Source organism: Falco rusticolus, chromosome 2 (assembly GCF_015220075.1).
Source record: "Falco rusticolus isolate bFalRus1 chromosome 2, bFalRus1.pri, whole genome shotgun sequence".
Classification (NCBI taxonomy): Eukaryota; Metazoa; Chordata; class Aves; order Falconiformes; family Falconidae; genus Falco; species Falco rusticolus.
The window spans coordinates 2,786,875-2,858,500 of record NC_051188.1 but is presented as its reverse complement, the minus strand read 5'-3'; the positions used below and the strand labels follow the sequence as shown (position 1 = coordinate 2,858,500).

The following is a 71,626-nucleotide window of genomic DNA, read 5'->3' as shown; positions in this document are numbered from 1 at the left end:
CCACTTTCTTCCCAGAATAACATCTATTCTTGCAGTTCTGTTTTTCCCATATTAATGTACTTATTTTTCCCTAACTCTTAAGAAACTCAATGCCACAAATATGATGCGAAGTATGACCTGGAAGCCAGAAAACCCATAATTCCGTTCCTCTGCCATTCATTTAATGCCTCATCTTGGACATGTGATTTGATCTTTTTACTTCAATAGTGATACATATACAGCAGAGATGATTCCTTTTTTTCCCTCTGAGATGTTATGAGGATTAGTCAATGTTTAAGACTGATAATTATTCTGAGTTATTCATGAGAAAAACACAGTATCAGTCTGCATGGAGTCTGTGACAAGATTTCATTTAAAATGGTGACAACAAATATTGCATGCAGATGCAGCAATTAGCCAGCAGCACCAGTCCCCCCAAGGCTGCTGAGAAACAGCCCTGTTTACCCTGTTTTCCCCTCCATGGATCATAGAATCATAGAATATCTCAAGTTGAAAGGGATCATAAGGATCACTGAGTCCAGCTCCCAGGTATGTATCCTATACCATCTCCCAAAGAGATACAGGTTCCCATGGAAGAAACCAAGTCTGAATGTACTTTAAGGCTTGGTCCCACAACACAAAGGTTTTGGTGGCAATACTGTCCCTGTCGCTCCACTCTGTCCATTCACAGTCCAGACCTGGTCAGATTAAACAAATAGTCTTCTCAGCTGGGAGAGGAAGGAGGGATGTCCTTAAGCCAATATTACTGCTAGAAACTGGGCCATGTAAAACCAAAGCTGTGGGAGATTCAAATTTACTTGGAGGAGCCTATATTTCTCCACAAAGCTTAAGAAGTGTAGGCAGTTGCACACATCAGTCTAAGATGCCTGAAAACCCACAGAACTACTCCTCATCCAGTACATCTGGCCAATATTTTCAGCACCAGATTGTAAAGAGGTCATTTTTCAGAAAATCACAGAATCATCAAATCACTGAGGTGGGCAGGGACCTCTGGACATGATCTAGTCCAAACCCTCTGCTCAAAGCAGAGTCAGCTGGAGAAGGTCGATCAAATCCATTGTCCAGTTGGGTTTCAAATCTCTCTGAGGACGGTGATTCCCGAGCCCCTCTGAACAAACTGTTCTGGTGTTTGATGCACTGGAAGTTTTTTCTTACATTTAAATGTATATATTTCAGTTGGTGCCCATTGCCTCTTGGCACCACCATCAAGAGACATGGCTAGACAAAACATGTCCACCCTTGTGCAGAGTTGGGATTAATCCTGCTCTGAGCAGGTGCTGGGCTAAAGATATTCAGAGATCCCTTGTCCCATGAGCATTTTGTAGAGTCTGGCCACTTTTTTAGGAAACAAGGTCTCCAAATAACACCTCAGTAATAAGACAAGAATGAGACAGAGATGGACTGTGCAATTATTGATCAAAATTAAAGCATGGGGCAAGCACAAGAGGTAACCCAGCCTGTCTGTGGAGCAGAACAAGCCACTCAGCCTTTCAGCTATTGCTGCTAGAGCAAGACAGGTACAGGCTTTTCTGGCTGTGATGAATGGATGATGAATGCCTGCTGAATCACAGCAGGCAGATAATTTACTGCAGAAAGTGACTGGCATTTAACTCTTTCCTCCCCTTCACTTCTCATCTGGAAGCAAGAGGCAGCCTGTGGCTCTTCCCATGGTGGGCAAGGGGTTGCAGGGCTGGACTATGGCTAGTGGACATGTCCTCCAGAGTTGTTTTTGGGGGACAGCTCAGCTCATCTAGAGCCTGCCTTGTCCCTTTTGCACCTAGGGACAGGGCTTAGTGGTAGACTTGGCAGTGTTAGGTTTATGGTTGGACTTGATGATCTTAAAGGTCTTTTCCAACCTAAACAATTTTGTGATCCCAAGCTCATGAGCAGCAGGCACAGTTGGGTGACTGACACAAAGATAATAAGTTGTATCTGGTCCATGAGGTCATGGTGATGTCACACTGAGAAAAGGCAGCCTAGGGGGCAATGGAGTGAACACATCGTGTGGAAGATGAGACAGGTCTGGGTGGGTTGAAAATGCCACCATCACACCTTCTGTGGCAATGGTTAGAACAGGCTTTGGGGTCACAGCAACACATCATTCAGGAAAGGGAGCTACCCCAGCATCTAAATCCCTAACTTTACTACCCAAAACAGAATTCAAAGACCCCCAAAATCATCTCTAAAGCCAAAGTGCCTTTATAGAGTCCAGCAGCATGCACCCAGGACCACACAGCCTTGAAGCCTCTCAGACCCATACTGATGGGTGCAATCAGTTCCTGGTTCATGTTACTGAGTCCAGCACAAATATGAACCCAGTATTTTGGGTATGCTCCCTGTCTAGCAAAAAGTAGCCATTCATGGGGAGGTAAAATATAGAATGAGCTAATCTTCTATTTCTCCTCTCCCTTTCCCTACATGAAAAATCTCAATGGATTTCATTTCCATTTTGCATAAGAATTTTTTCCATTTGGAGAGCTGTTGTTTATTATTCAAAGCCATTAAATAGCCTCTAAAATCACACTACTTACAAAATAAAAAAGGAGCTATTATTAGATCATCCAGGCTATTAATTTACAAGATTTATTAACCTCTGGTAGAGGCATCTACCATGCATCCCTTTAGGAAAAATCTTAAGCTTGACTTACCAAATGAGTGCATTCATCTCTCTGGCCCTAATTTGCATGAGTTGTCAGTGCAGATGCATTTGCAAGCCTCCTCTGTGCTCAAAACATGAAAGTTTGCACACAGGGTTGTGTGCAATTGATTGTGCAGTTACTGTTGAAAGCTGGGACCTGTTGCAGGTTGTTTGGAGTAGACATGTCCATGCAGTAGCTGAAGGATGTCTACATCTCAAAATCCCCTCTACCTACTCATCCCTCCCAGCCACTCAGGTGGCCCTAGAGAACAGCTAAAACTCCCTAAAGGAGACACTTCACATGCAGAGACCCCACTGTTGCCATCTGCCACCCTGGTGCCTTTCTCCTTGTGGTTCACTGGACCATACTGTTTTAATTATGGCAGAGCTGCTCTTCTCTTTTAGAGCTCAGTACTGGAGAGGAAGACTGGGAGGGAAGAGACTTAAGGACCCCCAAGGAGCTGCAGAAGCGTGAGGTGGGGTTTGCTCTGGGTTTATTACAACCAATCATCCATCCATCACATCCTGTCCCTCTCATGTTCTCACTGAGCTCTCTGAACCAGGCATGTCTAGCAGGTTTAGTGCCCCGTTAGAAGATTTCCAACATCCTAACTCCTCCTTCCCCAAAAGCCTTATCTCATACATGCAGTAACTGTGCAGGCTTTTTGGATGAGGGAGAGACAGGAGGAATCAATCTGGAGCAGTCTGCTCTGCGTTGGCTCAGCTCCTCCAGGGCATAGTGCAGACACTTTTGTCCATGCCATGGGCGGCAAGATGGGTGGGAAGCACCCAGAGCTCACAGCCATGGCAGCCAGCTCTTCAGCAGGGGCGACCATAGAGTTACTATCACAGATAGGCACCCTGACTGCGAACTGATGAGCCAAATCCTCGTTACATCTCACTATGAAGCAGGACATCACTCCTATCCTTGCTCCATTGTATAACATACAGGACTAATATCTCCCCACTGTGGCTGGATACCATTGAGAGCATTTCTGCTGCACCGGATTGCATTTATGTATTGACGCAGCAGGCTGACATGAATGAAAAAAAATGAAGGATGAAGTTCTCAATCCTTCTGGAGCAGGAGATGACCCAGATGTCCCATGTACTCCAGCTATCAAGCCTGCACCTTCTTGTGGCTCTGGGGACATCTCTTATTTGTGGCATTTTGAGGTGGTGTTAGAGCATCTTGCTGCTTGCTAGATTTTAAAGGAGGATGTTCAGGTGCCTCCTAAGATGGACTGTCCATCAGCCTATGCTCCAGGACATGCTTCCTTGCTGCACAGTTAATGCCGCATTTCCACAGGAGTGAGGACTTGAGTTAAATTTGATCCCAACAGCAGCCTTGCTATGGGCTGAAACACAGGTATGGGCTGTAGGAAGACACAGATACAAGCAGCAGTAAGTTAATTAATTCTCACATGAGATTTCTTTGACAGACTGGTGGCTGAAGGTTGGTATTGCAGCCTCAGTGGAGAGCAGAGCACTGGTGATGGTTTTGCAGAGTTTCTTTACAGCCATGAAGAGGTCACCACAACTTTCTGTGCCTCAGGTCATCCGTTTAAGCAGGGCTTGCCTCAGGCTGTTCCTGTATCTAGTAATACTAAGGGAATCACTGGTCCTACTTCATGTCCCTAGAAAAAATACCTCCTAATGATGTGAAAGAGCTTGGTAGCAGTTAAGTAACATCTGGCCACCTGGTTGTTCACTTTCCCCACTGACTTCTGCAGGGCAAAACTGGCCAGCCTTGTTCGATCACCTCTGACTCCATTTTCCATCCTGTGGAAATGTGTTTCTCCATGATTTTTCCCAGAAAGCCTCCTGATTTCTGCATCCATAAATTTTGGTTAATGGCTTTACTTAAATGGCCCAAAATGCACTGTGTTTCTGCTTGACCAGTCAGCCTGGAGGACCACATGGATCATTACTTCTCTTCCTAGTTTCAGTAATTGTTTTTCCGTACTAATTAGCTTTCATAAAAGCCATTTCCAGAGCAGTGCACAAAGGCACTCAGTAAGACTGCATCTGTGAAGTGCAATTTCCCTGCAACTGGCTTAGGGATGAAGCACAGGAACCAGTTAAAGGGATTTAAGATCCCAACAATAAACCCTGTGCCCTGGGGAATGTCACAATCACTGCCCATGCCTCAGTTTCCCCATCAGTAAAATGATGGTCCTAACACACATTAGCAACACAGCCATGTTCTGGAAAGCAGATGATGACTGCACAGAGCCAGGTAAATTAAAAATAATTCTAGTATCTTCTGTTTCAAACAGAACAAAGCAAGTCAATGTAGCCCTTTCCCAGTGATCCTAAAAAACAACTTTTATATTGAAACGCAGCAACAGCGAGTTGTCCAGTAACGGGAAACAGAAGGGAATAAAACCAGACCTTGGGAAGAGTCATCCATTCCCATTTTGTCTCTCTGCACCAGTCAATCTGACACCACCATGTGTCGCCCAGCATGAGCTGCCACTAAGAAACCATCAACCTTAACTTTACTGGGCTGAACAACTCGACCTGCAGCCAGTGCCTTTCCAAATGGATGCACCCTCCTCTGGATGCTAATGTGGTGGGGAGGGAAGATGATGAGGCCAAATCCCATCTCTAGCAGTGCCACAGCTCAAATGGAGATGCCCAGCACACCCTGTATTTAGGGTTTTGTAGGTGAGTGGGTGCTGAGAGGAGCAATCTGAAGGGGCATACCATGGCCAGTGCGTGAGTGGGATGGCCATCCTCATCCCATTAAATACCCTCATGCTCTGGGGAAGGGATGGAGGAGGAGAAGATAGAAGAAAATGCCTCTGCAGACCTGCATCCCAGCCTTTGGGCACAGCAGGTGTCCTGCAACCCAGGCCTAAACCTCCTCCAGCAGCCTACACATCTTTTGTTTAAAGTCTAAGGCATCATTTAAATATTAAGCAATCAATGAGGCTTCACTTCTTTACATTTGCCACAGGGAGATATAAGCACCAAACAAGGAAGGGGAGGTTGTATGGTCATGGTTTGTCTCACTGTCTGCTCCAAGCCCAAGTTCCTCAAGGAGCTCCCTGTTGCTTGCTGCATATCCATGCTGAGAAGGAGCCTTCTGCTGCAGATGGACACAGCCCAACACCATCACTCCAAGGTGGGAAATGATAATGAACATATGTTTTGGGGAAGGTGCAAAGCCTTTCATATGAAGATGTTTAGAGTGTTCATCACAAGCTGCCACAGATTTGCTGGCTGGTGGGTGCTCAGCTTTGACTGCATCTTTATGACTTCCACTGAGGCTAAGGGGGCACTTTCTACTCCAGGGGCTAATGACGATAGTTAGCAAATGCAGAGGCAGCCATTGTGGCTTAACTGCAATTTCCTAAGTCTGTGAGTCCCTTTGTAATTTTGGGAAAGTCAACTTACCATCTGCCTCAGTTTCCCCATGCACGAAATGGGAGCTTGAAGAGCTCTCACTCTCAGAAATATTGCCTGGTGCTTCATCTCCTGTGCAGACATTCAGTATTTATCTGTGGGTGAAGATCATATTGGATTGTCATGGTTTAACCGCAGCCAGCAACCCAGCACCACGCAGCTCCTTGTGCACTCCCCACTCACCCAAGGGATGGGGTCAAGGGTTGAGATAAGAACAATTTAATAGGTAAAGTAAAAGCATGCAAGAAAAGCAAAACAAGGAATTGATTCACTACTTCCCATGTTCAGCCATCCCCAGGACAGCAGGGCTCCATCACGCATAATGGGGACTTGGGAAGACAAATGCCATAATGTCGGATGTTGTGTCCCATCCCATCCACCCACCTTCTTCTTCCCCCAGTTTATATACTGAGCATGACATCATATAGTATGGAACATCCCTTTGGCTAGCTTGGGTCACCTGTCCTGGCTGTGCCCCCTCCCCATTCCCCGTGTTCCTCCAGCCCTCTCCCTGGCTAGGGCCCAAGGAATTGAAAAGTCCTTGATTTAGTATAAACATCACCCAGCAACAACTAAAAACATCAGTGTCCTGTCAACATTGCTGTCACACCAAATCCAAATCACAGCACTGCATCAGCTACTAAGAAGAAAATTAACTCTATCCCAGCTGAAACCAGGACATGGGGTGAAGTTACAATATTAGAAAGCTAAGAGAGTGGTAAATTCCTGAAATTCCGAATAATTGTGGTTTGTCAGTCCTGGGATGACCAGCTCAGGGGAGATCTCTGCTTTGTTGGGCTTGAAGCTGGGTGAGAAGAATCACAGCCAAGGTCTGCTCTTAGGATAGGATCACATGTATGCCCAGAGATGTCTGAGCAGGTACTTTACCCTAGGAAATGTCTTTTTATTCACAGTAGGTGCTCAGGGTGAAGGGTCTGAGGCTATCCTGGAGAGCCTCCACATGCCCCCAGGGCCTGTATCAGCCAGCTGCAAGCAGAACATCTGGAACAGTTTGGAAAAATCTTTTCCCAGAACACTCACGGGCTGCTTAGGGTCAGCCTTAAGGGATGTTGCATGACCACATGCCTGTCCTCTGTGCATTTCTCACCCCATCTATAACAACAAGCTCAGAGTCAGTCATATTTAACCCATTTATTAAAAGGGACACTTTTGGTGAAAAAACACACCTATAAAACAAATATTTGGTCCTTGAAGATTCTGATTAAACTGTGTCCCGAGGAGGCTGCTTCTTAGGGCATTAGGTTTGTGACTCATTTCCTTTTTATGGATATGATTCACTAATGAATATTTGTAGTCTAATACCTGTCTGGTTTTGTGTTCAGGTTTTGTTTTTGTTTCCTTGCATCACTGTTTTCAGTCTGACTCCAGCTCAGCAGAAAAATCAAATCTGAAATACTGGCAAATCTGTGCAACTCAGTTAAAACCTTGATTTATATGGTGCTTCTGCTACCTCAAGAAAGGCCATGTATTTTCCTGATATTATGGGGAAATTGTTTTGAAACTACGAGAAAGCCAAGCTGAAATTACAGTTATTGAATCTTTCCATTAGCAAGGCTCTCTGCATTTTTCTTCTCCTTCTTTGCATAAAGAGAAACTTGGATGAAAACACTGGGATGTTTAGACCTTGACACATGCAAAATTTGGGCCTCCCTGACCCCACAGTGTTTTCACACACTCACCTCCATTCAGAACTGCCTGTTGCTCCTCTCCAAAGATGCTGTTTATTTATTGCCTTTAAATCCTTAGCTGAGATTTCCAGAACCTTTAATTGCCTTTATTATTGTTGTGAGTTTCAACCTGTTTTACCTGTTTCTAAGGAAGAGACAAAGAGAAAGATACTGTCTTACAGCTCCAACCACTGTCTCTTGAGCTGCTTTCCTCTCCCTTCCTTGCACATCAAGATTTCAATGTGCAGCTAAAATCTTAGTGCTAAAATCTTGCAACTAAAATTTCTGGTCTTCACAGGGAAAAGCTATCTGAACTCGCATGAGACTGGCTTAGTTTGGGGCAAAACCACAAGATTTGCTTCAGACATTTTGCCCAGCAGGAAAATCTGGCTGCTAAATTCTTCCAAGATGCCATCTTTGAAGGACATGTCCCACTCCCTTCATGATCCCATGTGCACAGCTCATTCCTCCCCAGAGAAGATAACCAATTACCTTGGGCATTTCATGGCACTGACTCCATCTCTCCCCTGTTGACCCCTCTTTTAACTCCTGACTCTGACATTCAGGCTGGGTGGAAGAATGTGCTTCATTCAAAAAGTCATGTATGAGCAAGGCAGTAGAGCTTTCCCAGATAATTTTCAATCTAAAGAGCATCTAAGCCATTTGAAAATATGTTGTATTTCATATCTGCTGTTTGGCAATCAATGCAGGAGTGTATATGAATGTGGGGGAATAAGCAGAATATTCTGTCCTGCCAGAAATGAGTTGATTGCTCTAGAAAAGCACAGTTTTACAGTGATGACTGTAAAAAATTTAATTAAAATATCAGTCTTAAAGATAATTGGTACAATTCCACATCAGCTTCCAGGTACTGGTGGTAGTCGGGACCAACCCTTGGTGATGTCTCTAGACCTTCAGTAATGGGGTCATATTAGTGCACAATACACTTGCTTTCTTCTCTGTGGCTTTATAGCTTATTTGCAGTCCATGAACCACAGGTCAACACTGGATCAGTACAGCAGAGCCTGTGCTTTAGCACATGAGCCACTTCTGGTCAGATCTGCTTATTTCTGGAGGTAATTTCTTTGCTGATGTCTCAGAATAGAGCCATAAATCACATCCAAATGCTATTAAACACAGCTCACACTTTCACGAGGCCTTTTGCAAGCTGATCACTTGCAGCTTTAATGACTGAAATGGTCATCGCTTTTAGAGCCAAGATTTTCCCTCCCTTTGAAGAAAAGTAAAATTCAGTGTATGAATTGCTTCTCCCGACACCACAACAGAAGGCAGAGGGGAAGCCTTGACCCAGCAGAGGCTTAGTGAAAACCAAGAATCTGATATCCAGATCTTTCTGGAGGAAACACATTTATTATACGACAAAGCACAGCAGCAGAGCAGGGGTACCCAAAAATGAGAGTGGCAACCCCAAGTTGGTGGGAGCTGATGGGAGAAGTTTGTGCATCTAGCATCTTGCCATGCGGACTGTTGAGCAGATGAAAAAGGAATGCAAAAGCATGCCCTGCAAATACCTGACAGCTAGAAAACTAGGGTAAAACTGGATCATGCTGTCTGAGCACCTCCCCAAAGAGCTGATATTTACAAGATTTTTCTCTTTACAGACAGAGCCATGAGTGTCTCTGCCCATTCAGAATGGAAATTCATATAACGCATCCTCTGTTTTGGTTGTGTACCATATGGCCTTTCCATCTTCATTCCTTAATACAAATCTGTTCAGATTGTCTCAGCTGCTGAAGTATTTGGTCATTTGTGCTGGCATAACTGCTTAATTGTCCTTCTTTGACACTGCTCTTCTGGATGGGATTTGGTCTTGTCAGCAGTGAGTGAATTTATAAATCAGCGCATCTGTCAGAGGCTGGAGGGAGATGAGTGTCAGATGGAGGATGGACAGATGTTTTCTCATCTCTAAACCCATGATTGTCTGCAAGACCAAGTCGCAATTCATTCCCATTACAAAATCCCATCTCCATCCAAGCTGGGAGTATAGGGAGGCAAATGGAAAGATCTGGCCTCTAATAAATCCTGCCACCCCTTGTCAAACAATTTACCTCAATGGCTTTAGCAATTTAAGCTGCAGCTGTTTTATATGTTTTTAACCAAGAATGATCCTATTTCTTGACTGTGAATTACTGTCTTCTTATTATTTGCACAACTTATTTCAAAGAGCCACTTCTTTCCTACATTTTTCCATACAGTTAATTTAAATCATAACATTTCTATGGAAATTAGCTCTGCAGAAACACTGACTGCAGTTACAGACACGTGCAGGTGAACCCCACACACAGTCTGATACTGGCTGTGACTGCCCTCTATTTACCCAAATGAAATGTGAGTTAATATCCCTCATCCCTAGACAGTCATCAGCTTCCAGTCAGCAATTTATCTCTTTCTGTTCCATAGAGCATAAAAGGGAAATAATATCAACTCTAATTTCATGAACTCTACTGATGGTTTCTTACCAGGTCTGTAAAAGCTTGCATGGGTATATCTTTCTCTGAGCTTCACACACCTGGCAATTTGCACCGCTTACTGCTTTTTCTCCTCTTTCACACATAGGACTGAGAGGATTTAAGACTCAGCATTAATGAGCCTCTTCCAGTGGACATCATTGCCAGGTGAGAGCTCTTCACTTTTGTGTAGCGCAGTTTTGCTTCAAAAAAAAAAAAAATCCCACAACATCCCATCCTTGTCAACATACAGTTGAACTCCCTGCCCAGACTTGCCAGTAGAATTGTTTGCCTTTCTTTGCCTTCCTAGGATCATGAATCTCTGCTGATCCTTCGCTTTATGCTACAAAGGTATTTCCCAGCAAGGCATAATTTTTGACAGACTGATTTTTAATGTGTGTCAGGGCTGATGTGCAATGGGGGAAAAAGCAACATCCATAAAATCAAGCTTGGAACATGCCAAGCACATGGGGGCAATCAATTGCTTTGGAAGGTGGGATATCTTCCTATTTGTTTCTAAAGGCAGCAGGCACAGATGAACTTCACCTTCAGCCATCCATTGCTGTCATCACCTGAACAAGACTATTTCAGGCACTGTAATGATAATGCAAACCCATACAAGCTGGCCACAGCATTCACTCTCCCAGGAGGACATGGTTGGATGTTCTCCAGGAGGCGTCTTCCAGCCTGGGTTACCCTGCAATCCCATGAGGGTGCTGGTCTGGTGGTCACAGCAGCTCCCTGCCCAGGAAGAGCCAGCAAGTCAGCAGCAGTCTCGCTTTGTGCGTTTAGTCCCCCCTCATCAGCTCTCTTCTCTCCAAGTCCAGTGTCCCCAGCAAATCACTCTCCAGATTGCTCTTAGCAGCATCTTCAGCTCTACTGCAGCAAGAGCAACTACTGGCTTGAGAAACCCAAGCCTCCCTTGCTTTTAACTCCAGTATGCTAGCAGAGAATGCAGCCATATCTGAGGAGAGGTCTTTTCCTTCAGCAGAATAAATACACTAGCAACAAAAAGTAGACAAATAGACATAATAGACAAAGTAAAAGCAAGCAGCTTTGAAAACATGCTGTCAGTAGTCTCTTTTCCCATCTGTCAATGCATGTGTCATTCCTCAACATAGCCCTGGTACCAAACAGCTGCCAACAAACATCTCATCCTCAGTGAGATTCCCCCCATAGATGCTTCAGGATTCCTGGATGTATTTGAGACCAACACACTGGTCCCACCATTTATCTGCCCCATCTCAGTAAAACTGAGAGCAGTTTGTACCTGGGATGTAGCTTAAACATTATGAACTTGTGGGTTAAATCATTATTGAAGGTCATGGCCTGTCCCCTATTTGCTCTCTAAACTCATTTTCACAGAAGATATACCTGTGCTTGTGCCCTGGTAGAATTCAAAGAACCTGTGCGAGCTCCAAGTTCTGTTAAAAAAACCATAATGTAGGGATTTGGTGGCTGAAAAAAACCTCTGCTTGCTTCCATGTAGAGATGGTCCCAAACCACACATGTGCCCATCATGCAAGGAGGAGGCAATATGTTCTCCCATGCATCCTGGACATCCTGGCAACTGGGTGGCTCAATTTTCCCCTCTTCTACAGAAAAAAATAGCTGATAGGTGGCTTGATTTCTACCCAGTGCTTCTGATTTCTGCAGGCACTGCCACAGGAAAACTCTGGGAGCTGAACTTGAAAGCCTACATCTCTGCAGACCCTTGGTGGAACAGAACCACTAATAAGCCATGAGGGATGGGGATGGCCTCCCTGCTGCCTCAGCATTGGGAGCCACCTACCCTGGCCTCCCCCTTGGGCTCTTGCCTCTCCTTTCATCTCCCTCTGGTGTGGCAGCCACAGGGAAGGAGTCTTTTAATCTCTGTTTCATTCTTCCCATTCCCAAAACATGCCTCCAATTTCCCTAGGCCATGTTGAAGTTCTCAGCTGTAACCAGGATGTGTATGGTCCATCGCACATAGCTCACCTTATAACTACCACCCCTTACCATAATCTTCCCCCTCATTCTATATTTAACTCCCCACAAAAACATAACACACAGGAGAAGGTAGGGAGCTTGGAGGAATTAGGGAGGGAGAACAACCATCTAAATGAAGGGATAGGAATCATATACACCATGATGTAGGTGATAATCTGGACAGAAGAAGAAGCAATGCCTCAGGAAGAGACTGATTAAAGGAAAAAAAAACCAACCAAAGAAAAGCAGGCCAGGGTTAGGAGAAGGACTGTGGTAGGGGTATCTGAGCTAGCTACATGTGAGATGAAGTCACTGCACAGCCTCCATGTGATGCTTACCTTAGTTGTGCAGGGCAGGATGGTGGCATGTGGTATTGCACCGTCCTAAAGCCTGCCCAAACTCTGCCTGGACCACATTAACCCACCAGTAACTAGTGGTCTTCCAAAGTGGAACAAAACCCCCAAGCTTTTCGTATTGCAGGAGCAGGCCTGCTATCCAAAGTACTAGAGCTGGATATCCTGCATCGCCATTGCTGTCCAGATGGGGATTATGGCATAAATTATCTATGAAATTATGGCTTTAACTCGAGGGTGAGATGTGCTGCAACACCTCAGTAGTGGGCACAGAATTAACTATCACTATTTAGAAAATGGCAAGCATTTTTTGCAAGGAAAAAATCCCACTTAATTCAGAAAGAGATAAATGGTCCTGTTGCTTAAGAAATTGAATTCCCTTCACAGTTCTCAAAAAAAAAAAAACCAAAACCAAAAAAAGGGGAAAAAAAGGGGGGGCGGAAATAAGGAGGAAAAAAAATACTGGTGTGTAGATTTCTTCTCTTTGAAGTAACTGAGACCCAACAGAAAGCCTAACACCAGGGCTGAAGATAGAGTTTCTTCTTCAGGTCAGTAGAAACCCCTTGAAACCAGGGAAGAACATATGCAGCCACTGTATGCTCTGTGTGCAAAATCCCCATATGCACTTGGTCCTTTTACTGCTCACCCCAGAAGGGTGAAGCTCAGGCTGCAATCCCCCATTACCCCACCACATCAACTCATGCAGGTGCAAACACTAATTTGGGTCCTCTATTTGCACCAAGAATCACCTTTTGGGTGCAGGGTCCAATGCAAACAAATCCTCTCCCAAAACCTCAAAACTCAGAGAAACAAAAAAGCCCCAAATACTTTTCTTCTGATTCCCAGCCTGCTCTGTAGCAACCCTGATTGGTACAAACAGGTATTTAAGAACAAGGTATCTTCTCACTTCCTACCCTCCAGCACTTTATCCTTGTTTTTCCCATGGCTAGGAAATCAGCATGCACTGGGCTAATTAGAAAGCAGAGATCTTATTATGTGGTGTGCTCAGCATGGCTAACTGCGCTGATGGAGATGGATGGGTGTCGGTGGATAGCAGGATAGCCAAGAGCACTTGTCGTGAGCAGATGGCAAGGGGAGGAAGGGGGAGAGGGGTCTCTCAGGGGAGTAAATCTAGCTCAGGAAAACATTCATCTTGCTCTATGGCCCAGCCAACTGAATTAACATGAAGTGCAGTCAGCCTCTCACCCATTAGTGACATGCTTTTGAAAGGAAAGAGAAGAGAGGAGTCAATCAGTCGAGGTGTAATTGAAGGGTGACTGATGGAGAGGCCTAATGCAGGCTCCTTTGCTGCATTGCAGTGAAATAATACATGAATGAAACAACTGCCTCCCTTCCTAATGGCTTGGGGGGGCTTTTGAGGACATGAAAAACTCTCCCTGCATCTCTAATGAAGGGGCAGCTCTAGGGGTTGGCGAGAGCTAGGCTGGCACAGGACTTAGCAGGATGGGCTGAGACAGCACAGCAGGTCCCACCTCAGCATGCTCATGACAAAAGCCACTGGTCAAACAAACACCCTGCCATAAATTTGTGTCCTATATTTGCTCCAGGAATCACCTCTTGTCTGCAAGAGACCAGCATGTGCTTTCTTTCTGTGCCAGCTCCACCATGTCAGGCCAGAGCATCTTAGTTATTGAAGAAAGGACTTGGACATCACCTTAACATTACCTGTGGGTTTGGTGGCTGTTGAGCTTTTGTATGGATGGGGAGGTCAATCAGTGCCCAGATTTGCAGGAGCCTTTGTGAGCCAGAGATCTGCCAGAGTTGACCCATAGCTGCTCAAACATAGTCTTCTGAGCTGGAGCCTGGGCCAACACACAAGGGAAAAACCATGGTACAGCTTTGTCCCCCAACCAGAAAGAATCCATATCACATTTTCCCCTGTACAAGAGCAAGGACCTGCTCTTCCCTCAACGCGGTTGAGGTTGCGTGGTTTAGTGCTTGCGCAGAGCGTGCTCAGTCATCACTGTGGCTGGAAGGAAGGACTAGGCAGAAATGTCCCGTTGCGGCGGTGGATGAGCACTCAGGCACAACAGGCAAAGGGACAAAGTGCTCAGCCTTTCCACAATGCAAACATCCCCATAAATCATCATTACAAAACCCAGGAGGTCAGGGGTACCAGTTAATGTTACAGAATAACTGAAGGAAAGGGGAGGAAAGCCACAAGTCAAGGAGATTCATTGGTATAAGGCTCCTAAACACCCTCAGACTGGTCTAGTGCTTTGCTAGTAATACTTGGAGAGGTGGAGGTGCTTCTTGAAGCACCCAATTTCTTACCAATGTTTCTAGGAAGATGTGCTGTTTAAGGGATGGTGCTGGAGGATCTACAGTATGCTGTGGATCAGAGGCCTGTGGGCACTTCTGTGCTCTCCTTGAAAGCCAGAGGGTCAAAGAAGAGTTCAAAACAAAGTTTTCATCACAGATATGATGCTTAATTGCTTGAGGAACAGGAAAGTACTGACACCACTTTCAAGAGTGATCATGGTTTATTCAAGGCTGGCCTTGTGAGCAACAGGTGATTAGAAGCACCAGTATTATACTGTGTCCTGAACCCAGCCCATTTTTTGCAGGAAAAGGAGAAAGGGAAGAATTGCATATGTATTTGGAGATTTCCAACCATGTGGTCATTATCAGAGACAGTAGCCCAACATATGCACACCCCCACCTGCCCAGCAAACTTGGCTTCATTTTCATTTTCAAACCTGGTCAGCCAGGGCTGTGCATGAGCATCATGGTGTCACACACTGCTTAACCTGCCTGCTGCCAGAACTGACTCAGCTGTTTCCATGGCAAGTGACGGTGAGATGTTATTACGGGCTTTCGCTTCCTGAGTCAGGGGATGCTGATAAAACAGAGATGTAGATGCTATGTCCTGAGATGCCTCTCTGCCTCTCCCTGCCATGCAACCTGTTCCACCGCAACCCTTAAGAGATTTAGCATCATAAAACCTCTCTCCCAAACAAACTTGAGGTTATTGCTGGAAAAGGGCTTTGTTGAGTAGTAGATAGCCTCTCCTTTGCGAGGTGCCTACATGCTGCTGTGGCAGTCTCCATTTTGCAGGTGGGAATCCATCTATAGTGAGGCTGAGGGCTTTGGCCACGCTGAGGTGGATGGTTCGTAGTGGAGCTGGATGCTGAGCCTCAGTGCTTCTGCTAGGAGCCTATAAACCACCCTGCTTCTTCATGTACCTTTAGATAGTTGTGAACAGAGGTGAACTTGAACTGGTTTTGGGAAGGAATCTGGACCCCTGTTTGATATTTGGTCTGTAACCAACCAGTCCAGCTCTGATTCCTTTTTTCCATAGCACATCCATGCTGTCATTGCACCCACATCTGCTGCAAAACAGGGACATAAGTCTGCTTCAGGCTTGTGTGTTCAAGGTCTTAAAATGTTGTACGGAGCCCAGAGCTGAGCCCGGGCAGCACGGGGCACCCATGAAGGGAAATATTCACACATTCCTTTTCCAGCACCCGGCAATCTGGGCTAAACCAGCTTCCAGTATCTTGGCCCCTCCACAAGACCTACTCCAGGCAAGCCATCTCTGACCTATGTTTGTTTAAAACAAACCTCATCTGGTATAAAAATGCCCCAAACATTTTTTCCCAGTGGGCACTCCCAGACTTTTGCTGCCATTACTGTGATTTTCATAGAATCACAAAATGGTTTGGGTTGGAAGGGACCTTCAAAGGTCGCCCAGTCCAATCTCTGCCATGGGTAGGGGTATCTTCAACTCAATCAGGTTGCTCACAGCCCTGCCCAGCCTGATCTTGAATGTTTCCAGGGATAGGGCATTAACCACCTCTCCGGGGAACCTGTCCCAGTGCCTCACCACCTTCACCATGAAAAATTTCTTCCTTATATCTAGTCTGAATCTCTCCTCTATTAATTTAAAACCAGTCCCTTTTGTGCTATCTCAACAGGCTGGACCAAAAAGTCTGTCCCCATCTTTCTGTAAGCCCCCTTTAACTACTGAAAGGCCACAACAAGGTGTCCACAGAGATTTCTCTTCTCGATGTCTTACCTGACTCCTTGCTACATTTAAATATGCTGGACCTAAAGAATCACCTCTTCTCTTCTTTGTGTACCCAAACCTCACTGGTCTGTGTTTGCAGAGCCACATGGTCCCAGGTCCTTCCCTCTGAAAGCAGCTCCCAGGCCCAGCAGGATCCAGAGCTGCAGGGCAGGGTATTAAAGAGGGGGCTGCAAAGAGAAGATGGGTAAAAACCGGTGTGTGCATGGGTCATGTTGTGTTGTTGTCAACTGCTACTGATCCAAGCACAGCCCCAGACAGTGACAGCTAAGCCAGGACTCGTCCCCATGCTCCGTGCTGTGCATACCCAGGCTGCACTAGCTCTGCCTGCACTTGCAATTTTAAAGATGGACATAGCAGCAGGGAGAAGACGACACCACCCTTTCCAGGTTGAGAAAATCCTACTGGAAAACACAGCAAAAGTGGGCTGAAATACAGCCTGGATAGAGCTACAAAGTCCAGGACTAGTGGTCTTGAGATGACACCCACTGGTGAGGAGCAAGACTGCAAGCAGGCTGTGATGTCTTGGTCACGCTGCCTTGAAAGAGCCATGGGCTGCGTCTTCAGTTTTCCAGACTGTCCTTAAGAGAGACCAGATGTAACTAGCACACCAAAAGAAATACCCTCAAAAGTGAATGCACACTCAACTGCAGCCTATGGCTGATCTGGGACTGCCTGTGCCTCCCAGCTCCAGAAATGTCCGTGGTAGTTTTGTAGTGATTATTTTAGGTATCAGCATGTTACAGATCTGCTAATAAGTTAGAATTAATTGGCTTTATTTGATTTTATAAAATCATTTGGAATAAGAAATATATTTTAATGAAACTTGTAGTTGCACAGCAAAAGCTGCTATGAAATCCTCTGTACAGCCCTGTAGCAAGGCCAAAAGAATAGGTCAGAATCACCTAGTAGGAATGATTAGAACTTAGATAACCGACTTAAGATTAAAGATGATTGGATACAGTATTTACGGGTAGACTAGGAGAATGCATTGAACTGTCAGAATGTAGAATTAATGGGAACTGGGGAGAGGATTTCTTTGCAGTTGACTAGTCTTCTGTATGTAGAAAGTGTATTGAAATGTCAGAATATGAGATTAATGGGAACTGGGAAGAGTCAACTGGAACAACTTGTAGTTACCTGCCAAGAAACCGTGAACTGTAGTAAAAGGTAATTCCGGCAGGGGAAGATCGCGACCACCGACTCATATACCACCTACCCATATGCGGCGAATGAGGAGACGGGACGCAGCTTGATGCAAGCAAATGTCAATTTATTGTACAGAAGCACACGTTTTTATACACTTTCAGAAGCTGCGCGTTTTAAACTAATTGGTTCCTGAAGCTAAGCATTGCATACTAGGCAATCCCTGATTGGTGGTTAATTAACAGCAAGGTGTTGCCTTTCCTTGGCGCCAACTTTGGCGCCATCCGTTTCCCGCTCCCCTGTGCTCTGCAAACAGGCCTTATCATGTTAATTGCTGTCTAGACAAGCTCATCATGTTGATTGTTGTCTAGACAAGCCCGAGCACATTCCCCTCAGCTAACTTATTGCCACGCATGGTCCTAGTTTCCAGCCTGCTCCTGCATCTCCCCCTTCCTGTTACACAAAAGAACCCCTGAAACCGAGCAAAAACAAGGCACAAGTAATAGAACAAATAAAAAACCAACTAAGACATGATATCAATGTCAAAATAACCCACTGTCCTTGTTCCATACAATTTTACAATTTCCCCTTTTTGCTTTTTGAACAGCTAGTACCAGGTTTGCCATGTTCTGCAGGGCCCTTGCAAACATGACAGCAACCAAGGCAATAGCAAACAAACAATACTGCCAATTGAGTGAATGAATGCTACAAAGGCTGAAATTTTCTCAGATTTTGATAACATGTTGCTGCAGTGGGGCGCCTAAAATCCACGCAGCACATACCATCAAAATCCTCACAGCCATGTCCCTGAACCAACAACAAAGGCAGTAGCAATTTTGACTCACATTCTTAACTGCCTACCAAACGAGGTGATTTAACTCTTTAATGCTTTTCCTACTGTTACTCTGGGTAAGATAAGAACCGCTGCGATACGTTCCTATCATAGCCTCCTACTACATTAACATCTACAGAAAAACAATTATCGACAAAGTGTAAACAATATCATCTTTCTTTTAAATTAACATTATACATAGATGGAAGGGCACACCAAACAAGAACTGGTTCAATCAAAAAGTTCGAAACATCGCATGCCTTCTCTGAACATACCTCTGGGGTCATTCCCTTCATTCCCTCTCTTTTTTATGCAAAGAGAGACACTTTTACCATAACAGAGAAGCCCCTATTTACATCTCTGAGCCCGGACACAAACCGCAGCTGTATGCGCCACCAGGCTCAGGGCAGAAATCATTCATGTAGTTACATAACTATATCTAAACAGTAATCTTCACACAGTTTTTATTTCATTCTGTAGGGTCGGTGTCAGTATCAGTTGTCTGCAATAAAGGTTCACGGAAAGGTCTTACATTCTTCGCTGGGATCCATCTAGGTCCTTTTTCTGTAGAGACACAAGCATAACCTTTTCCCCATGTAACAAGAGGATATGGTCCCATAATTTTACCTGTTTCTGGATCTCGGACCAATACTGGGGGTTTAACCCGTGCCTCGAAAGAGGTATTTGCAGTGAAATGTCGAACTATCGGTGGATTGTTATCTATTAAAGAACAATTCAAAAAATTAAAAACATACAATGCTTTCTGTAACCGTTCCTCCGGAATAGCCATTCCCATTCCCCCTTTTTGTTGTTGTAATAAACGCTTTAGAGACTGATGAGACCGTTCAATGAGAGATTGACCGGTGGGGGAATGAGGAATGCCAGTAATATGAGTTACACCCCATAGGGCAAAAAAGGTTTTGATAGTGGTTGAAACATAAGCTGGACCATTATCTGTCTTTATCTTTAAGGGAATACCCAAAGTAGCAAAAGCACGCATTAAATGTCTACGAACATCTCGTGCCTTTTCTCCTGTGTGACAAGAGGCAAACAAGGCACCTGAAAATGTATCAATGGAAGAGTGGATATATTTAAGGTTACCAAATTCAGAATAATGTGTGACATCTGTTTGCCATAATTGTAGGCTTTGTAATCCTCTAGGATTAACTCCTGTAGCAATTGATAGGAAAGAGTGTTTTTGGCAATCAGGACAGACAGCAATAATACTTGAGGCCTGTTGAGAAGTAAGGTCAAACTGTCGCTTAAGAGCTCCAGCATTTTGATGGAAAAAAGAGTGACTTAGTTTAGCTTGTGCAATACGGTCTGGCAGTACTTGAACTGGTAATGTCAGTAGATCAGCTCGTCGATTGCCTTCTGCAAGAAAACCAGGTAGTGAGGTATGAGACCTAATATGCATAACAAAATAAGGTGCAGATCGAGAGTCCAAAAGGAAAATAAGTTCCTGTAACAAGGTAAAAAGTTGTGAATGTGAAACATTCCGCAGCACAGAAGCTTCAGCTCGTGTAACAATACCTGCAACATAAGCAGAATCAGTAACAAGGTTGAGTGGTACGTTCCATTTCCGGAAAACACGAACAACTGCATTTAGTTCTACTATTTGAGGTGAACCGGAGACTGTCTCTATATCCGAATCCCATTGTCTCCGTTGATCATCCCACCATAGAAGAACAGATTTATGTGATTTGCCTGATCCATCTGTAAAGACAGTAAGCGCTGTGTGTGAGGTTGCCAGGTCCAATCCTGCGCTGCCTGAGGTTGCTGGACAGAGACTTGAGGTGTCGGTACTTCTCTCCGAGCTTGTTGAAATGTCAGCTGTGGCATTTGTGTCTGCGCGCGTCGCTGCCCCGCGCTCTGCGGTCCGTTTCCCTGTATCGGTTGTCCCTGGAAATCATACTTAGATCGACACTGATTAGCATAATGACGCCCTTTCCGACATGTCGGACAAACTCCAGGACCAGGAGGTTGTTGTTTATTCCCCGCAGCCCGCGCAAGACAATTTCTCTTTAAATGGCCAGGCTTACCACAACCATAGCAATTCCCCACACCACGCATTGTTGCAAAAGCAGCAGCCATAGCTTCAAACTTATGGTCAACCGTACCGATTCGGTTACATGCTTCCACCATTTCCACCAGAGTGGGGTTTGGGTTGGGAAGAGACTTCAATAGCCTTTTACAATCAGCATTAGCATTTTCAACAGCTAGTTTTGTTAGCAATATATCCCGAGCTTCCGCATTATCTACTTGACGTTCCAAAGCCTGTTTTAGTCTATCAATAAACTGCATATAAGGTTCTCGAGACTCCTGAGTGATGTTAGTAAAAGCTTTTTGTGGCTTTTGTACACCAGGAACCTGGAAAAAAGCCTTTTTTGCCTCTTCTCTAATTGCCTCGAGAGCCGCACGGGGGCAGTGTTGAGCCCGTGTTACCGGATCAGCATGTGCCCCGGTGCCCGTAAGATGTTCTATTGTTAATGCAGCTAATACAGGATCATTATGATTAACATACGTGAGCAGGAGTGCTTGCAGTCCTCCTCTCCAATGCGACTCCCACAACGTATACTGAGTCGGGGTTAGTAACAATCGTGCTAAAGATTTCAAATCATGAGGAGTCATGATATAAGTATCAAACACAGAAGATAACAGGCTTATAAAATAGGGAGAAGAAATACCATGTTCTGTAACTGTACGGCGCAGTTCTTTAACAACCGAAAAAGAAAGAGCCTCCCATCGTGCTCCCCCTGCCCGACCCTGAGAATACAAGACCGGAGCAACTATAGTTTTAGCCATGTCCAAATCCCCCTCCTTTAAGGCTTGTTTCTTTATTTTTGTCCACACATCACGTAGATCAGGAGGGTATAAATCAAGTTCTTTTTCACGGTCTATCGGTCCTGGGTCAAAAGGATCTTCTTCTGGCGGATACCCCACTGCATTGACACCCAGGGGTCTAGAGCACTGTGACTTAGAGGCTGATGAGGAAAGAGCTGTAGGAGCTTGCGATTCCTCCTCCTCTCCTTCCTCTGCTTTCATAGTCTCAAAAATAGCTCTCCACGAAGAGAGCAGACGGTGGGACTCAGTATTGCCCTTTGTCGCAGAATCCCATAATTTCACCCCTGTGTCGTCCCAAAGTTCCCGCGTAAAAATTGTAGATGCAGTCACTGCGGGCATATTTACTTGCACCCACCTGAGCATTGCTTTAAGGTCTTGTCCAGAGATATTTTTCTTATGTTTATTAAGAAGACCTTTCATAAGCTCATAAACGTCTCCTTCTGGGGACGAAGCCTGATTCCCCATTACGGATTCCCCACAGCTCACCTCTCACCTCCGGAGGGATTTATGGCCGGCTCCTGCTTCCTTTCAGCAGATCATTCAAAGTTCTGTGGGATTCGCTGCATGTCGCTCAGATAGGCGATTCGAGAGCCCTTCACGTTAGATCCTTAAACGTATCACGTCGGGGTCACCAATTTGCGGCGAATGAGGAGACGGGACGCAGCTTGATGCAAGCAAATGTCAATTTATTGTACAGAAGCACACGTTTTTATACACTTTCAGAAGCTGCGCGTTTTAAACTAATTGGTTCCTGAAGCTAAGCATTGCATACTAGGCAATCCCTGATTGGTGGTTAATTAACAGCAAGGTGTTGCCTTTCCTTGGCGCCAACTTTGGCGCCATCCGTTTCCCGCTCCCCTGTGCTCTGCAAACAGGCCTTATCATGTTAATTGCTGTCTAGACAAGCTCATCATGTTGATTGTTGTCTAGACAAGCCCGAGCACATTCCCCTCAGCTAACTTATTGCCACGCATGGTCCTAGTTTCCAGCCTGCTCCTGCACCCATATACCATCTCCCCAGGCACACGGAGGGGTGGAGAATGATCTCCAGAGGTCCCCTGCAGCCCCCAGCATTGTGTGGTTCTGTGATTCCTGGCACTTGGGCTGAGGAAGAAGAGGCCAGGCTCCTTGAAGGACAACCCAAAATCTGACTGCACTCTCAGCATATGGGGGTATGGTATATGGGCTCACCGTGGGGTCTCGATACAAACCGGATCCCGCCTTTCCAAGGGGTCCAGACCCCCTGCTCAATAGCCAGCTGGTTGAGGTGCCCACCAGGCCCCTCTCTGCCAAGCTGCTTTCCAGCCGGGCGTCCGCAGCCTGTGCTGGTGCCGGGGCTTGTTCCTCCCCAGGGGCAGGACTCGGCACTTGCTGCACCCAGTGAGGTTCCTGCCAGCCCCTTTCTCCAGCCCAGCCCGGTCCTCCGAAGGCAGCGCAACCGCTGGGGTGCCAGACACGACCACCCCCCATTTTGTGGGTGCCAGCAGTGCCCAGTGCCAGCCCGTCCCCACTGGGGCTGGGCACTGACGGTGTCGCAGCCCCAGCTGTGGGATGGATGGACAAGCCACAGCACCAGGGAGAGAGAAAACATTTCTTTTTTAACATTTCAGATGGGGGGGGAGCTTCCCAGGCAGTTCCCAGCCCTGCACTCCCCCAGCTGCTCACTGGCAGGGGATCGTGCTCCTCTACTGACACTAGCGCTGCCACGGCGGGGTCTTGCAGAAGCAGATGCAGCGTGGCCGCCACAGGCGTCTCCACCAGTCCTTTAGGCAGCTACACAGACAGCTGCAGACCTTCTGCAGGCATCGTCCTGCCCAGCACAGCGCTGGGGCCGCTTGGTCACATGCCCTGCCCGTGGGCACCTGCTGCTGGGGACTGGGCTCTGCCGGGGTGCTCCTGCCCACGGAGATGGTGTTGTCCTGGCCACTGGTGCTGCTTCTGCCTGGCCCTGTGGGGCAGCTCTCGTTAACTTCGTTTGGGCTCGTCCTGCCCGCTTGTACAGGGCTGCTTCTGCCTGGCCCTGTGGGGCAGCTCTTGTTAACTTCGTTTGGGCTCGTCCTGCCCGCTTGTACAGGGCTGCTTCTGCCTGGCTCTGTGGGGCAACTGTTGTTAACTTCCTTTGGGCTCCTCCTGCCTGCTTGTACAGGGCTGCTTCTGCCTGGCTCTGTGGGGCAACTCTCATTAACTTCGTTTGGGCTCGTCCTGCCCGCTTGTACAGGGCTGCTTCTGCCTGGCTCTGTGGGGCAGCTCTTGTTAACTTCGTTTGGGCTCGTCCTGCCCGCTTGTACAGGGCTGCTTCTGCCTGGCTCTGTGGGGCAACTGTTGTTAACTTCCTTTGGGCTCCTCCTGCCCGCTTGTACAGGGCTGCTTCTGCCTGGCTCTGTGGGGCAACTGTTGTTAACTTCCTTCGGGCTCCTCCTGCGTGCTTTTACAGGTCTGCTTCTGCCTGGTCGCGTCTCCTTATGTTTGTCCTTGTTCCCACCTGCAGCATTGTCCTTGTCTGCATCCGCCCCCGGTAGCTTCACTCTAAGGCCCCTCTTGCGCGACACTCTGGGTCTCAGCAGCCCTGGCTGGGGCTGTTCCTCTTCCCTGGTGAGCAGGGGGGAAGGAACCCTGGGGAGGGCCCCAGCCCTTTCCGCCCCTCGCCACTTGGCTGTCAGCATCTGCAGAAACCTTTCGTACTGCTCGATGTTTTCGAGGGTGTCCTGCATGATGCACATGAACTCCTCAGTGTCGTTCTCTGTGACCATGGCCGAGGGGCTGCCTGGGGGTGGCTCCACATCGATGGGGCTGCTTCTGCCTGGTCGCATCTCCTTATGCTTGTCTTTGTCTCCACCTGCAGCATTGTCAGTATCTGTGTCCGACTGCGGCAGCTTCACTCTAAGGCCCCTCTTGCTCGACACTCTGGGTCTCAGCAGCCCTGGCTGGGGCTGTTCCTCTTCCCTGGTGAGCAGGGGGGAAGGAACCCTGGGGAGGGCCCCAGCACAGGCCATGTTTTGACACATGGCTGTCAGCATCTGCAGAATCCCTTTGTACTGCTCGATCTTTTCGATGGTGTCCTGCATGATGCACTTTAACTCCTTAGTGCGGTTCTTTGTGCCTATGGCCGAGGGGCTGCCAGGGGGTGGCTCCACATCGATGGAGCTGCTTCTGCCTGGTCGTGTCTCCTTATGTTTGTCCTTGTTCCCATCTGCAGCATTGTCCTTGTCTGCATCCGCCCCCGGTAGCTTCACTCTAAGGCCCCTCTTGCGCGACACTCTGGCTCTCAGCAGCCCTGGCTGGGGCTGTTCCTCTTCCCTGGTGAGCAGGGGGGAAGGAACCCTGGGGAGGGCCTCAGAACAGGCCACTTTTTGCCACTTGGCTATCTGCATCCGCAGAAACTTTTTGCACTGCTTGCTCAATTTGAGGGCGTCCTGGACTATATGGATGAGCTCTTCAGCGAGGTTCCCTGTGACCATGGCCGAGGGGCTGCCTGGGGGTGGCTCCACATCGACGGGGCTCTGCGCCCTGTCCCTGCCATCCGTGGGGAACTCCTCGTGCTTTGGCCCCTCTGGCAGCTCCAGTGGGATGTTGAAGCCAATTGGGAGCCCTGGCTGCCCCGCCAGCATGCAGATGGTTTTAAAAGAATACTGAGGTCCCAAGATGTTCATCGATGCTGGCTCTGCTGTTGCAGCCGGCCAGGGCTCTGGGAAGGAGCAGGGGGAGTTCAGTGAAGAGGAGCTGCTCCGGGACAGGGAGTGCGGCACGGTCTCTGGGGAGCAGTGCTCCACGCTTGACGCTTCCAGGCTTGCCCTGCAGAGGGGGAGAGGGAAGAGACCCCCGCTGCACCCGGCCCCTCCGGCAGGACTCACGGGCAGCACACCCTCCTTGGCGGCAGGCAGCGCTGCCCAGCGTGGGCAGGGGCAGGGCATGGGCTGAGGGTCTGGGGCAGGACCTGTGGGTGTCCCCTGCGCTTACCCCGTCTCCACGGTTGGTGTGGGCTTCTCTGCTGCTCCATGTGCCTGGGGAGAAGCTGCCAAGAGAGGAGATGGTGTGAGTGGCCAGCAGCCCAGAGCCCCAGGCCAGGCCTTCTGCAGGGTGTCACCCGTTTCCAGGTCAATTGGGGCCGGAGCCACTCACTGCTCTCCTCCTCGAACCGGGCTCTTGTCGTGCTCGTCTGAGGCTTTGTCTTCTTCCTACGCCCCTGCAGGACCCCAGCAGCTGGGTGAGGAGACGGAAACAGCTCCCGGCCCCACACCTTAACCTCCCACCCTACCCCTCCCTGCACGGAGGGGCAGTGCAGTGCAACTGTCACCTACCCGGAGTCGCCTGAAATACAGTATGGCCGAGACCAGGCTGAGCTGCAGCATGAGCATCATGACGTGGAGCATGTCAGACAGCGTGGGGATGTCGTGATGCCCCATGGCGCTGGCTGTGGTGTGGCCACGGTGCTCCGAGTTCTCAGCCCAGACCCACGGTGCAGATCCCCAGTGACCTACTGGGTCCCCAGTGAGAGGACACCCAGCACTGCCGGAGTGTGGCAGAGGCTGCAGTCTGCAGCCCGCCCAGACGGTGCCAGACGGCCCACTGCCTTCCCCGTGGGGCGCGCACCCCCCTTTTATAGTACGGGAGGCAGCCGCCCCCACCCCCCTTTGTGACATCACTGGGGCAGTCACAGCCCCCCTTTGTGAAAATTCCTGGGGCAACCAGAGCCCCCCTTTCCCTTTGTGGCACTGGACAACCCCTGTGACCTGTCGCAACGGAGGGAAGACACAGTCGCTCAATATGAGTGATCAGCAGACTTCGTTTATTGTCTCTTACAGTCACCTTTTATGCCTTCTTATAATTAGCTCATACATATTACAAAAGTTAAGCTCATTATTGGTTAGTTGCCTAAATACCAAGCCCGCCCCTTGTTTCTCTTCTGTAGTTATGTGTTCCCACCTGCAACGTTCTTTTCCCACCGAAATCTTCCTGTTATTGTGTAACAAGGACAGCCAAAGACAGTGTATTTTTGCTTTACTTCAGATCAGCTGAGAGCCATGTGCATTTTTGTCCAGCCAGCTGGACTATGTCTATGTGACCCTTTTCAGCTAGCCAGTTATCCACACCTGTGACCTTCCCTGGGGATTTGCGAAGCTCACTCACTCTTCCCCTTCCCCTGGTGAGGGTGGGCAGGGAGAGCAGGGAAGCGGCCTCTCCGCGTAAGCCGGGAGACGTTTGAGCAGTGGCAAGCCATGGCTGCCTGGGAAATGCCGGTGCTTGACTGCTCCCCTCTTACTGAAAGTTGAAGGACTGTAAGGTGTGCCTTTCCTCACCAGGGATGGCACGGGGCCATGTTAGCTGGCACGATTCAAAAGCTGTTAGCAAGATAGAATGACACCCGCTTAGGAAGGAACCGAGAAGCGTGACCAGGAACGCCACGGTGCGTGCTGTGTTGGGAGCCGCACGAGTGGCGGCCCAGAAGGAGAGGCGCCTGATTAAAACCAAATAATGATGAAATGGTTTAAAACCCTTGCAAGAACTATAAAACCCTGCAGAGCCAGCTAAGTGCTGAACGTAACAGCACTCAGCGACTCCACACGCTCTCTCAGATGCCTGGATGGAGAACAAACTTCACGGTCCGAATGAGAGGAAGGGGGGACAAGAATCTCCTGATCAGACAGATCTTAATTCTGTTGTGGATAGTCTGCTGGGATTTACAAGATCGGCACGGGCGGGCCGAGAAACAGGGCCCAAGACCTTGGTACTTGTCTAAGGAGTTGGAAATGGACCGAAGAAACGTTGTAACCCACTGGGGTTGGGCACTGACGGTGTCGCAGCCACCAGCTGTGGGATGGATGGACGAGCCACAGCACCAGGGATAGAGAAAACTTTCTTTTTTAATATTTCAGAGGGGGGGAGCTTCCCAGGCAGTTCCCAGCCCTGCACTCCCCCAGCTGCTCACTGGCAGGGGATCGTGCTCCTCTACTGACACTAGCGCTGCCACGGCGGGGTCTTGCAGAAGCAGATGCAGCGTGGCCGCCACAGGCGTCTCCACCAGTCCTCTAGGCAGCTCCCCGTGGGCACCTGCTGCTGGGGACTGGGCTCTGCCGGGGTGCTCCTGCCCACGGAGATGGTGTTGTCCTGGCCACTGGTGCTGCTTCTGCCTGGCTCTGTGGGGCAACTGTTGTTAACTTCCTTTGGGCTCCTCCTGCGTGCTTTTACAGGTCTGCTTCTGCCTGGTCGCGTCTCCTTATGTTTGTCCTTGTCCCCACCTGCAGCATTGTCCTTGTCTGCATCCGCCCCCGGCAGCTCCACTCTAAGGCCCCTCTTGCGCGACACTCTGGGTCTCAGCAGCCCTGGCTGGGGCTGTTCCTCTTCCCTGGTGAGCAGGGGGGAAGGAACCCTGGGGAGGGCCCCAGCACCGCCCCTCGCCACTTGGCTGTCAGCATCTGCAGAAACCTTTCGTACTGCTCGATGTTTTCGAGGGTTCCTGCATGATGCACATGAACTCCTCAGTGTGGTTCTCTGTGACCATGGCCGAGGGGCTGCCAGGGGGTGGCTGCACATCGATGGGGCAGCTTCTACCTCGTCGCGTCTCCTTATGTTTGTCCTTGTCCCCACCTGCAGCATTGTCCTTGTCTGCATCCGCCCCCGGTAGCTTCACTCTAAGGCCCCTCTTGCGCGACACTCTGGGTCTCAGCAGCCCTGGCTGGGGCTGTTCCTCTTCCCTGGTGAGCAGGGGGGAAGGAACCCTGGGGAGGGCCCCAGCACAGGCCGCCTTTTGACACATGGCTGTCAGCCTCTGCAGAAACCTTTCGTACTGCTCGGTCACTTTGAGGGTGTCCTGCGTGATGCACATTAACTCCTCAGTGCGGTTCTTTGTGACTATGGCTGAGGGGCTGCCTGGGGGTGGCTCCACATCGATGGAGCTGCTTCTGCCTGGTCGTGTCTCCTTATGTTTGTCCTTGTCCCCATCTGCAGCATTGTCATATCTGTGTCCGACTGCGGCAGCTTCACTCTAAGGCCCCTCTTGCGCGACACTCTGGGTCTCAGCAGCCCTGGCTGGGGCTGTTCCTCTTCCCTGGTGAGCAGGGGGGAAGGAACCCTGGGGAGGGCCCCAGCACAGGCCGCCCCTCGACACTTGGCTATCTGCATCCGCAGAAACTTCTTGCACTGCTTGGTCATTTTGAGGGCGTCCTGGACTATATGGATGAGCTCTTCAGCGAGGTTCTCTGTGACCATGGCGGAGGGGCTGCCTGGGGTGGCTCCACATCGACGGGGCTCTGCGCCCTGTCCCTGCCATCCGTGGGGAACTCCTCGTGCTTTGGCCCCTGGCAGCTCCAGTGGGATGTTGAAGCCAGTTGGGAGCCCTGGCTGCCCCGCCAGCATGCAGATGGTTTTAAAAGAATACTGAGGTCCCAAGATGTTCATCGATGCTGGCTCTGCTGTTGCAGCCGGCCAGGGCTCTGGGAAGGCAGGGGAGTTCAGTGAAGAGGAGCTGCTCCGGGACAGGGAGTGCGGCACGGTCTCTGGGGAGCAGTGCTCCACGCTTGACGCTTCCAGGCTTGCCCTGCAGAGGGGAGAGGGAAGAGACCCCCGCTGCACCCGGCCCCTCCGGCAGGACTCACGGGCAGCACACCCTCCTTGGCGGCAGGCAGCGCTGCCCAGCGTGGGCAGGGGCAGGGCATGGGCTGAGGGTCTGGGGCAGGACCTGTGGGTGTCCCCTGCGCTTACCCCATCTCCACGGTTGGTGTGGCTTCTCTGCTGCTCCATGTGCCTGGGGAGAAGCTGCCAAGAGAGATGGTGTGATGGCCAGCAGCCCAGAGCCCCAGGCCAGGCCTTCTGCAGGGTGTCACCCGTTTCCAGGTCAATTGGGGCCGGAGCCACTCACCGCTCTCCCTCGAACCGGGCTCTGTGTGCTCGTCTGAGGCTTGTCTTCTTCCTACGCCCCTGCAGGACCCCAGCAGCTGGGTGAGGAGACGGAAACAGCTCCCGGCCCCCACCTTAACCTCCCACCCTACCCCTCCCTGCACTGAGGGGCAGTGCAGTGCAACTGTCACCTACCCGGAGTCGCCTGAACTGCAGTATGGCCGAGACCAGGCTGAGCTGCAGCACGAGCATCGTGACGTGGAGCATGTCAGACAGCGTGGGGATGTCGTGATGCCCCATGGCGCTGGCTGTGGTGTGGCCACGGTGCTCCGAGTTGTCAGCCCAGACCCACGGTGCAGATCCCCAGTGACCTACTGGGTCCCCAGTGAGAGGACACCCAGCACTGCCGGAGTGTGGCAGAGGCTGCAGTCTGCAGCCCACCCAGACGGTGCCAGACGGCCCGCTGCCTTCCCCGTGGGGCGCGCACCCCCCTTTTATAGTACGGGAGGCAGCCGCCCCCGCCCCCCTTTGTGACATCACTGGGGCAGTCACAGCCCCCTTTGTGAAAATTCCTGGGGCAGCCAGAGCCCCCCTTTCCCTTTGTGGCACTGGACAACCCCTGTGACCCGTGCGACGGAGGGAAGACACAGTCACTCAGTATGAGTGATCAGCAGACTTCGTTTATTGCCTCTTACAGTCACCTTTTATGCCTTCTTATAATTAGCTCATACATATTACAAAAGTTAAGCTCATTATTGGTTAGTTGCCTAAATACCAAGCCCGCCCCTTGTTTCTCTTCTGTAGTTATGTGTTCCCACCTGCAACATTCTTTTCCCACCGAAATCTTCCTGTTATTGTGTAACAAGGACAGCCAAAGACAGTGTATTTTGCTTTACTTCAGATCAGCTGAGAGCCATGTGCATTTTTGTCCAGCCAGCTGGACTATGTCTATGTGACCCTTTTCAGCTAGGCAGTTATCCACAATTCCCCGTTTTTATTTTGGGCGACATAGGCTTGGTTGACCATTTTCAATAACAGCTTTTAAACACAGGAAAAAACACAGCCAACTTATAAAATCTCAGTTCAGAAGTATAATTCCTGAAATACTTGAAAAATAGAGTTAGCTTGAAGCTTTATTTAGATGCTCTTTCTGTTCCAGTAATATAAAAAGTTTAGAAAATTCAAGGGTAATTTTAAAGTTCTGAACATGGACTAATGCAAGCTCAAAACCCAAAAAGAAACCAAACTGATGTTTGACTCGGAATATTTGCAAATATTTTAGTGGAAAATCCCCGACCATTAACAATTTTCTGTCCAAATAACAACTGCCCTTATGCAACCAACCAGTCCATACATTTTCTGAAGAATACCTCACTGATATCAAAGAATCAACAAAGGGAAAAAATAGTTCTAAGCTATATACATTCATAAGTGGATTTTTCAACAGTTACATACAGATTTAGACACTAAGCCATAATGGCTTGTAGGTGATACACACAAGAAGAGTACGTTGCTTATCTGTCTGAATGTCTATGCTAAATTTGACAACTGTGCCACAAGCCAAGCCTACATGGATGCTGTGTGTTATGCACGTTCCTTAACAAACAGAAGTATAAGACAAATTCCCAAGATCTAGTCCCCAACCTAATTATATTATTTTGTAGCCAATTAAGGAAAATACACAAATGTGCATATCTACATGTGCACACACCTTTTAGTTCAGAACCAATCCGTGATAAAAGGCCTTAGCCTTATGGCATCATCGAATCTTAACGAGTACAGTAATTAAAAATGCAGTCTTACTGTAAGTGCGATTTATGCTGACATTCCCTCAAATGCTACACGTGAGTATTTCTCACTCAACTGCCTCAAGTTAAAATAGTAGTATTTGTTAATATGTATTAAAAATCATTAATTCTCTACAATAGCAGTTGACTTCCATAACACTATGTAAGCAAAAGAGGCCTAAGATGGGTTTTCTGAATACTAACAATTTATTTTAGACTGTCTAAACTCAGGTCTTCAAAGATTTCACTCTGCCAGACGTAGAAACACAGTTGCACTCCAGTTGTGATATCCCTTTTCCCAAGTTGTCACATGCACATCTCGCTCAAGCAGCATTATTGTTAAAGTTTCTCTCTGCTACATAAAAGCATATTGCACTTGTAGATACAAAACAGCACCCTTACTTAGATCATTACCTTATTACCTCATAACTCTTAGTATACCTTATATCTCTGATTTCATCACTTCAAAAATTCACCAGAAGCAGATAAAACCACAGCATCAGACTAAACTACACCTTAACTGCTGATTCAAATAAAGGCATTCTCTTCAGATATGCCTAATGCTTACAAATATTTTGGCTGGTTTTGATCAAAAAACCTATTATTACAATAATGATCAAAAATAATAATCCCGTTTGCAAAATGCCTTTAAGCCAGCCTCCTAGTCCCAACCAATTTCCACATTCAGAATACAGCATAAATACAGAATACAGAATAAATTATCTCCATCAAGGCAAAAAGGCTTCTCGTTAAACACAGAGATGTTTGCTAGTTCAAGGCAGAAACCCATTTCTTGTAGGGGACATCTGAAGCACTTTTTTTTTTTTTTTTTTTTTTGGTGGGTTTGTAATCAAGTCCGTATTTTCCTTGAGGAGCTTAAGCTGTTCCTCTTGTTTCAGGAGTGTTTCCAACTCTGATTTGTCCAATAGGTCCGTATTTCCCAAAGATATCATACATTTCCTCCGCTGTGATTTTATACGGCAGGTTCCGAATATAAAGGATCCGATGGATCTTTGGGGGCAGCCGGATCTTAGCTCGCTTGGCCGCTTGCATCGCCATGGCGCCGATCGGAGCCGGGGGGGTGCCGCCTTGGAGAGAAACCGCGGCCGGGAAGGGGCCTGCCGGGCCGCACGCCGCCGCTCGCCGCTGCCGCGGGGGTCCCGGATGCTATCCCATACGCTAATAACCCGGGTAATGCCTTTTTACAATCTATGTCCTGAACGCTCCGCTTTTCTAAAAAGCATATGAGCGAATCGTACGTCGCTTGTCTCTCCATACCGTCGTCAGCGCTGTTGCAGCCTTTGCGAGACTTCGGCGACGCGTGGCCGGCGGGACCCTCTGTAGGTGCTCCCGGGCGCGGGGACTGTGCCCTTCCGCCTCCTGCGCTGCTTTCAGGACCGGTACCCGAATCTCCGTCGAACCGTGGCTCGCAGGTTCAGCCCTCTCTAGGGTCCCTGTTCGGGCGCCATTTGTCGCGACGGAGGGAAGACACAGTCACTCAATATGAGTGATCAGCAGACTTCGTTTATTGTCTCTTACAGTCACCTTTTATGCCTTCTTATAATTAGCTCATACATATTACAAAAGTTAAGATCATTATTGGTTAGTTGCCTAAATACCAAGCCCGCCCCTTGTTTCTCTTCTGTGACGTGCGGAATTAGACTCTATAACTCAAAAGTTATAAAGTAGGTATGTTTATTGCGCGCAGATGCACGGGGGATCGCTCCTCCACAAGCGTGCATACCCGAAGTGACAAACCATCTCACATTTATACAATGAACAAATGAATATTCAATTAACACCTATACATATTCGTTACCTAAACCCCGCTTCGTATGTTAATTAGCTTATCAGTCCCTTTCCTGGAATGTGGTGGTCTTGCAGGTTTGTAGGTGATTCATGTTCTTGTGACCATCCGATCTTCTTCAGGTGATTCATGTCCTTGTGACCACCCAATCTTCTCCAGCAAGGAGACTTAGCACTCCCCTCTAGACAGCATTTGAATGTCTCTCATCTTTTCTCATTCTCTTTTAAATAGCCCCTTTGTTAGGAGGAGGGACAGGCGTCTCCCAAAACTGTAGTTGTCACCGCACCCATGACTAGTCACCATACCCACATTCCTTAAGCAGACACATACAATCACAATCCATGTCCATTCCCCATTTCACACTATTTCTCTTCTGTAGTTATGTGTTCCCACCTGCAACGTTCTTTTCCCACCGAAATCTTCCTGTTATTGTGTAACAAGGACAGCCAAAGACAGTGTATTTTTGCTTTACTTCAGCTGAGAGCCATGTGCATTTTTGTCCAGCCAGCTGGACTATGTCTATGTGACCCTTTTCAGCTAGCCAGTTATCCACACCTGTGACCTTCCCTGGGGATTTGCGAAGCTCACTCACTCTCCCTTCCCCGCTGAGGGTGGGCAGGGAGAGCAGGGAAGCGGCCTCTCCGCGTAAGCCGGGAGAGGTTTGAGCAGTGGCAAGCCATGGCTGCCTGGGAAATGCCGGTGCTTGACTGCTCCCCTCTTACTGAAAAGTTGAAGGACTGTAAGGCGTGCCTTTCCTCACCAGGGATGGCACGGGGCCATGTTAGCTGGCACGATTCAAAAGCTGTAGCAGATAGAATGACACCACTTAGGAAGGAACGAGAAGCGTGACCAGGAAAAGCCACGGTGCGTGCTGTGTTGGGAGCCGCACGAGTGGCGGCCCAGAAGGAGAGGCGCCTGATTAAACCAACTAATGATGAAATGGTTAAACCCTTGCAAGAACAAATAAAAACCCTGCAGAGCCAGCTAAGTGCTGAACGTAACAGCACTCAGCGACTCCACACGCTCTCTCAGATGCCTTGGACGGAGAACAAACTTCACGGTCCGAATGAGAGGAAGGGGGACAAGGATCTCCTGATCAGACAGATCTTAATTCTGTTGTGGATAGTCTGCTGGGATTTACAAGATCGGCACGGCGGGCCGAGAAACAGGGCCCAAGACCTTTGTACTTGTCTAAGGAGTTGGAAATGGACCGAGAAATATTTTACCCCAAGAATGAGGAAGTCCTAATGAGGTCGGTGATTAAGCTGAGACCACCGACAGCAGCCAAGGTGGGGAAGCCCCACACGTTACTATCCAGACGGTGCCGCACTCGGCAGCCAAAGTGTCGAAATTCCAGGAAAAATACACCAGGTTAGCTCAAGAAACTGAGACAGAGTATGTATGGAGAGTATCACTGACAGGAGGCTATCGAGTCCTGCTGTTGGAAGACGAGGCCCAAGGGTACTGGGGGCCAGGGGTTTCCTAACTGCTGATGACCCAAGGGGGCCGTGGTCGCTAACTCTACAAGCTGCCTATTGAGCAGGGGACCCGGACCCCTTGGAAAGGGGGATCCAGTATGTATCGAGACCCATGGTGAACCCATACACCATGAATATAACGTCCCGTTATGCCCGAGTTGGCGTGTTCAAATTCGTAACAAAAGAGGTACGTCCACCATAATCGCTCTTTCATAATCAAGCACTTTCATAGCGTGGTCCCTCAAACGTTAAACAAACGTGGTCCTTAAACATTCCAGATAATAGAGTTGAAACGTGGGTAATAAATCCCCTACCCCATGAATACTCCCCTAAGGAATTGTTCATAAAAACTACCACCATAGAGCTACTTTTAAAGATACTTTTATTTACAGCAACACAAAGAGCAGTAAAAAAAAACCAAAAAAACCCGACAGGTAAGATATGCAGCCACTTGTAACTGTCCCTCTTAATCCCCTGCGCTGCCTCCCTTGCCCTCTGCAATACTCCAGCTGATCCCCTCCGGCCCTCCTGGGTGCCGACGGGGTGTCCCCCATGCCCCCGGCGCTGAGTGCTCCCCTCTTCCCACAGGGATGCTGCCTGGGACAGGAGGGCTCTTTCCTCGACTTGGTGCTCTGGCAGAGCTCCTGCGACGCCGACCAGTGCCTGTGCCCTCTGGGCCGGGCCCAGGCAGAGCAGGCAGGATGAGTGCCGGTGGTCCTGTTACCGAAATCTCGGAATGAAGAACTTATCGACACCAATGTGATGTAGATAAGCAGACACTTCTTTATTGACGGCCGGGTGCGTGAGCGAGTCCTCTCACGATCAACGCACGCCAGGTCCCAAAATCAGACAGCATATATAGAACTTATTCATACATATTCATTAAGTATTCAAGCATAACCATGATATTTCCCATAAATCATTAACATATTCTCCTCCTATATCCGATTCTGCGCAGTAGAGCTTAGAAAGGTCTAGAAATGGGTCTGGGGTACGATTTGGGTAGGTGGTATATGAGTCGGTGGTCGCGATCTCCCCCTGCCGGAATTACCTTTTACTAAAGTTCACGGTTTCTTGGCAGGCATCTACAAGCTGTTCCAGTCGACTCTCCCCAGTTCCCATTAATCTCATATTCTGACATTTCAATACACCTCTGCATACAGAAGACTGGTTAAATACAAAGAAACCTTTCAACCCTAAAGTTATTACCTATGTTTTCACAATAGTTCCAGCCCCTTCTTCTAGCCTTGGTACAGGACGTACAGAAGATCCCATAACAACTTTTACTGTGTAGCTATAAGTTTCTTATAAATTATTTTTTTTCTTATCCTTCTATATTTTAATTTTATTAAATGATTTTATAAAATCAATTAATCAATCAAATAAAGTCAATCAATCTTAACTTATTAACAAATCGATAACAGTCCCGGACCCCGCAGCCCCAGTGAGGACACGATGCCTTCGTCTCCTCTGACGGGCAGGGGTGGAGGTTCCCTGGGATGCTGAGCCAGGCATGGCGCAGGGTGCGTTCTGGCAGCTCAGCCCCGGCTGCCAGGACGGGAGCAGGGGAGAGCTGGGCTCGGCACAGTGCCGGGGCTGTCGGCCCACTGCTCGGGGACTGTTGGTGGCAGTGGGTACTGTTGCTCTCCGCAGGCCCTGGAGAGTCCTGGTCTGCAGCTCTGGTGGCTCCCGTGGGACCCACCAGTGCTGCTCCTCCCTGGAAGATGCCACTGAGTCCTGGGAGTGCAGGGACTGCAGCGGCACGCACAGCGGTGAGTGGTGCAGTGGGGCATATCTAGTGTCATTCTATTTGTAAAGTCATTCTGGAGGTCACCTGTAATTATATATTCAATTCCTTAAACCCCTTTTTGTTAACGTTTGCTAATTTTTCCACTTGACCAGTTGACCAGTTAACTGATAGACCCATGCTCTGTTTCTATATGAAGCTATAGGATTTAAAAGCGATTCAAGTGTCCAGCCAGTTTTCACTCCTGTAAATGGTTCATTCCAAATATCATCATTTATCCCAGATCTCTTTATTCGTTTCAATTCTAAATTCTCTAAGGATCCTTTAAATGGTGATTTCTTCCAAATTGGACACAATGTTGGCATGCCTAAAGTGATTTGTTTCACCTTACCATCTAATGGTAAATTTGTGGTCCAGGTTCCATCACTTAATGCCCAAACTAAATGTCCTGGACTTCAAATAGTCGTTTTACTACAACTAAACAAAGTTCCTTTCCTAACTGTAAAAGTGCTGGTTAAATTGAGAGTGTTCTTAAGACCTCGACAAAAACAACCATATTTTAAAACAGTGGCCTACGGAGGAATTCTTTGGATTACTAAGTCTGCATTACTGCAATCATACACTTTTTCACATTTCCACCATGGCACTACTTTATTTTCCTTCTCTCCCGATGAAGTTGACCTATCATCTACCCAGGGTAATACTAAAAAAACCTTTCCATCCCAGGTAAAACACCAAGAAGTTCTTGCTATATACTGAAAATGGGAAAATATGGACATAGACCATATAGAGTCCCATTGTTCTACTAATTGGGTACCTTGGCCAGTTTTGTTACACTTCCATTTCATGATACTTCTGCTCACATTGGTTTTAAGTTGTTCATCATAAGAACACCATCCTAACTGGAGATTTGGACCCCCAGGAAGAACTCAAGCTATGGCACTAGGTCGGGATCCTGTTATAAAATCATAATTCAATAGTTTGGTGGTTTGTTTTTTTTTTTTTTGGTTTTTTTTTACAATCTGTTTCTTTACCTGGTGACTTCCACTGTTTTCTAATAACCTTTACTTGTTCATACCATTGAGTTACTGGCCTTTGTTCACAATAGGTGGTTTCATTTTTACGTTCCAGATTAGTCAGATTCATAGTTAAAATTCCCCATGGAATAGATTCACCTACTGCCCTCGGTATTGGCAAACAAGCAGTGATCTGCGTGACATTTTGTAAATTGGCAAATTCTTTAGTCAATCCTACCATCAAATTTTCCTCAGCCATTTGTTTGGGAATTCAATCACTTGTTCTGTTTCTACTTGTCTTTTGTTCCTGTCCACCAAGCCGGCCCATGATCCCACCAACATCCACCAAAAGAAAATCCAAAACCAATCATAACCATATGAAAATTAGACATGTTTCAGTCAATTTTAAGTCTCTGGGTCACGATTACAATCTTCCATGGAGTAGATGCTTTCTTCACGTGCTTTCTTCACTCGAGTATAATGTATCCAGCATCGATTCTGCATTTGATAGCTGTAAAAGTGGTTAGCAGTATCTGGAAAGGTCCTCTCCAGCTCCTGCAAAGGTTCGGGGTCCAGTCTTCACATAGACATAGTCTCCTGGTTGGAAATCATGCACTGAATTTTCCAGGGGTAAAGGTCTATTCCAAATTACTACACTCCAAATCACAGCCAAAGTTTTCCTTAGAAAAAGCAAATAGTTATACGCATCTTGTTTTCCTTTTACATGTATTTTAGATTTGGTTCTAGAGACTCATATGGTTTTCCATATAATAATTCATAAGGACTGACTGAGGTTCCACTCTTTGGCTGTACCCTGATTCATAATAATGCCAATGGAAGTGCCTGAGGCCACTTTAGACTGGTTTCTTGACAAATTTTACTTATTTGTCGTTTCAAAGTTTGATTCATCCTCTCCACTTTTCCACTAATTGTGGTCTCCAAGACGCATGCAAATCCCAATTAACCCAATACTTTGCTAACACTTTGGACTACTTCAGCACAAAGTGTGGACCTCTGTCAGAGGAAATTCCAATAGGAACTCCAAATCTCAGAATTATTTCTTGTAATAACCACTTCACAACCTCTTTTGCTTGTGTGGTGCGACAGGGAAGGGCTTCTGGCCATCCTGTAAAAGTATCAACCCTTACCAGGATGTACCGGTACCCATTTTGTCTAGGTAACTCTGAAAAATCTACTTGCCAATAATCTCCAGGTTCTGTACCAGATTTCAGTCTACCCATTTGAACCTTTTTCTTAATCACTGGATTATTTTTCAAACATACTTCACACTTTGCAGTTACCATTTTAGCTATTCCCAACATCTTAACTGATATTACCTGCTTTCGTAAAGATGTTACTAAGGCTTCTGCCCCCCAGTGACATTCTTGATGTCTCGTTTGAATTATCTCTCTCATCACAAGAGGTGGAATTACTACCTGTCCATTAGGAGTTATCCACCATCCAGCTAAGTTTTTCTTAGCATTTAATAACTGACCCAATTTGTCATCTTCCTCTGAATATCTCTGTTTTTCCTAGGAAGGGTTACTGTTTTAGAAGGAATTATTGCCATTTGCAATGCTTGTTTCTTTGCTACCTTTTTTTTTTCTTTTTTTTTTTTCCTGTTTCATCAGCTAAATTATTCCCAGCTATTATTTTTGTATTCCCAATTTGATGTGCCTTACAGTGCATGATTGCTACTTGATCTGGCTTTTGAACTGCTTGCAATAATCGTAAAATTTCTGTTTGATGCTTAATGTTTGATCCTTGAGAGGACAATAACCCCTCTCTTTCCACAAAGCTCCATGGACATGCACTACCCCAAAGGCATATTTCGAATCAGTCCAGATATTTACTCTCTTGTCTTTGCTTACTAAGGCTCGAATTAAAGCGATGAGTTCTGCCTTTTGGGCTGATGTGGTACTCGCCAATGCTCCTGCTTCTATAACTGTAGTCTCTGTTGTTACCGCATATCCGGCGTATCGGACTCCTTGTTCCATAAAGCTGCTTCCATCAGTATACAATTCCCAGTCTGGTCGCTCCAATGGTACATCCTTCAGATCTTCACGACTGGAATAAACATACTCGATGGTAGCCAAGCAATCATGTTCCAGTCGTCCTTCTTCCTGTATGGAACTTAAAAACACTGCAGGATTTACCAGGTTAGTGTCTTTAGAATCACATCATCTGTTCAGTCAATACCACCTGGTACTTCATCATTCGGCTGGGGACAGCCAATGTCCCCCCTTCTGTTCTAGGACAGTTATCACCATGTGTGGAACATAGACTGTTATTGTTCTTCCCAAAGTCAATTTCCGAGCTTCTTGTATGAGCATCACTGTTGCGGCCACTGCTCGAAGGCAGTTTGGCCACCCTTTACTCACTGTGTCCAGTTGTTTAGAGAAATATCCGACTGGTCGTTTCCAGCTTCCTATCCTCTGGGTTAACACGCCCAGTGCAAGGTGTTGTCTTTCATGTACAAACAGCTGGAAATCTTTGGTTAGATCCGGCAGTCCCAAGGCAGGTGCAGACATTAGGGCACGTTTCAACTCTACAAAAGACTTTTGCTGTTGTGGGCCCCATACAAAGGGAGAGTTCTTTTGGGCCTCGTACAGCGGTTTAGCTATTAGCCCATAGTTCATGATCCAAAGGCGACACCACCCAGTCATTCCCAAAATGCTCTGAGTTCATGAATATTTCTCGGCTCAGGTACCACAAATAGCTTCTTTGCGATTTTTTCCTAATGTCGTTGTCCTTTTGAAATCTCAAAGCCGAGATATATCACAGTCTGGCAGGCTATTTGGGCTTTCTTCCTGGATACCTTATACCCATTTAGTCCCAGGAAATTCAAAGGTCAATAGTCACCTGTATACAAGTAAATCTTTCTTCTGTAGCAATCAATATCATCCACATATTGTAAAATAAATGCCCAGGTCTTGGTTTCCTGTTTCCAGATTTCAAGTTCCTTTGCTAAATGATTTCCAAAAATAGTTGGACTGTTTTTAAATCCTTGGGGTAATCTAGTCCATGTCAGCTGCATCTTTCGGTTTGAGGATTTTCCCATTCAAAAGCAAACAGTTTTCTGCTTCCTTTTCCAAAGGTATACAAAAGAAAGCATCTTTTAAATCAAGCACTGTAAACCACTGATAATCTCCCTCAATGCTGTTAACAGTGTATAAGGGTTTGCTACTACAGGATAAATATCCTTAACTATTGATTTACTGCTCTCAAGTCTTGTACCAGTCTCTATTCACCCGAGGTTTTCTGACTGGTAAAATAGGAGTATTACTCAGATTCACATTCTTCCAAAATTTTATACTCCAAAAATTTATCAATCAATTTCTTCAATTCCTGTCTCACTTCGGTTTGATTGGATATTGTTTAATTCTCACTGTTCCTGCGCCTTCCTTCAAATCTATTTTAACAGGTTCTGCTAGTTTCGATTTACCAGGAATATTTGTTTCCCATACAGTAGGGATCACTGCCAAATCCACCTCCGGTGGAATTTCTTGTTCCTTTACCTTTTCTTGTATCATCAGGATTTCTCCCGTTTTTGACTCAGGTATTTTCAAGAAAAGTTCTCCTTCGTCAAAAACAATCTGTGCATTTAATTTGGATAACAAATCTCTTCCTAAGATCGGACATTCTGGTACATACAAAAATTCATGTGTAATTATCTTATTTCCAAATTTCAAATCCAGGGGTTGCAGGAATGGCCTGGTTTTGTTCCAATTTTTCCTTTACAGGTATTTAATAAAAAAATGTCGCTCCTGTATCCACTCCCAACCACAATTTAACAACATTTTTTTCCACTTTCTTATTATCAGAAGTTATAGCCATTACCAAATTATCTCTAATAGTTAGCTTACATTCATCCTGCCAATCCTTTCTTTGTCTTAAGTAAAAAAAACAAATCCACATTGGCATTTTTTCCATTTCCCTTCTCTTTTACAATACAGCATTAACTGCAGAATAGTGTTATAATTCAGTGTCCCATTCGTGGGCCACTTTTCCTGATCATCCAATATATACAAAGGCCACCAATTATTACAATACTCAAATTATTACAATACTCAATCATCTGGCTCTTTTGCAGATCATCCTGTAAATTTCCCCAATGTGCCAATAAACATCCCAACAAAGAATTTTTCGGGATTTTGTCATTTACAGCAAGATTACCCATGCTTTTACTTTTAAACAACCGAGTTAACTTAGTTGCCATGGTGTAATTACTCACAGTACAATACACAATTATTCAACTCTGTCACTCCGATCCGCGGATCCACACTCCACACTCGCTTTCGTTCTCAATTACACGTCTCACCCTTACAGCCACACTCACACTTTCCCACAGTTACTTTAAACAAACATATAACACAATATTATACCTCTTAATTTTCTTCTTAATACACAAACTCACAAAAACAAAAAAAAACCAAAACCCCCTTCTAACTTCTTGTTAGAGGCACTACCTTAGAGAACACTATAGCATATAGGTTCTCTTGTTTCCACTTTTGTCTAACCCTGCAATAGCTTTCGCTTATGTCTTACGGGCAGACTCCTATCCTACCCTGCGCAGCTCTTTCACCGCTCTGACAGGTAGACTTACTCAGTGGGACTCCAACCCACTCTTTCCCATACAATTATTATAGTGGGACTCCACCCACTTCCTCTAGTGCACTTACTTACTACAATTAAAAAAAGAAGTGTCTTACCCAAAAATCCCAGGAACGTCGCGAAGAGCCTTACGGATCGGGGATCGATGGGTATCCCCGAGAAATCCTCGGTGCCGGCTGGAACCGACAGGTCCCCGACTCCTCCGGTCTCCTTCAGCGAGGTCCCATCTGGTCGCCAAAACTGTTACCGAAATCTCGGAATGAAAACTTATCGACACCAATGTGATGTAGATAAGCAGACACTTCTTTATTGATGGCCGGGTGCGTGAGTGAGTCCTCTCACGATCAACGCACAGGTCCCAAAATCAGACAGCATATATAGAACTTATTCATACATATTCATTAAGTATTCAAGCATAACCATGATATTTCCCGTAAATCATTAACATATTCTCCTCCTATCCGATTCTGCGCAGCAGAGCTTAGAAAGGTCTAGAAATGGGTCTGGGGCTAGATTGTGGGTAGGTGGTATATGAGTCGGTGGTCGCGATCTCCCCCCTGCCGGAATCACCTTTTACTAAGTTCACGGTTTTCTTGGCAGGCATCTACAAGCTGTCTCAGTCGACTTCCCCAGTTCCCATTAATCTCATATTCTGACATTTCAATACACCTCTGCATACAGAAGACTGGTTAAATACAAAGAAACCTTTTCAACCCTAAAGTTATTACCTATGTTTTCACACTAGTTCCAGCCCCTTCTTCTAGCCTTGGTACAGGACGTACAGAAGATCCCATAACAACTTGTTACTGTGTAGCTATAAGTTTCTTATAAATTGTTTTTTTTCTTATCCTTCTATATTTAATTTTATTAAATGATTTTATAAAATCAATCGATCAATCAAATAAAGTCAATCAATCTTAACCTATTAACAAATCGATAACAGTGGCTCCCACAGCCACTGGGGACTTGGGACAGGCGCTGTGACGCGTGGAGGGAGGGAGCGTGGCAGGGGCTTGTTGTGCTCATCATCTCCCTGCCCCCTGCAGTGCCCGACATTGCAGCTGGACCAGACTCTTGTCCCCTGGCGCAGGGACCCTGGCACAGCGCTCCCAGTAAGATCACTGGCACAGGCTGCCCAGAGGCTGTGGAGCCCCTCCTCTGCAGACGTGCCAGCACCACCTGGACACAATTCTGTGCAGCCTGCTCCAGGAGGACCTGCTTTTGCCGGGGGTTGGACTAGACGATCTCCAGAGGTCCCCTCCAGCCCTGACCATGGTGTGGTTCTGTGACCCCTGGCACTTTGGCTGAGGAGTTGAGCAAGGCTTCTCAAGGGACAACCTGACATGCAACTGCCCCTCCCAGCTGCTGTGCAAGAAACCTGCCGATCCTCACTAACAGAAGCTGGAACTTTGCCCGTGGGCTTGCTGATGTGCATGAGCCACGCAGGGCAAGAGCCTTCGCTCTTCCCATCCTCCAGTGCCGGGCAAGTGCAGATGCCTCTGAGGAGGGGCACCAGGCCCCACAAGGCCCCGCTGCCATCCCTGTCATGCAGCGTCTCCGTCTTATCCCTGGGCTCCCTCTGCTGTGTTCCCGGAGCCCTGGCCTGGTGCGATGGCAGAGCCAGCCGCAGTAACGCGCATGGGACTTGCCCGGTCCCCCAGAGCCACCTGGGTGCTGGTGGGGAAGCCGGGCTCACCCTTGGCCAGGCCATCCCACTGGAGCTGCCAGAGGGGCCAAAGCACAAGGAGTTCCCCACGGATGGCAGGGACAGGCAGCAGAGCCCCGTCGATGTGGAGCCACCCCCTGCAGCCCTCGGCCACGGTCACGCATAACCTCCTGAAGAGCTCATGCGCATCGTCCAGGACACCCTCGTGATGGCCATGGGGTACCAAACGTTTCTGCAAGTGCTGATGGCCAAGTGGCGAGGGGCGGCCTGTGCTGGGGCCCTCCCCAGGGTTCCTTCCCCCCTGCTCACCAGGAAGAGGAGCAGCCCCAGCCAGGGGGTGCCAGGGCTGCTGGGGACCAGAGTGTGGCCCCAGGGCCTTAGAGCCGAGCTGCCGGGGGAAGGTGCGCACACGGACAAGGCTGCGGATGGGGACAAAGACCAAGATGAGGACATGGGCCCGGGCACAAGTAGCCCTGTGCAGCTTCCGTACCAGCATCTGGCAGAATGGCGGCATGGTGTCGGCTTCGGAGAGCCAATTACGGATTCGTTGTGAAGCCGCTGTATGAGCTACTGAAAGCTTCCTGCAGTGGCTGCATTGACTGGACAGAAGGGGGTAACGCTGCTTTCAAGCGCCTGGAGCGAGCTCTGACGGAGGCCCCCGTGCTGGCATTACCCATGCTTTTAATAAAGACCTTTGATCTTTTCACCCAGGAGAGAGAAAGTACGGCCTTAGGAGTTTGGCACAAGTTTTTAGGGCCCCAGTGGCACGCTGTAACTGACTTCTCCCAACAGCTGGATGAGCTGAGCTCAGGATGGCCTGGATGCCTTCAAGCAGCAGCAGCAACTGGGCTACTGGTTCACGATTCCCCAAGTTCACCGTGGGGCAGAAGGTTACCGTCTAGGTACCACACTTGGTCATGACGGTACTGAAACAAAAAGGAGGACGTCGGCTGGCCCCGGACCATTGAGGAAGTCTGCTCCAGCCCCCAGATCTCAAGAAGCAGGCTGGGAGCTGTATGCTGACGGCAGCAGCTGCCCCCGAGAGGGATAACGATTGCCTGGGTGCGCTGGAACTGCCATCGACGAGGTTAACAGAATCACAAGCTTTGCCCGCAAAGGTCTCTGCTCGGGAAGCCAAACTGAATGCCCTCGCGAGGGCACGGGCCCTGAGCAAAGGGAAATGAGCCCCCACACGGGCAGGCTCCAAGTATGCCTTTGGATCGGTTCATGCGCATGGAGCTCTTTGGAAAGAGAGAGGACTATCATCTGCTCGAGGAACTGTGCTCAAATATGCGCCTCAGATCCAGGAATTATTAAAGAGCATTCAAAAACCAGCGGCGGCCGCAGTTACGCATTGCAAGGCACGTCAAGCTGGTAAGACCGCTCCGGATAAGGAAATCAGTGGGCAGGTATGGCTGCAAAGGGGGCTGCAGAGAAAGGTATCCTGACTCTGACCCCTGCAGAGGGGAGAGTCCCGCCGGAAGCACCGCCAAAACATGATGAAAGAGGATAATAAGTGAATAACTAAGTCACTGGCTGAAGAACAGCTAAAGGGATGGGCAGTTCCACTGGGGAATTGAAAATTCAGTGAAACTCCTCCGCAAGGCACTTGTAAGTAGGGCCACGCAGAGGTTATCAGATCCATTACAGGGAGGTGTGAAATACGCCTTAGAGACAATCCAAATGCTACTAAGAAGCTGATCATGGGGGTGACTAAGGTAGGAAATTCTCCTGGAGATTATTGGCAAATAGATTTCACCGGCTCACCCAGAAAAGAAGGATATCGATACATTTTGGCCTTGGTCAATACCTTCCCTGGATGGCCTGAAGCTGGAAAGCTTGTTGAACCAACAAGGTGGGGGACGTAGCCCAAATCCTGTTACAAGAAATTATTCCCTGCCTTGGTATGCCTTCAGGAGTGCCATCAGACCATGGGTCCCACGTTATCGCTGGAACCGTAAAAGAGTTGAGTAAAAATTTGTTCCTAACCTGGGATTACCGCACTCCATACAGACCGGAATCTAGCGGTCAAGTGGAGCGGGTGAACTACGCCCTTCAGCAACAACTCGGAAAAAATGGTCAGGAAACACCTATGACTTGGGTTCAGGCACTACCTCTGGCGGCACTGAGAATCAGGTTCCAGCCTCGAGGGAAGGGCGATTTGAGCCCATACAAGCTGTCGCATGGATCGCCCCATCAGGCTGCACATACACCCTCTGATACCCATCTAACGGGGCAATGAAACGGGAAAACTCAGCTAGTTTCTTTAGGGAATATTTATTTTTAGGGATATTTTGCAGGAATTTCAGAAGTACGCGACGGCGCGTAGATCCTTGGAACTCGACACACGGCTCATCCTTTCCAGCCCGGAGACCGGCTGCGTATCGAGTGGTGGAATGCAGAACCTCTAAGGGGAAAGGGGAAAGGACCATATCGCATCCTTTGTAACAACCTCTACAGCCGTCGAGAGTTGGGGCAAAGGACCCTGGACACATTATTCAAGAATTAAACGAGCCCCTTCATCATGGACAGCAGAACAGCTGGCCCCTCTCAAACTTAAAGAAACAGCATTAGTGAATAAAGTTTGATGGGACAGCAGAAAAGGCCAGATAAATAGTTAAATCAATAGCTATAGGCATTTGTAGCGTGGTACAGTGTTTCCCACTGAAGCAGTTAGGAGGAAGTTGCTGTTCATCCTCCTACTGAGCAGCATAAGCCTAAGCGAAACACAGGAGAATGTGATCGCAAAACTGGTGCGAGAGCTGGGAAGAATGAGAAACCCAAGCGGCATCGGTGCTTGCGTTCCTGTACCTCCGGCTGTGGGAGACCCAGCACCTCGGGGCCTTCTCCCAGTTGATGACAGTTATTTAGAATGGGTAGGTCACGTCACCGGCGAGGCCCACAAAGCTGGGGCGTCCCATTTTCTTGGCAAAAAGGGCCGGTGTCGACAGCGAGGAGGCGAGGGACTTCACACTCCATTGACCAGAGGGCATAAAACTCTGTTTTCATCAGGAACTGGTGAGTGCCCCCTCAATTCACCAGCCCTAGGTTTAGGATTTGCTTCCAGAAGCCTGGATGCAGTGCCACCTAACATTCCGTATAGGAAAGGCTACCCAGTGAAGTACAACTAGCCTGCCAGAATGTGAAGACTTGAAGAGGTCCCCAAAACCATGGTCTAAACGAGTTGAAGGGCAATGGAACTGCACCTTGCGTGTCTGAAGGCGTCCTTGACGGGGACACCAAAACGCGTGGAATCTGACCCTGTCGAAACGGAACTGCACCAAGGTTGTTGATGGAAGGAAAATGAGGATTTTGAAAGAGGGATTCTGGATAATGAATACCTGTAAGCAAAATCAAAATCAGGGAAAATCTTGTTCCCTAGGCCTCTCTGCTCCGGGCCTCTTGGTACGGGCAAGTGGAGATGGATACTAGACAGCGAGACTAGAGCTTGCAAAAATAACTCGACCAGTCACCCTAGGTGGACCGACCTTATGCCCCACATGGAGACAGAAACCAATTGAATGTAAACATTGGGGAAAAATTAAAAGAGCTCAAAATGCAGAAGAGCCCTGGCATGGACCCCCCACTTTGGAACTGGCAAACTGGGGTCTTGGCAGCTTTATTCTAGCTGGCTTAATGGCACTAGAGGATGGATAGTTGCTAGAACATGGAACACGGCAAAGGGAAACACTAGCTAAAGCAGCGGAAAAGGGATTCAAACTGATGGGTGAACAAGTACAAGCAAATAGCAAGTGTGCTTTACAGAATCGGCTGGTGTTAGCTTTAGTACCGGCTGAAGCACATGGAGTATGCGGGTACGTAAAACTAGATGTTGCTCACATGTCCCAAATGCTACTGAGGATCTCCAGAAACAACTGGATGAGATGCAAAGGGCTGCTTCAAGAGTTAGGCGGGCGGTCAATAACCGGGCGCCTAGCGAATCCCTTACAAACTGTCCTTGTTATAGGTATCACTGTCGTAGTTTTGTTGACGACACATAGCTGTATCAAATGGAACCTCCCCGGAAATCCATGTTGCAACACGAGCAAATGTTATAACTATCCCATCTAAATGAGGCTTTTGATTTTGGAAAGATTCAAAGCCTCCAGAAAAAAAAAATAAAAGGGCGTGGGGGTGGTATTGAATGATGCCACCACATAGATAGGGCTCTATACACATTTGTGGCGCACTGTTCTGTCAAGGGGGGGTTGCTGGCTGAGCAAAGGGACAAGACGACCACGCTCTGCTGCAGTGAGTGGCTGTAAGTTACAGAAACCGGGCCACAAAGCTGAGGCCGCGCTGACTCTCTAAAGCTGTTGGAAGTGACAAAGGAAGGGGCTTCTAATCGAGGGAGGCAGCCTTGGGAAGGGGGGAGCGAGGAAGGGACGGGGAAAAGAACTCGGTTGTCCAAGTTATGCAGGAAGAAGCCTCCGAGTGAGGGAGCTCTGGCCCCGAGGGGAGAGCAGCCGATAAAGCCTTGCAACCCCCAGAAAGTTGGTCGAAAGTAGGGCGAAGGTGACTGTGGCAGTGGGAGATCGCAACCTCGGACTCACATGGCCCCCGAGAGAGGGCAGCCCCCGCCTGGGGAGATGCGCCCTCAATAAAAACCTTCAGTAGCGCTACCTGAGGGTGCGCACTAGTTTGCACGACTAGTGAGAAACTTGTGAGCAGTCCTGTGCGTGAATGGAAAGGAATGTGTAATGCACGCTGAATGTGCAAGTGCTCTGCGTGTAGAATGTGTACCCTCGAGCAACCTGGTGAGAGTGTTAGAGGGAAACATTGCCCCGTGCTGCCAGCGCTGTAACGAAGAATGCCTGCCTTCTAAAACTTCAAATCCAGTCTTAGAGGGTTTTTCTCCGTCACCAGCTTTACAGTATCACATAAAGTGGGCAACTGCTGCCAGGGCTCGGGCACGCGCACAGGGAGCAGCCTTTCCTGATGGTCAGAGGGACCCTCCTGCGTTCCAGGGTGTGCCCATGGCCTCTGGGCCGGGCACTGGGCGGGCACCACTGTGAAGAGCCTGGGCACGGCTGAGGGGCAGGGGCAGGATCTGGGGGTCTCCCCTGCCCTCCCCCCATCTCCAGCTCAGCGTGGGCTTCTCCACCCAGCAGCATGCCGGGGGCGAAACGGGCCCTGGATGCCAGGGCCACTTGTGTTCCCCAGGCATAAGTCTCGTTTCCCCCGGCTGTCTTTCGGGGTCAGTAGAGGCCAATGTTCTAGACGGGCACGTGGTCGGGGTACCGATGGCGCAGCGTCAACCGCCGTTCTGTGCACACGCAGGTGCGAGTACATCTTCCCACCTGAACATGCCCAGAAGGGGCCCGGAGGGGCTGCATATTGAACGGTGGAGGGTGCTGATGGGTCGTAGGTTTTTTCTTTTCCTTCCCACACAAAATTCCACTGTGCTTCGTGGGTAGGTGAAAGTCTACACTTCAACGCTGTTTCTCGATGGGTAGTTTTTCCATAACACGTGGGATCTCCAGGTTTAACCCTGGTGCCGGAAAACTCCAACAAGTACACATATGCTGAATATGGGTTTGCAGCTCTGGGGCACAGCACGTTTCCTTTGGGTCCCATGAAAATGTTTTGCAGCTCATTGTTCGTGAACAATTTCTTAGGGGAGCATTCTCATGGGCAAGGGGATTTATTTCCCATGTATCAACTCTGTTCCCTACACCGGACAAAAAAATATTGAAGGGACCAAGCCCATACCCCATTTGTTACGAATCTCAAAAGGCCAAACCAGGGATAACGGGACGTTGCATTCGTGGTATATGGGCTCACCGTGGGGTCTCGATACAAACCGGATCCCGCCTTTCCAAGGGGTCCGGGTCCCCTGCTCAATGGGCAGCTGGTTGAGGTGCCCACCAGGCCCCTCTCTGCCAAGCTGCTTTCCAGCCAGGTGGCCCTAGCCTGTGCTGGTGCCGGGGCTTGTTCCTCCCCAGGGGCAGGACTCGGCACTTGTTGCACCCAGTGAGGTTCCTGCCAGCCCCTTTCTCCAGCCCAGCCCGGTCCTCCGAAGGCAGCGCAACCACTGGGGTGCCAGACACGACCACCCCCCATTTTGTGGGTGCCAGCAGTGCCCAGTGCCAGCCCGTCCCTACTGGGGTCGGGCATTGACGGTGTCGCAGCCCCAGCTGTGGGATGGATGGACGAGCCACAGCACCAGGGATAGAGAAAACATTTCTTTTTTAATATTTCAGAGGGGGGGAGCTTCCCAGGCAGTTCCCAGCCCTGCACTCCCCCAGCTGCTCACTGGCAGGGGATCGTGCTCCTCTACTGCAACTAGCGCTGCCACGGCGGGGTCTTGCAGAAGCAGATGCAGCGTGGCCGCCACAGGCGTCTCCACCAGTCCTCTAGGCAGCTCCCCGTGGGCACCTGCTGCTGGGGACTGGGCTCTGCCGGGGTGCTCCTGCCCACGGAGATGGTGTTGTCCTGGCCACTGGTGCTGCTTCTGCCTGGCCCTGTGGGGCAACTGTTGTTAACTTCGTTTGGGCTCCTCCTGCACGCTTGTACAGGGCTGCTTCTGCCTGGTCGCGTCTCCTTATGTTTGTCCTTGTCCCCACCTGCAGCATTGTCCTTGTCTGCATCCGCCCCCGGCAGCTCCACTCTAAGGCCCCTCTTGCGCGACACTCTGGGTCTCAGCAGCCCTGGCTGGGGCTGTTCCTCTTCCCTGGTGAGCAGGGGGGAAGGAACCCTGGGGAGGGCCCCAGCACAGGCCGCCCCTCCACACTTGGCTATCTGCATCCGCAGAAACTTCTCGCACTGCTTGGTCATTTTGAGGGTGTCCTGTGTGATGCACATGAGCTCTTCAGCGAGGTTCTCTGTGACCATGGCCGAGGGGCTGCCTGGGGGTGGCTCCACATCGATGGAGCTGCTTCTGCCTGGTCGCGTCTCCTTATGTTTGTCCTTGTCCCCATCTGCAGCATTGTCAGTATCTGTGTCCGACTGCGGCAGCTCCACTCTAAGGCCCCTCTTGCGCGACGCTCTGGCTCTCAGCAGCCCTGGCTGGGGCTGTTCCTCTTCCCTGGTGAGCAGGGGGGAAGGAACCCTGGGGAGGGCCCCAGCACAGGCCGCCCCTCCACACTTGGCTATCTGCATCCGCAGAAACTTCTCGCACTGCTTGGTCATTTTGAGGGTGTCCTGTGTGATGCACATGAACTCTTCAGCGAGGTTCTCTGTGACCATGGCCGAGGGGCTGCCTGGGGGTGGCTCCACATCGATGGAGCTGCTTCTGCCTGGTCGCGTCTCCTTATGTTTGTCCTTGTCCCCATCTGCAGCATTGTCAGTATCTGTGTCCGACTGCGGCAGCTCCACTCTAAGGCCCCTCTTGCGCGACGCTCTGGCTCTCAGCAGCCCTGGCTGGGGCTGTTCCTCTTCCCTGGTGAGCAGGGGGGAAGGAACCCTGGGGAGGGCCCCAGCACAGGCCGCCCCTCCACACTTGGCTATCTGCATCCGCAGAAACTTCTCGCACTGCTTGGTCATTTTGAGGGTGTCCTGCGTGATGCACATGAGCTCTTCAGCGAGGTTCCCTGTGACCATGGCGGAGGGGCTGCCAGGGGGTGGCTCCACATCGATGGGGCTCTGCGCCCTGTCCCTGCCATCCGTGGGGAACTCCTCGTGCTTTGGCCCCTCTGGCAGCTCCAGTGGGATGTTGAAGCCAATTGGGAGCCCTGGCTGCCCCGCCAGCGTGCAGATGGTTTTAAAAGAATATTGAGGTCCCAAGATGTTCATTGATGCTGGCTCTGCTGTTGCAGCCGGCCAGGGCTCTGGGAAGGAGCAGGGGGAGTTCAGTGAAGAGGAGCTGCTCCGGGACAGGGAGTGCGGCACGGTCTCTGGGGAGCAGTGCTCCACGCTTGACGCTTCCAGGCTTGCCCTGCAGAGGGGGAGAGGGAAGAGACCCCCGCTGCACCCGGCCCCTCCGGCGGGACTCACGGGCAGCACACCCTCCTTGGCGGCAGGCAGCGCTGCCCAGCGTGGGCAGGGGCAGGGCATGGGCTGAGGGTCTGGGGCAGGACCTGTGGGTGTCCCCTGCGCTTACCCCATCTCCACGGTTGGTGTGGGCTTCTCTGCCGCTCCATGTGCCTGGGGAGAAGCTGCCAAGAGAGGAGATGGTGTGAGTGGCCAGCAGCCCAGAGCCCCAGGCCAGGCCTTCTGCAGGGTGTCACCCGTTTCCAGGTCAATTGGGGCCGGAGCCACTCACCGCTCTCCTCCTCGAACCGGGCTCTTGTCGTGCTCGTCTGAGGCTTTGTCTTCTTCCTACGCCCCTGCAGGACCCCAGCAGCTGGGTGAGGAGACGGAAACAGCTCCCGGCCCCACACCTTAACCTCCCACCCTACCCCTCCCTGCACGGAGGGGCAGTGCAGAGCAACTGTCACCTACCCGGAGTCGCCTGAAATACAGTATGGCTGCGACCGGGCTGAGCTCCAGCATGAACATCAGCATCATGACATGGAGCACGTCAACCATTATGGGGATGTCGTGATGCCCCATGGCGCTGGCTGTGGTGTGGCCACGGTGCTCCGAGTTCTCAGCCCAGACCCACGGTGCAGATCCCCAGTGACCTACTGGGTCCCCAGTGAGAGGACACCCAGCACTGCCGGAGTGTGGCAGAGGCTGCAGTCTGCAGCCCGCCCAGACGGTGCCAGACGGCCCACTGCCTTCCCCGTGGGGCGCGCACCCCCCTTTTATAGTACGGGAGGCAGCCGCCCCCGCCCCCCTTTGTGACATCACTGGGGCAGTCACAGCCCCCCTTTGTGAAAATTCCTGGGGCAGCCAGAGCCCCCCTTTCCCTCTGTGACACTGGACAACCCCTGTGACCTTCCCTGGGGATTTGCGAAGCTCACTCACTCTCCCCTTCCCCCGCTGAGGGTGGGCAGGGAGAGCAGGGAAGCGGCCTCTCCGCGTAAGCCGGGAGACGTTTGAGCAGTGGCAAGCCATGGCTGCCTGGGAAATGCCGGTGCTTGACTGCTCCCCTCTTACTGAAAAGTTGAAGGACTGTAAGGCGTGCCTTTCCTCACCAGGGATGGCACGGGGCCATGTTAGCTGGCACGATTCAAAAGCTGTAGCAGATAGAATGACACCGCTTAGGAAGGAACGAGAAGCGTGACCAGGAAAAGCCACGGTGCGTGCTGTGTTGGGAGCCGCACGAGTGGCGGCCCAGAAGGAGAGGCGCCTGATTAAACCAACTAATGATGAAATGGTTAAACCCTTGCAAGAACATATAAAAACCCTGCAGAGCCAGCTAAGTGCTGAACGTAACAGCACTCAGCGACTCCACACGCTCTCTCAGATGCCTTGGATGGAGAACAAACTTCACGGTCCGAATGAGAGGAAGGGGGACAAGAATCTCCTGATCAGACAGATCTTAATTCTGTTGTGGATAGTCTGCTGGGATTTACAAGATCGGCACGGCGGGCCGAGAAACAGGGCCCAAGACCTTTGTACTTGTCTAAGGAGTTGGAAATGGACCGAGAAACGTTTTACCCCACTGGGGTTGGGCACTGACGGTGTCGCAGACCCAGCTGTGGGATGGATGGACGAGCCACAGCACCAGGGAGAGAGAAAACATTTCTTTTTTAATATTTCAGAGGGGGGGAGCTTCCCAAGCAGTTCCCAGCCCTGCACTCCCCCAGCTGCTCACTGGCAGGGGATCGTGCTCCTCTACTGCAACTAGCGCTGCCACGGCGGGGTCTTGCAGAAGCAGATGCAGCGTGGCCGCCACAGGCGTCTCCACCAGTCCTCTAGGCAGCTCCCCGTGGGCACCTGCTGCTGGGGACTGGGCTCTGCCGGGGTGCTCCTGCCCACGGAGATGGTGTTGTCCTGGCCACTGGTGCTGCTTCTGCCTGGCTCTGTGGGGCAACTGTTGTTAACTTCCTTTGGGCTCCTCCTGCGTGCTTTTACAGGTCTGCTTCTGCCTGGTCGCGTCTCCTTATGTTTGTCCTTGTCCCCACCTGCAGCATTGTCCTTGTCTGCATCCGCCCCCGGCAGCTCCACTCTAAGGCCCCTCTTGCGCGACACTCTGGGTCTCAGCAGCCCTGGCTGGGGCTGTTCCTCTTCCCTGGTGAGCAGGGGGGAAGGAACCCTGGGGAGGGCCCCAGCACAGGCCGCCCCTCGCCACTTGGCTGTCAGCATCTGCAGAAACCTTTCGTACTGCTCGATGTTTTCGAGGGTGTCCTGCATGATGCACATGAACTCCTCAGTGTGGTTCTCTGTGACCATGGCCGAGGGGCTGCCAGGGGGTGGCTGCACATCGATGGGGCAGCTTCTACCCTCGTCGCGTCTCCTTATGTTTGTCCTTGTCCCCACCTGCAGCATTGTCCTTGTCTGCATCCGCCCCCGGTAGCTTCACTCTAAGGCCCCTCTTGCGCGACACTCTGGGTCTCAGCAGCCCTGGCTGGGGCTGTTCCTCTTCCCTGGTGAGCAGGGGGGAAGGAACCCTGGGGAGGGCCCCAGCACAGGCCGCCTTTTGACACATGGCTGTCAGCCTCTGCAGAAACCTTTCGTACTGCTCGGTCACTTTGAGGGTGTCCTGCGTGATGCACATTAACTCCTTAGTGCGGTTCTTTGTGACTATGGCTGAGGGGCTGCCTGGGGGTGGCTCCACATCGATGGAGCTGCTTCTGCCTGGTCGTGTCTCCTTATGTTTGTCCTTGTTCCCATCTGCAGCATTGTCAGTATCTGTGTCCGACTGCGGCAGCTTCACTCTAAGGCCCCTCTTGCGCGACGCTCTGGCTCTCAGCAGCCCTGGCTGGGGCTGTTCCTCTTCCCTGGTGAGCAGGGGGGAAGGAACCCTGGGAGGGCCCCAGCACAGGCCGCCCCTCGACACTTGGCTATCTGCATCCGCAGAAACTTCTTGCACTGCTTGGTCATTTTGAGGGCGTCCTGGACTATATGGATGAGCTCTTCAGCGAGGTTCTCTGTGACCATGGCGGAGGGGCTGCCTGGGGGTGGCTCCACATCGACGGGGCTCTGCGCCCTGTCCCTGCCATCCGTGGGGAACTCCTCGTGCTTTGGCCCCTCTGGCAGCTCCAGTGGGATGTTGAAGCCAATTGGGAGCCCTGGCTGCCCCGCCAGCATGCAGATGGTTTTAAAAGAATACTGAGGTCCCAAGATGTTCATCGATGCTGGCTCTGCTGTTGCAGCCGGCCAGGGCTCTGGGAAGGAGCAGGGGGAGTTCAGTGAAGAGGAGCTGCTCCGGGACAGGGAGTGCGGCACGGTCTCTGGGGAGCAGTGCTCCACGCTTGACGCTTCCAGGCTTGCCCTGCAGAGGGGGAGAGGGAAGAGACCCCCGCTGCACCCGGCCCCTCCGGCAGGACTCACGGGCAGCACACCCTCCTTGGCGGCAGGCAGCGCTGCCCAGCGTGGGCAGGGGCAGGGCATGGGCTGAGGGTCTGGGGCAGGACCTGTGGGTGTCCCCTGCGCTTACCCCGTCTCCACGGTTGGTGTGGGCTTCTCTGCTGCTCCATGTGCCTGGGGAGAAGCTGCCAAGAGAGGAGATGGTGTGAGTGGCCAGCAGCCCAGAGCCCCAGGCCAGGCCTTCTGCAGGGTGTCACCCGTTTCCAGGTCAATTGGGGCCGGAGCCACTCACCGCTCTCCTCCTCGAACCGGGCTCTTGTGCTCGTCTGAGGCTTTGTCTTCTTCCTACGCCCCTGCAGGACCCCAGCAGCTGGGTGAGGAGGACGGAAAACAGCTCCCGGCCCCACACCTTAACCTCCCACCCTACCCCTCCCTGCACGGAGGGGCAGTGCAGTGCAACTGTCACCTACCCGGAGTCGCCTGAACTGCAGTATGGCCGAGACCAGGCTGAGCTGCAGCACGAATCGTGACGTGGAGCACTGTCAGACAGCGTGGGGATGTCGTGATGCCCCATGGCGCTGGCTGTGGGTGGCCACGGTTGCTCCGAGTTGTCAGCCCAGACACCACGGTGCAGATCCCCAGTGACCTACTTGGTCCCCCAGTGAGAGGACACCAGCACTTGCCGGAGTGTGGCAGAGGCTGCAGTCTGCAGCCCACCCAGACGGTGCCAGACGGCCCGCTGCCTTCCCCGTGGGGCGCGCTACCCCCCTTTTATAGTAAAGGGAGGCAGCGCCCCCGCCCCCCTTTGTGACATCACTGGGGCAGTCACAGCCCCCCTTTGTGAAAATTCCTGGGGCAGCCAGAGCCCCCCTTTCCCTTTGTGGCACTGGACAACCCCTGTGACCCGTTGCGACGGAGGGAAGACACAGTCACTCAGTATGAGTGATCAGCAGACTTCGTTTATTGCCTCTTACAGTCACCTTTTATGCCTTCTTATAATTAGCTCATACATATTACAAAAGTTAAGCTCATTATTGGTTAGTTGCCTAAATACCAAGCCCGCCCCTTGTTTCTCTTCTGTAGTTATGTGTTCCCACCTGCAACATTCTTTTCCCACCGAAATCTTCCTGTTATTGTGTAACAAGGACAGCCAAAGAAGTGTATTTTTGCTTTACTTCAGATCAGCTGAGAGCCATGTGCATTTTTGTCCAGCCAGCTGGACTATGTCTATGTGACCCTTTTCAGCTAGGCAGTTATCCACAATTCCCCCGTTTTTATTTTGGGCGACATAGGCTTGGTTGACCATTTTCAATAACAGCTTTTAAACACAGGAAAATACACAGCCAACTTATAAATCTCAGTTCAGAAGTATAATTCCTGAAATACTTGAAAAATAGAGTTAGCTTGAAGCTTTAATTTAGATGCTCTTTCTGTTCCAGTATATAAAAAGTTTAGAAAATTCAAGGGTAATTTTAAAGTTCTGAACATGGACTAATGCAAGCTCAAAACCCAAAAAGAAACCAAACTGATGTTTGACTCGGAATATTTGCAAATATTTTAGTGGAAAATCCCCGACCATTAACAATTTTCTGTCCAAATAACAACTGCCCTTATGCAACCAACCAGTCCATACATTTTCTGAAGAATACCTCACTGATATCAAAGAATCAACAAAGGGAAAAAAATAGTTCTAAGCTATATACATTCATAAGTGGATTTTTCAACAGTTACATACAGATTTAGACACTAAGCCATAATGGCTTGTAGGTGATACACACAAGAAGAGTACGTTGCTTATCTGTCTGAATGTCTATGCTAAATTTGACAACTGTGCCACAAGCCAAGCCTACATGGATGCTGTGTGTTATGCACGTTCCTTAACAAACAGAAGTATATAGACAAATTCCCAAGATCTAGTCCCCAACCTAATTATATTATTTTGTAGCCAATTAAGGAAAATAACACAAATGTGCATATCTACATGTGCACACACCTTTTAGTTCAGAACCAATCCGTGATAAAAGGCCTTAGCCTTATGGCATCATCGAATCTTAACGAGTACAGTAATTAAAAATGCAGTCTTACTGTAAGTGCGATTTATGCTGACATTCCCTCAAATGCTACACGTGAGTATTTCTCACTCAACTGCCTCAAGTTAAAATAGTAGTATTTGTTAATATGTATTAAAAAATCATTAATTCTCTACAATAGCAGTTGACTTCCATAACACTATGTAAGCAAAAGAGGCCTAAGATGGGTTTTCTGAATACTAACAATTTATTTTAGACTGTCTAAACTCAGGTCTTCAAAGATTTCACTCTGCCAGACGTAAAACACAGTTGCACTCCAGTTGTGATATCCCTTTTCCCAAGTTGTCACATGCACATCTCGCTCAAGCAGCATTATTGTTAAAGTTTCTCTCTGCTACATAAAAGCATATTGCACTTGTAGATACAAAGACAGCACCCTTACTTAGATCATTACCTTATTACCTCATAACTCGTATACCTTATATCTCTGATTTCATCACTTCAAAAATTCACCAGAAGCAGATAAAACCACAGCATCAGACTAAACTACACCTTAACTGCTGATTCAAATAAAGGCATTCTCTTCAGATATGCCTAATGCTTACAAATAATTTTGGCTGGTTTTGAACAAAAAACTATTATTACAATAATGATCAAAATAATAATCCCGTTTGCAAAATGCCTTTAAGCCAGCCTCCTAGTCCCAACCAATTTCCACATTCAGAATACAGCATAAATACAGAATACAGAATAAATTATCTCCATCAAGGCAAAAAGGCTTCTCGTTAAACACAGAGATGTTTGCTAGTTCAAGGCAGAAACCCATTTCTTGTAGGGGACATCTGAAGCACTTTTTTTTTTTTTTTTTTTTTTTTTTGGTGGGTTTGTAATCAAGTCCGTATTTTTCCTTGAGGAGCTTAAGCTGTTCCTCTTGTTTCAGGAGTGTTTCCAACTCTGATTTGTCCAATAGGTCCGTATTTCCCAAAGATATCATACATTTCCTCCGCTGTGATTTTATACGGCAGGTTCCGAATATAAAGGATCCGATGGATCTTTGGGGGCAGCCGGATCTTAGCTCGCTTGGCCGCTTGCATCGCCATGGCGCCGATCGGAGCCGGGGGGGTGCCGCCTTGGAGAGAAACCGCGGCCGGGAAGGCCTGCCGGGCCGCACGCCGCTCGCCGCTGCCGCGGGGGTCCCGGATGCTATCCCATACGCTAATAACCCGGGTAATGCCTTTTTACAATCTATGTCCTGAACGCTCCGCTTTTCTAAAAAGCATATGAGCGAATCGTACGTCGCTTGTCTCTCCATACCGTCGTCAGCGCTGTTGCAGCCTTTGCGAGACTTCGGCGACGCGTGGCCGGCGGGACCCTCTGTAGGTGCTCCGGGCGCGGGGACTGTGCCCTTCCGCCTCCTGCGCTGCTTTCAGGACCGGTACCCGAATCTCCGTCGAACCGTGGCTCGCAGGTTCAGCCCTCTCTAGGGTCCCTGTTCGGGCGCCATTTGTCGCGACGGAGGGAAGACACAGTCACTCAATATGAGTGATCAGCAGACTTCGTTTATTGTCTCTTACAGTCACCTTTTATGCCTTCTTATAATTAGCTCATACATATTACAAAAGTTAAGATCATTATTGGTTAGTTGCCTAAATACCAAGCCCGCCCCTTGTTTCTCTTCTGTGACGTGCGGAATTAGACTCTATAACTCAAAAGTTATAAAGTAGGTATGTTTATTGCGCGCAGATGCACGGGGGATCGCTCCTCCACAAGCGTGCATACCCGAAGTGACAACCATCTCACATTTACAATGAACAAATGAATATTCAATTAACACCTATACATATTCGTTACCTAAACCCCGCTTCGTATGTTAATTAGCTTATCAGTCCCTTTCCTGGAATGTGGTGGTCTTGCAGGTTTGTAGGTGATTCATGTTCTTGTGACCATCCGATCTTCTTCAGGTGATTCATGTCCTTGTGACCACCCAATCTTCTCCAGCAAGGAGACTTAGCACTCCCTCCCTCTAGACAGCATTTGAATGTCTCTCATCTTTTCTCATTCTCTTTTAAATAGCCCCTTTGTTAGAGGAGGAGGGACAGGCGTCTCCTCAAAACTGTAGTTGTCACCGCACCCATGACTAGTCACCATACCCACATTCCTTAAGCAGACACATACAATCACAATCCATGTCCATTATCCCCATTTCACACTATTTCTCTTCTGTAGTTATGTGTTCCCACCTGCAACGTTCTTTTCCCACCGAAATCTTCCTGTTATTGTGTAACAAGGACAGCCAAAGACAGTGTATTTTTGCTTTACTTCAGATCAGCTGAGAGCCATGTGCATTTTTGTCCAGCCAGCTGGACTATGTCTATGTGACCCTTTTCAGCTAGCCAGTTATCCACACCTGTGACCTTCCCTGGGGATTTGCGAAGCTCACTCACTCTCCCCTCCCCCGCTGAGGGTGGGCAGGGAGAGCAGGGAAGCGGCCTCTCCGCGTAAGCCGGGAGACGTTTGAGCAGTGGCAAGCCATGGCTGCCTGGGAAATGCCGGTGCTTGACTGCTCCCCTCTTACTGAAAAGTTGAAGGACTGTAAGGCGTGCCTTTCCTCACCAGGGATGGCACGGGGCCATGTTAGCTGGCACGATTCAAAAGCTGTAGCAGATAGAATGACACCACTTAGGAAGGAACAGAAGCGTGACCAGGAAAAGCCACGGTGCGTGCTGTGTTGGGAGCCGCACGAGTGGCGGCCCAGAAGGAGAGGCGCCTGATTAAACCAACTAATGATGAAATGGTTAAACCCTTGCAAGAACAAATAAAAACCCTGCAGAGCCAGCTAAGTGCTGAACGTAACAGCACTCAGCGACTCCACACGCTCTCTCAGATGCCTTGGACGGAGAACAACTTCACGGTCCGAATGAGAGGAAGGGGGACAAGGATCTCCTGATCAGACAGATCTTAATTCTGTTGTGGATAGTCTGCTGGGATTTACAAGATCGGCACGGCGGGCCGAGAAACAGGGCCCAAGACCTTTGTACTTGTCTAAGGAGTTGGAAATGGACCGAGAAATATTTTACCCCAAGAATGAGGAAGTCCTAATGAGGTCGGTGATTAAGCTGAGACCACCGACAGCAGCCAAGGTGGGGAAGCCCCACACGTTACTATCCAGACGGTGCCGCACTCGGCAGCCAAAGTGTCGAAATTCCAGGAAAAATACACCAGGTTAGCTCAAGAAACTGAGACAGAGTATGTATGGAGAGTATCACTGACAGGAGGCTATCGAGTCCTGCTGTTGGAAGACGAGGCCCAAGGGTACTGGGGGCCAGGGGTTTCCTAACTGCTGATGACCCAAGGGGGCCGTGGTCGCTAACTCTACAAGCTGCCTATTGAGCAGGGGACCCGGACCCCTTGGAAAGGGGGGATCCAGTATGTATCGAGACCCCATGGTGAACCCATACACCATGAATATAACGTCCCGTTATGCCCGAGTTGGCGTGTTCAAATTCGTAACAAAAGAGGTACGTCCACCATAATCGCTCTTTCATAATCAAGCACTTTCATAGCGTGGTCCCTCAAACGTTAAACAAACGTGGTCCTTAAACATTCCAGATAATAGAGTTGAAACGTGGGTAATAAATCCCCTACCCCATGAATACTCCCCTAAGGAATTGTTCATAAAAACTACCACCATAGAGCTACTTTTAAAGATACTTTTATTACAGCAACACAACAGTAAAAAAAAAACCAAAAAAACCCGACAGGTAAGATATGCAGCCACTTGTAACTGTCCCTCTTAATCCCCTGCGCTGCCTCCCTTGCCCTCTGCAATACTCCAGCTGATCCCCTCCGGCCCTCCTGGGTGCCGACGGGGTGTCCCCATGCCCCCGGCGCTGAGTGCTCCCTCTTCCCACAGGGATGCTGCCTGGGACAGGAGGGCTCTTTCCTCGACTTGGTGCTCTGGCAGAGCTCCTGCGACGCCGACCAGTGCCTGCCCTCTGGGCCGGGCCCAGGCAGAGCAGGCAGGATGAGTGCCGGTGGTCCTGTTACCGAAATCTCGGAATGAAGAACTTATCGACACCAATGTGATGTAGATAAGCAGACACTTCTTTATTGACGGCCGGGTGCGTGAGCGAGTCCTCTCACGATCAATGCACGCCAGGTCCCAAAATCAGACAGCATATATAGAACTTATTCATACATATTCATTAAGTATTCAAGCATAACCATGATATTTCCCATAAATCATTAACATATTCTCCTCCTATATCCGATTCTGCGCAGTAGAGCTTAGAAAGGTCTAGAAATGGGTCTGGGGTACGATTTGGGTAGGTGGTATATGAGTCGGTGGTCGCGATCTCCCCCTGCCGGAATTACCTTTTACTAAAGTTCACGGTTTCTTGGCAGGCATCTACAAGCTGTTCCAGTCGACTCTCCCCAGTTCCCATTCATCTCATATTCTGACATTTCAACACACCTCTACATACAGAAGACTGGTTAAATACAAAGAAACCTTTCAACCCTAAAGTTATTACCTAGTTTTCACAATAGTTCCAGCCCCTTCTTCTAGCCTTGGTACAGGACGTACAGAAGATCCCATAACAACTTTTACTGTGTAGCTATAAGTTTCTTATAAATTTTTTTTCTTATCCTTCTATATTTTAATTTTATTAAATGATTTATAAAATCAATTAATCAATCAAATAAAGTCAATCAATCTAACTTATTAACAAATCGATAACAGTCCCGGACCCCGCAGCCCCAGTGAGGACACGATGCCTTCGTCTCCTCTGACGGGCAGGGGTGGAGGTTCCCTGGGATGCTGAGCCAGGCATGGCGCAGGGTGCGTTCTGGCAGCTCAGCCCCGGCTGCCAGGACGGGCAGGGGAAGCTGGGCTCGGCACAGTGCCGGGGCTGTCGGCCCACTGCTCGGGGACTGTTGGTGGCAGTGGGTACTGTTGCTCTCCACAGGCCGTGGAGACTCCTGGTCTGCAGCTCTGGTGGCTCCCGTGGGACCCACCAGTGCTGCTCCTCCCTGGAAGATGCCACTGAGTCCTGGGAGTGCAGGGACTGCAGCGGCACGCACAGCGGTGAGTGGTGCAGTGGGGCATATCTAGTGTCATTCTATTTGTAAAGTCATTCTGGAGGTCACCTGTAATTATATATTCAATTCCTTAAACCCCTTTTTGTTAACGTTTGCTAATTTTTCCACTTGACCAGTTGACCAGTTAACTGATAGACCCATGCTCTGTTTCTATATGAAGCTATAGGATTTAAAAGCGATTCAAGTGTCCAGCCAGTTTTCACTCCTGTAAATGGTTCATTCCAAATATCATCATTTATCCCAGATCTCTTTATTCGTTTCAATTCTAAATTCTCTAAGGATCCTTTAAATGGTGATTTCTTCCAAATTGGACACAATGTTGGCATGCCTAAAGTGATTTGTTTTCACCTTACATCTAATGGTAAATTTGTGGTCCAGGTTCCATCACTTAATGCCCAAACTAAGGTCCTGGACTTCAAATAGTCGTTTTACTACAACTAAACAAAGTTCTTTCCTAACTGTTAAAAGTGCTGGTTAAATTGAGAGTGTTCTTAAGACCTCGACAAAAACAACCATATTTTAAAACATGCCCTACGGAGGAATTCTTTGGTATTACTAAGTCTGCATTACTGCAATCATACACTTTTTCACATTTCCACCATGGCACTACTTTATTTTTCCTTCTCTCCCGATGAAGTTGACCTATCATCTACCCAGGGTAATACTAAAAAACCTTTCCATCCCAGGTAAACACCAAGAAGTTCTTGCTATATACTGAAAATGGAAAATATGGACATAGACATATAGAGTCCATTGTTCTACTAATTGGGTACCTTGGCCAGTTTTTGTTACACTTCCATTTCATGATACTTCTGCTCACATTGGTTTTAAGTTGTTCATCATAAGAACACCATCCTAACTGGAGATTTGGACCCCAGGAAGAACTCAAGCTATGCACTAGGTCGGGATCCTGTTATAAAATCATAATTCAATAGTTGGTGGTTTGTTTTTGGTTTTTGGGTTTTTTTGGTTTTTTTTTTACAATCTGTTTCTTTACCTGGTGACTTCCACTGTTTTTCTAATAACCTTTACTTGTTCATACCATTGAGTTACTGGCCTTTGTTCACAATAGGTGGTTTCATTTTTACGTTCCAGATTAGTCAGAATTCATAGTTAAAATTCCCCATGGAATAGATTCACCTACTGCCCTCGGTATTGGCAAACAAGCAGTGATCTGCGTGACATTTTGTAAATTGGCAAATTCTTAGTCAATCCTACCAACAAATTTTCCTCAGCCATTTGTTTGGGAATTCCAATCCACTTGTTCTGTTTTCTACTTGTCTTTTGTTCCTGTCCACCAAGCCAGCCCATGATCCCACCAACATTACCAACCAAAAGAAAATCCAAAACCCAATCATAACCTGATATGAAAAATTAGACATGTTTCAAAGTCAATTTTTAAGTCTCTGGGTCACGATTAGCAATCTTCCACGGAGTAGATGCTTTCTTCACAGTGCTTTCTTCACTCGAGTATAATGTATCCAGGCATCCGATTCTGCAATTTTGATAGCTGTAAAAGTGGTTAGCAGTATCTGGAAAGGTCCTCTCCAGTGCTCCTGCAAAGGTTTGGGGGTCCGAGTCTTCACATAGACATAGTCTCCTGGTTGGAAATCATGCACTGAATTTTCCAGGGGTAAAGATCTATTCCAAATTACTACACTCCAAATCACAGCCAAAGTTTTCCTTAGAAAAAGCAAATAGTTATACGCATCTTGTTTTCCTTTTACATGTATGTTTAGATTTGGTTCTAGAGACTCATATGGTTTTCCATATAATAATTCATAAGGACTGACTGAGGTTCCACTCTTTGGCTGTACCCTGATTCATAATAATGCCAATGGAAGCGCCCGAGGCCACTTAAGACTGGTTTCTTGACAAATTTTACTTATTTGTCGTTTCAAAGTTTGATTCATCCTCTCCACTTTTCCACTAATTGTGGTCTCCAAGACGCATGCAAATCCCAATTAATACCCAATACTTTTGCTAACACTTTGGACTACTTCAGCCACAAAGTGTGGACCTCTGTCAGAGGAAATTCCAATAGGAACTCCAAATCTCAGAATTACTTCTTGTAATAAGCACTTTACAACCTCTTTTGCTTGTGTGGTGCGACAGGAAGGGCTTCTGGCCATCCTGTAAAAGTATCAAACCCTTACCAGGATGTACCGGTACCCATTTTGTCTAGGTAACTCTGAAAAATCTGCTTGCCAATAATCTCCAGGTTCTGTACCAGATTTCAGTCTACCCATTTGAACCTTTTTCTTAATCACTGGATTATTTTTTCAAACATACTTCACACTTTGCAGTTACCATTTTAGCTATTCCCAACATCTTACTGATATTGCTTGCTTTTGTAAAGATGTTACTAAGGGCTTCTGCCCCCCAGTGACATTCTTGATGTCTCGCTTGAATTATCTCTCTCATCTCAAGAGGTGGAATTACTACCTGTCCATTAGGAGTTATCCACCATCCAGCTAAGTTTTTCTTAGCATTTAATAACTGACCCAATTTGTCATCTTCCTCTGAATATCTCGGTTTTTTCCCTAGGAAGGGTTACTGTTTTAGAAGGAATTATTGCCATTGCAATGCTTGTTTCTTTGCTACCTTTTTCTTTTTTTTTTTTTTTTTTTTTTTTTTTTTTTGCTGTTCTATCAGCTAAATTATTCCCAGCTATCATTTTTGTATTCCCAACCTGGTGTGGCCTTACAGTGCATGATTGCTACTTGATCTGGCTTTTGACTGCTTGCAACAATAGTAAAATTTCTGTTTGATGCTTAATGTTTGATCCTTGAGAGGACAATAACCCCCTCTCTTTCACAAAGCTCCATGGACATGCACTACCCCAAAGCCATATTTGAATCAGTCCAGATATTTACTCTCTTGTCTTTGCTTACCTCTAAGGCTCGAATTATAGCGATGAGTTCTGCTTTTGGCTGATGTGGTACTCGCCAATGCTCCTGCTTCTATAACTGTAGCCTCTGTTGTTACCGCGTATCTGGCGTATCGGACTCCTTGTTCCATAAAGCTGCTTCCATCAGTATACAATTCCCAGTCTGGTCGCTCCAATGGCACATCCTTCAGATCTTCACGACTGGAATAAACATACTCGATGGTAGCCAGCAATCATGTTCCAGTCATCCTTCTTCCTGTACGGAACTTAAAAACACTGCAGGATTTACCAGGTTAGCTGTCTTTAGAATCACATCATCCTGTTCAGTCAATACCACCTGGTACTTCATCATTCGGCGGGGGGACAGCCAATGTCCCCCCTTCTGTTCTAGGACAGTTATGACCATGTGTGGAACATAGACTGTTATGTTCTTCCCAAAGTCAATTTCCGAGCTTCTTGTATGAGCATCACTGTTGCTGCCACTGCTCGAAGGCAGTTTGGCCACCCCTTTACTCACTGTGTCCAGTTGTTTAGAGAATATCCGACTGGTCGTTTCCAGCTTCCTGTCCTCTGGGTTAACACGCCCAGTACAAGGTGTTGTCTTTCATGTACAAACAGCTGGAAATCTTTGGTTAGATCCGGCAGTCCCAAGGCAGGTGCAGACATTAGGGCACGTTTCAACTCTACAAAAGCCTTTTGTTGTTGTGGGCCCATACAAAGGGAGAGTTCTTTTGGGGCCTTCGCACAGCGGTTTAGCTATTAGCCCATAGTTCATGATCCAAAGGCGACACCACCCAGTCATTGCCCAAAAATGCTCCGAGTTCATGAATATTTTCTCGGCTCAGGTACACCACAAATAGCTTCTTTGCGATTTTTTCCTCATTGTCGTTGTCCTTTTGAAATCTCAAAGCCGAGATATATCACAGCCTGGCAGGCTATTTGGGCTTTCTTCCTGGATACCTATACCATTTAGTCCCAGGAAATTCAAAAGGTCAATAGTCACCTGTATACAAATAAATCTTTCTTCTGTAGCAATCAATAGATCATCCACATATTGTAAAAATAAATGCCCAGGTCTTGGTTTATCCTGTTTCAGATTTCAAGTCCTTTGCTAAATGATTTCCAAACATAGTTGGACTGTTTTTAAATCCTTGGGGTAATTCTAGTCCATGTCAGCGCATCTTTCGGTTTGAGGATTTTTCCCATTCAAAAGCAAACAGTTTTCTGGTTTCCTTTTCCAAAGGTATACAAAAGAAAGCATCTTTTAAATCAAGCACTGTAAACCAACTGATAATCTCCCTCAATGCTGTTAACAGTGTATAAGGTTTGCTACTACAGGATAAATATCCTTAACTATCTGATTTACTGCTCTCAGTCTTGTACCAGTCTCTATTCACCCGAGGGTTTTCTGACTGGTAAAATAGGAGTATTATACTCAGATTCACATTCTTCCAAAATTTTATACTCCAAAAATTTATCAATCAATTTCTTCAATTCCTGTCTCACTTCCGGTTTGATTGGATATTGTTTAATTCTCACTGTTCCTGCGCCTTCCTTCAAATCTATTTTAACAGGTTCTGCTAGTTTCGATTTACCAGGAATATTTGTTTCCCATACAGTAGGGATCACTGCCAAATCCACCTCCGGTGGAATTTCTTGTTCCTTTACCTTTTCTTGTATCATCAGGATTTCTCCCGTTTTTGACTCAGGTATTTTTCAAGAAAAGTTCTCCCTTCGTCAAAAACAATCTGTGCATTTAATTGGATAACAAATCTCTTCCTAAGAAGGGTATCGGACATTCTGGTACATACAAAAATTCATGTGTAATTATCTTATTTCCAAATTTCAAATCCAGGGGTTGCAGGAATGGCCTGGTTTTGTTCAGTTTTTCCTTTACAGGTATTAATAAAAAATGTCGCTCCTGTATCCACTCCCAACCTCACAATTTAAACAACATTTTTTTCCACTTTCTTATTATCACAAGTTATAGCCATTACCAAATTATCCCTAATAGTTAGCTTACATTCATCCTGCCAATCCTTCTTTGTCTTAAGTTAAAAAAACAAATCCACATCTGGCATTTATTCCATTTCCCTTCTCTTTTACAATACAGCATTAACTGCAAAATAGTGTTATAATTCAGTGTCCCATTCGTGGGCCACTTTTACCATGATCATCCAATTATATACAAAGGCCACCATTATTACAATACTCAACATTATTACAATACTCAATCATCTGGCTTTTTTGCAGATCATCCTGTAAATTTCCCCAATGTGCCAATAAACATCCCAACAAAGAATTTTTCGGGATTTTGGCATTTACAGCAAGATTACCCATGCTTTTACTTTTAAACAACCGAGTTAACTTAGTTGCCATGGTGTAATTACTCACAGTACAATACACAATTATTCAACTCTGTCACTCCGGTCCGCGGATCCACACTCCACACTCGCTTTCGTTCTCAATTACACGTCTCACCCTTACAGCCACACTCACACTTTCCCACAGTTACTTTAACAAACATATAACACAATATTATACTCTTCATTTTCTTCTTAATACACAAACTCACAAAAACAACCAAAGAACACCAAAAACTTCTAACTCTTGTTAGAGGCACGTACCTTAGAGAACACTATAGCATACAGTTTCTCTTGTCTACACTTTGTCCAACCCTGCAATAGCTTTCGCTTATGTCTTACGGGCAGAGTCCTAGTCCTACCCTGCGCAGCTCTTTCACCGCCTCGACAGGTAGACTTACTCAGTGGGACTCCAACCCACTCTTTCCCATACAATTATTATAGTGGGACCTCCCATCCACTTCCTCTAGTGCACTTACTTACTACAATTAAAAAAAGAAGTGTCTTACCCAAAAATCCCAGGAACGTCGCGAAGAGCCTTACGGATCGGGGATCGATGGGTATCCCCCGAGAAATCCTCGTGCCGGCTGGAACTGACCAGGTCCCCGACTCCTCCGGTCTCCTTCAGCGATGGTCCCATCTGGGGTGCCAAAACTGTTACCGAAATCTCGGAATGAAGAACTTATCGACACCAATGTGATGTAGTATAAGCAGACACTTCATTATTGATGGCCGGGTGCGTGAGCGAGTCCTCTCACGATCAACGCACGCCAGGTCCCAAAATCAGACAGCATATATAGAACTTATCATACATATTCATTAAGTATTCAAGCATAACCATGATATTTCCCGTAAATCATTAACATATTCTCCTCCTATATCCGATTCTGCGCAGTAGAGCTTAGAAAGGTCTAGAAATGGGTCTGGGGTACGATTTGGGTAGGTGGTATATGAGTCGGTGGTCGCGATCTCCCCCTGCCGGAATCACCTTTACTAAAGTTCACGGTTTCTTGGCAGGCATCTACAAGCTGTTCCAGTCGACTCTCCCCAGTTCCCATTAATCTCATATTCTGACATTTCAATACACCTCTGCATACAGAAGACTGGTTAAATACAAAGAAACCTTTCAACCCTAAAGTTATTACCTATGTTTTCACAATAGTTCCAGCCCCTTCTTCTAGCCTTGGTACAGGACGTACAGAAGATCCCATAACAACTTTTACTGTGTAGCTATAAGTTTCTTATAAATTGTTTTTTTTCTTATCCTTCTATATTTTAATTTTATTAAATGATTTTATAAAATCAATCGATCAATCAAATAAAGTCAATCAATCTTAACCTATTAACAAATCGATAACAGTGGCTCCCACAGCCACTGGGGACTTGGGGACAGGCGCTGTGACGCGTGGAGGGAGGGAGCGTGGCAGGGGCTTGTTGTGCTCATCATCTCCCTGCCCCCTGCAGTGCCCGACATTGCAGCTGGACCAGACTCTTGTCCCCTGGCGCAGGGACCCTGGCACAGCGCTCCCAGTAAGATCACTGGCACAGGCTGCCCAGAGGCTGTGGAGCCCCCTCCTCTGCAGACGTGCCAGCACCACCTGGACACAATTCTGTGCAGCCTGCTCCAGGAGGACCTGCTTTTGCAGGGGGGTTGGACTAGACGATCTCCAGAGGTCCCCTCCAGCCCTGACCATGGTGTGGTTCTGTGACCCTGGCCCTTGGTCTGAGGAAGTTGAGCAAGGCTTCTCAAGGGACAACCTGACATGCAACTGCCCTCCCAGCTGCTGTGCAATAAACCCTGCCGATCCTCACTAAACAGAAGCTGGAACTTTGCCGTGGGCTTGCTGATGTGCATGAGCACCGCAGGGGCAAGAGCCTTCGCTCCTTCCCCATCCTCCAGTGCCGGGCAAGTGCAGATGCTCTGAGGAGGGAGCACCAGGCCCCACAGGCCCCGCTGCCATCCCTGTCATGCAGCGTCTCGTCTTCCCTGGGCTCCCTCTGCTGTGTCCCGGAGCCCTGGCCTGGTGCGATGGCAGAGCCAGCCGCAGTAACGCGCATGGGACTTGCCCGGTCCCCCAGAGCCACCTGGGTGCTGGTGGGGAAGCCGGGGCTCACCCTTGGCCAGGCCATCCCACTGGAGCTGCCAGAGGGGCCAAAGCACAAGGAGTTCCCCACGGATGGCAGGGACAGGCCGCAGAGCCCCGTCGATGTGGAGCCACCCCCTGCAGCCCCTCGGCCACGGTCACGCATAACCTCACTGAAGAGCTCATGCGCATCGTCCAGGACACCCTCGTGATGGCCATGGGGTACCAAACGTTTCTGCAAGTGCTGATGGCAAGTGGCGAGGGGCGGCCTGTGCTGGGGCCCTCCCCAGGGTTCCTTCCCCCCTGCTCACCAGGGAAGAGGAGCAGCCCCAGCCAGGGGGTGCCAGGGCTGCTGGGGACCAGAGTGTGGCCCCAGGGCCTTAGAGCCGAGCTGCCGGGGGAAGGTGCGCACACGGACAAGGCTGCGGATGGGGACAAAGACCAAGATGAGGACATGGGCCGGGCACAAGTAGCCCTGTGCAGCTTCCGTACCAGCATCTGGCAGAATGGCGGCATGGTGTCGGCTTCGGAGAAGCCAATTACGGATTCGTTGTGGAAGCCGCTGTATGAGCTACTGAAGCTTCCTGCAGTGGCTGCATTGACTGGACAGAAGGGGGTAACGCTGCTTTCAAGCGCCTGGAGCGAGCTCTGACGGAGGCCCCCGTGCTGGCATTACCCATGCTTTTAATAAAGACCTTTGATCTTTTCACCCAGGAGAGAGAAAGTACGGCCTTAGGAGTTTGGCACAAGTTTTTAGGGCCCCAGTGGCACGCTGTAACTGACTTCTCCCAACAGCTGGATGAGCTGAGCTCAGGATGGCCTGGATGCCTTCAAGCAGCAGCAGCAACTGGGCTACTGGTTCACGAGGCCCCCAAGTTCACCGTGGGGCAGAAGGTTACCGTCTAGGTACCACACTTGGTCATGACGGTACTGAAACAAAAAGGAGGACGTCGGCTGGCCCCGGACCATTGAGGAAGTCTGCTCCAGCCCCCAGATCTCAAGAAGCAGGCTGGGAGCTGTATGCTGACGGCAGCAGCTGCCCCCGAGAGGGATAACGATTGCCTGGGTGCGCTGGAACTGCCATCGACGAGGTTAACAGAATCACAAGCTTTGCCCGCAAAGGTCTCTGCTCGGGAAGCCAAACTGAATGCCCTCGCGAGGGCACGGGCCCTGAGCAAAGGGAAATGAGCCCCCACACGGGCAGGCTCCAAGTATGCCTTTGGATCGGTTCATGCGCATGGAGCTCTTTGGAAAGAGAGAGGACTATCATCTGCTCGAGGAACTGTGCTCAAATATGCGCCTCAGATCCAGGAATTATTAAAGAGCATTCAAAAACCAGCGGCGGCCGCAGTTACGCATTGCAAGGCACGTCAAGCTGGTAAGACCGCTCCGGGATAAGGAAATCAGTGGGCAGGTATGGCTGCAAAGGGGGCTGCAGAGAAAGGTATCCTGACTCTGACCCCTGCAGAGGGGAGAGTCCCGCCGGAAGCACCGCCAAAACATGATGAAAGAGGATAATAAGTGAATAACTAAGTCACTGGCCGAAGAACAGCTAAAGGGATGGGCAGTTCCACTGGGGAATTGAAAATTCAGTGAAACTCCTCCGCAAGGCACTTGTAAGTAGGGCCACGCAGAGGTTATCAGATCCATTACAGGGAGGTGTGAAATACGCCTTAGAGACAATCCAAATGCTACTAAGAAGCTGATCATGGGGGTGACTAAGGTAGGAAATTCTCCTGGAGATTATTGGCAATAGATTTCACCGGCTCACCCAGAAAAGAAGGATATCGATACATTTTGGCCTTGGTCAATACCTTCCCTGGATGGCCTGAAGCTGGAAAGCTTTGTTGAACCAACAAGGTGGGGGACGTAGCCCAAATCCTGTTACAAGAAATTATTCCCCGCCTTGGTATGCCTTCAGGAGTGCCATCAGACCATGGGTCCCACGTTATCGCTGGAACCGTAAAAGAGTTGAGTAAAATTTGTTCCTAACCTGGGATTACCGCACTCCATACAGACCGGAATCTAGCGGTCAAGTGGAGCGGGTGAACTACGCCCTTCAGCAACAACTCGGAAAAAATGGTCAGGAAACACCTATGACTTGGGTTCAGGCACTACCTCTGGCGGCACTGAGAATCAGGTTCCAGCCTCGAGGGAAGGGCGATTTGAGCCCATACAAGCTGTCGCATGGATCGCCCCATCAGGCTGCACATACACCCTCTGATACCCATCTAACGGGGCAATGAAACGGGAAAACTCAGCTAGTTTCTTTAGGGAATATTTATTTTTAGGGATATTTTGCAGGAATTTCAGAAGTACGCGACGGCGCGTAGATCCTTGGAACTCGACACACGGCTCATCCTTTCCAGCCCGGAGACCGGCTGCGTATCGAGTGGTGGAATGCAGAACCTCTAAGGGGAAAGGGGAAAGGACCATATCGCATCCTTTGTAACAACCTCTACAGCCGTCGAGAGTTGGGGCAAAGGACCCTGGACACATTATTCAAGAATTAAACGA

The 71,626-nt window shown here is 48.6% G+C and overlaps 1 protein-coding gene and 1 long non-coding RNA gene across 2 annotated transcripts; both read right to left on the bottom strand.

Moving 5' to 3' along the window:
- Positions 1–19,899: 19,899 nt before the first annotated feature.
- On the bottom strand, positions 19,900–25,741 carry LOC119142912. Its single transcript, XM_037376478.1, has 5 exons — positions 25,516–25,741; positions 24,363–25,408; positions 23,789–24,008; positions 20,086–20,268; positions 19,900–19,958 (listed from the first exon to the last, which is right to left on the bottom strand). Exons 2-5 carry the CDS (start codon positions 25,305–25,307, stop codon positions 19,900–19,902), a joined length of 1,407 nt encoding a protein of 468 aa, XP_037232375.1. The 5' UTR covers positions 25,308–25,408; positions 25,516–25,741.
- Positions 25,742–51,035: 25,294 nt separating this feature from the next.
- On the bottom strand, positions 51,036–52,232 carry LOC119142803. Its single transcript, XR_005102424.1, has 3 exons — positions 51,548–52,232; positions 51,386–51,440; positions 51,036–51,220 (listed from the first exon to the last, which is right to left on the bottom strand). It is a non-coding gene; the product is annotated as an uncharacterized LOC119142803 (long non-coding RNA).
- Between the last annotated feature and the right edge of the window lie 19,394 nt (positions 52,233–71,626).

Coding starts and splice junctions, on each gene's coding strand:
- LOC119142912 (XM_037376478.1), bottom strand. CDS start 25,307: ATGCCCTGCCCCTGCCCACGCTGGGCAGCGCTGCCTGCCGCCAAGGAG. Junction 20,269..23,788: donor CCCGAAGGAAGTTAACAACA/GTTGCCCCACAG, acceptor CTGTCTTTACAG/ATGGATCAGGCAAATCACAT. Junction 19,959..20,085: donor TGATTCTGCTTATGTTGCAG/GTATTGTTACAC, acceptor TATGCATATTAG/GTCTCATACCTCACTACCTG.